The 72089-nt window shown below is 38.8% G+C and overlaps 1 protein-coding gene and 1 long non-coding RNA gene across 3 annotated transcripts; both read left to right on the forward strand.

The window, feature by feature from the left end:
* The first annotated feature begins 1119 nt into the window (after positions 1–1119).
* On the forward strand, positions 1120–33514 carry LOC121955016 (bcl-2-like protein 11). 2 transcript variants are annotated; one of them, XM_042502792.1, is made up of 4 exons: positions 1120–1457; positions 3867–4300; positions 10056–10177; positions 27994–33514. In XM_042502792.1, the coding sequence occupies exons 1-4, from the start codon at positions 1441–1443 to the stop codon at positions 28156–28158; spliced, it is 738 nt and encodes a 245-aa protein (XP_042358726.1). In that variant the 5' UTR covers positions 1120–1440; the 3' UTR covers positions 28159–33514. The 2 variants fall into 2 exon arrangements, with proteins under 2 accessions (XP_042358726.1, XP_042358727.1); XM_042502793.1 differs by having other exon boundaries at positions 27997–33514.
* Positions 33515–46211: 12697 nt separating this feature from the next.
* Positions 46212–47083, forward strand: LOC121954394. The gene is made up of 3 exons (XR_006106574.1): positions 46212–46282; positions 46636–46685; positions 46968–47083. It is a non-coding gene; the product is annotated as an uncharacterized LOC121954394 (long non-coding RNA).
* The last annotated feature ends 25006 nt before the right edge of the window (positions 47084–72089 follow it).

A 72089-nucleotide genomic window follows, 5' to 3' on the forward strand; every position in this document is an offset into this window, starting at 1 on the left:
ACAGTTTTCTCATTTTTTTCAGAAACACTTAATATTGCATCAGCAGAGCTTAAAGGGTGATTCATATGTAAAATAGTATCATACACTGGGTTCCACTTTCATGCCAGCAGTCATAGTACAAGTGTAGGCGTCAGTTTCGACCAAATTTTGAAGGTCTCACTATCTAATGCACAATCAGCTGTCTTAGACTGTGCAAAAGGGGAACCACTTGAGTTTGTTAGTTTTGTGGGCTTTTTGTGTCATTTTGAGATCTAGATATTTTTGGCATGTCCACATATCAAGTATTATTTTTGTGCAGGAAGACTATGCAAGTATCAATTTTGTCCTAACAGGAGATGGAAAAAAAGACCTGGGTGGCTACAAAGCCAAAAAGTGAAAGCAAAATGTTTTTACAAACATTTATTAATATTTTTTATGACCATTTTATTGTAAAATCAAATGGTATTTAAGGAATAGTGATATACGGGGATGCATAGTTTCAATTCAAAAAATTAATGGACAAGATAATACATTGCTACCGAAGTCATGGAAAAAGTCAAGTGAGTTTCGAGGCATTTTTTAGCAATATACTCTTAAAATTCTGTTATTTATCCAGTGTTCATGCAGTACAAGCTTGTGCAAGCTTGAGATGTGGTTAAAAACTTAAACAGCTATAGATGTAAGCAGTGCACATACAGTAAATAGAAAAGACGCAGTGAGAGACTGAATGAGTCTAACAGAAATGGCATTTTGATTGCAATATTTGTTGTAGTTTTTATCATACGTGCAACTGGTAGGAGGCCCTGTGGCAGACCCAGAAAACGCTGGAGGGATCATATATCTCGTCTGGCTTGGGAACGCCTCGGGGGCCTCAAGAGGAGCTGGAAAGCCTTGCTGGTAGGAAGGATGTCTTGAGTGCTTTGCTCAGACTGCTTCCCCTGCTAAGCAGGCTCCTTATAAGCGGATGACAAAGGATGGATGGATGGGTTATCACTACCTTTGTGTCATGCACACTGTGCTACTTGCAGCTATGAGAGACAGGGGGAGACAGAGAAAAGAGAATAGAGCCAAATGAGAAACTCCACCCTACAGTGGATGGGGTGGAGTTTGGAGGAGGAGCCTCATATCAGTCCAGAGCACAGAGAGTACCTACTGTAGTGCAAGAGACAGAGGGGGAGAGAAGGAAATCTTCACAGAGCAGACAAAAGCGCTGGACTTTGTTTACCTCTTCTGCTTCAGTTTCCTCTCGGACCAGGCGGATTATTCAAGCGCTCCTCCCGCGGAAACTTTTGGATTTATTTCACTTTTGACATTTCCCCCTATTTTTAAATTAATGCTTTGCTTATTTTGGACCTGTGGATCCTATTTGGACTCGAATTGATATTATTTAGACGTATTTCTATTTCAGCCAACTTGTCATCTTGTGATTTTCGGGGCCAGTGGTGATGTCCCGCCACTGACATGCACCATCCGTCCAGGTGAGAGGGGGCAGAGGTGTGTGGGCTGTTGTTGTTTTTAACGATTACTTTACAAATTCCAGTTTCCATCCGACAGGCATGTCAGCTGTCACGCTGCAAACAGCCGCTATGTGTAATTACTGTGTTTTTAAAATATAGGAAATCGAAAATAGCCTTTATTTTCATTATAATGCTCTCCCCTTTGTATAATATGACTGTCTTTGCCATGCGTAAAAGTGACTTTAAACAGAATTTAAATCTCTTTACCTTTTAACTTTTTTTCCAATGTGATAATTCTGCAAGTATGAGACAAAGGCTTCCTTTCCCTACTTAATGAAAGTTTTTTTTGTTTATATAGGAGGGATTTTAGGAGTACAGTGCGTAATTGAGTTTTGCAGTGGTCCTCTGATTTTGCCGGTAAGTTTGGCGACTCAGCGCACCGGCTTCGATTCCTTTTATCAACTCCATAACCAATTAGTCGTGCGTAAACAGCATTTCACTCTTTAATAACGACCATATTGGGTTAATATGACAAGCTTTGTGTGTCAGTGTGGTTCGCCTTGTCTTGCATTTTATTTATTAAAGTTTTTAGACACTATACATATTTTTAAATAATTTAAAGACTTGTGCGACGATGTGTTTTCCAATGATGAATAGATGAGAGACTGTCTGCTTTGTTATGATCGAGGTCACCGAGTTCAGCCGGTTTAGCACTCAATGACAATTGATGAATTCATGTGAGATCTTCAAGACTAGTTCACCTGCAGTTTTCTGGTATTAACTTTTGTTATAATCGGCAATTGTCAGAATATAAATTATCATTTTAACACTCTTATTCCCATGTTTATGAAACCCGGTACATGTGGCGCGGTGCCTGTGGGAGGCGCACATGCACCACTTGGTTTTGACTTAAAGCTACAAATATAGACACAATAATCTAGCAGACTCACGCCGTTCACGTGACAATCAGCTGCTCAATTATTTCAATATCCGTGTGTTAATAGTAAAGTGAAACCTTATCTTCAGTCTGAAATGTTAGTTTTTCCTGTGAGAATAGGCCGGTCTGTCGCCCACGGAAACACACAAACTGCAGCCCTCATCATGTAGTGTTATGACTGTGCAGTCGTGCAGCTGAACGGATCTAGTTAAACATTTGACACTTTGACACCTGATTAAATGCCTTGTTTGTAATTTTTCTGGTACATGTTTTGCGGATTCCCTCATATCGCCTCTGTTTGTTTTTCCCTTCTGGCGACCGCCGGTTGTTTTTAGTGCCATTTCTCTACGTGCCGCCTGACACGCTCAGTACTCTCCTCGTAACGCTCGGATCTGCATCGAAACCCGCAGGGAAAGTTTACATTCTCATACAGCTGGAGAACAGACGTGCGTCCAGTTAAAGCGCGGTTTTTCATGCTTTTTCTCAGTGCGTAATAATGCGTAAAAAGCAAAATGATGACTATTTTCACCAAAGGTGCGTAAAAGTGTGTTTGTCGGCACATGGAGAGTTGGTTCTAAAAAGCAGTTGGTTTTTATTTTAGGTCATTTTGGCACAGAAGTAGGTCATTGCCGCTGGGAATCCCTGCGCTCTGGAAGCTGTAGTTTAGTCTGGACAAACAGGAAGCGACGCATCAACATATTTTGATGAGTTTCTTTTATTAGAATGTCACGTTGAGAGTTTTGGAGGTAAAACTGAAAATGACAAAGATTTTTTGTTCTCGAGGCAAATCATTAAATAAAGGGACTTTACAAAAGTAATATGTGCATAATTTTACATTGACTCAATAAATCCGTCATCAATAAATTGAATTGTCCGATCAAAATGGAACATTGCTTAAGTTGATTTACTCAGGAAAATTAGTTTTCCAGGCAGACTGTGGTCCGCTGAGACAGATTTCTTTCAGGCTGTTAATATGTGACGCAGTTGAAGTTACTCCAGCCGCTTCCTTCATGCCCGCTTATTTTCCCTCGCAAGTCAAACAAAGATCTGCTGCAATCAGCAACTTCTGTCAAACAATGGAGACGCACCGGGCGGACAGTTTGGGCAAAAAACCCGAGCTACCGCCTGAGCGGGGACTTATTCACGGCACAGCAACCAGTCAAAGACGTACTACTCAACTCCAAACCCCGCTGTGGTCACCAGCTGCAGTGGCACGTGATCTAGTTTCATAAAATATATTTTAAAAATTGGCTTGTTTATTGTTGGCACGCCTGCGTCTGTGCACCAGTCACAGCTTTTCCATGTGAAATAAATCTGATTTAAATTACAGAAAACCCACAGTTCTAAAGAAAAAACATGAATGCGAGGTCCAGCCATGACGCAGCAGTGCGCTGCCTCATATCCAGCTGTTGTTCCAGATGCAGCAGAGACGCGAGACTGTAGGCAGAGTGATGAAAGCCCAGACTGACGGTGCCGCTCTGTTCATCCAACAGACCACCAAAACGGTTCGATGGCTCGACCGCAGTAAAAACAACACAAGGGAGCGGAGGAGACCCACCATCTGTCGCTGGAGAGTCAGCGCAAACCTCCCGTTCAAACGACGGCGGCGAGCAGAGCTTTGGCCACCGCGATTCCATCGGAGGAGGAGAACCAGACTCGCCGTCTTGGTGCAGAACCAAAGCCAACTCCCCTGTCGACAGCCTCGGCGTGTATCAGACGAGGACTATATTCCTCCTCCCTCGCCGCGCCTCCAGTGGATATTTCTCCTCTGACGGCGACTCGCAGCCGAGCTCCCCGCTCTCCCCGAGGCCCGGGACGGCTGACAGAGCCACGCAGACTCCGAGCCCCGCCGGCCAGGTGATGAATCACGCCGTACAGCGCATGGCTGGGGCGCACGGCGGAGGACCGGGGACGCACCAGCTGCACGGTGAGATCAGGCACTTTGCATATAACCGATGATTAACCGCTAACATCTCTCATTACAAAGTTTTCTGACAAGTGATGGGGTGATAAATTTAGCGGCGCGTTAAAACAGTTACACTAAGTTTCCATCATTGCAGTGCGCATGTTTTACTCTTAAAAAAGCACCTGTCTTTGTCTTGTTGCTGTTGCAAAGTGATAAAATAATACATCCAGTCTCAAAAATGAGTCATTCTTGCAAACAAGTAATGCTGAACCAACTTTTCACCTACTAATTTTTGTCATCCACTATCCAGTAATTTTAAGAAGGCGATTCCCTGCAGACTGTGAAGTGTTGCATGAATTCACGCCCTGCTACTATGTTAAGAAATACAGTAATTTTTATGTGTTAAAGTCACTGGCCTGAATACAAGCTGCTCTGAGTGTTTTCACCATGAAATTTATCTGCTGCTGGTGTGTGGGTGTACAGCGAAATATGAAACCAGATATGAGGCCAGCACTGACTCCCTGAAGCTTCCTTTAGCAAAGATTTGAGGGTTTTGGGCGGGTAGAGTTGAATGTTAACAATGATAGTAAAAAAAAAAAAAAAAGATGAACAAAAACATACTCAGGATGTTTTTGTACTCCCCCTTTTCTCCCACTAGGTCTTACTCATGAGTTTTTTCCACTACGAGTATCTTGCTGCATTTCATGAGTAATTCAGCCTCGTATTTTTTTCACATTCTGATTTATTGACTAATACCCGGAGCACCTTACTCCACTGGCTCTTAGAGAGGAATCCGACAAATTCAGGCTGAAACATGCTGATTCGAAACACATTAATGTGACCGTTCTGTGCTGCCAAACCCATTTCTGTGTATTCCTGCTTTCACTCCATTGTAGTATTACTCCTTTTCCTGTTGAGTAATGTCTACTACATTTTAACTCATCAGAAATTATTGACTTTTTCATTCCAATCAAACTTTTTTACTTCCAATCATAAAAAAAAATGATTGGAATAAAACATTGCGGACAAGTTGCTAAGTCCTTATAAATTAACTCCTCAAATAATCATTTTCATCTTTTCTTTCTGACTTGAGAACATGTAGTCTCTCGGACTCAGACAAACACACAATGGCACTCTGTGATAGAGTGCAATGACAATAGTATTTCTTGTTAGTTTTGTTTGGCATCACCCACTTTGTGAATGAGTTTGTCTCAGGCGTCTCAGCACGCTTTGTTGGACCTGCCGATGTTGAATTTGCTGCCTTGGATTCACACTGTTCATTGAGTCTTGCTGAGTCAGATTTATGGGAAGGAAGACGGGTCTTAACTTCAGGCCACGCCCAGTTTCTGTGTGTGTGTACCACAGACTGTAATACAAAGACTTTCTTTGATCGTGATGCCCAACATTTGTATGTGACATTGGGTCTCATGACAAAAATGAACAGACTCATACGAAATGGGTCCAGCACAGGCTGAATGCACATCGGCAGGTCTGCGTTATGTATGTGTAGAGCATGAAATGTTTGTATTCTCCCTGTGCTGCACTATGATAAACTATGATAAACTCGTCATATTTCACGCTTGCACGTGGATGCCGTTTCACTCTCCTTTCATCCAAATCGTGTTCATCACATGTTGTTACATCATGCCGCTTTGTCAACGCACTTCCACGTCTACATATCAGGTATCCTTCTGCGTCTGTTGTGGGATGCCACTGCCGAGGAGATGATGCTACATGTGGTTATGTATAGACGACACAAATACATGGCAACCGATGCTGGGATGTCAACAAACGCACCTGCTGCCACGGATGGTTAGATTGAGGCAAAAAGGGCACATGGGGAGGTGTAGAAAAGAATACATCACATTCAGACAGGAAGGAAGCACCGGATCTCACAAAGTCCAGGCGTTTGTTGGACCCATCCACCTCCCCTCCTGCCCAATAGGAACCTTTGTGCTCCTTGTATTACATCGTTATCGTCAGCGTTTCAACCTGACACTATCATTTGGCGAATCATTTGGACGCGACAGGTTCTGTTCAGCCACATTGTCAGCTGATGCTGCCTGGTGGTGTATCATACAGTCGCGAAAGGTGGCTTATTGCGTCGCGATCTTATGCTGAAATCACTGCAAAAGTGGTGGTATTTGATCACTTTGGATTGAGAACGGGCTACTTCTTCCTTCCTCTTCTTTGGAGTTCTTGTACTCACACAACTGAAGTGACGTCCAGTTACTACTTTTACCAACAGCAGAACACAATGGAAACAACAACAACAAACACGTGTGTTTTTGCAACTTTACTGTATTGGATCCTTACAATTCCTGTAATATCTGCTGCCTTTGATACAATACACAGCTCCACTTGCTCACCAAAGCAGCTACAGTCTGTTTTCCTCTTTGCCCATCAGACGCACAGCAGCCTTCAGTGTTGGTAGTGATGATCATGACGTGTAACGAATCAGATAGTGTCGTGAGAGGGACACTTAGTGATCCTACTGATGATTTTTCAGGCGCCACAAATAAATCACTGTATGGGAAACAGTGTGAAACTGAAGCACTTAAAAAAAGTTTGTGATGAGCTACTACAACAGTCAGACTTACAATGGACAGACTTTGAAAAAAGAGGAAGAAAAAATGATGCAACAGAATCACACAATTACTCAAAGCAAAAAAATAGCAAAATTAAGAACCTTGTCTTTGTCTATTTAGTTGTTTCTCGGGACAACTCGGTTCACTTGTAACATTCATTTGTGGCAAATGCATGGAGGGAACTCTACATTATCTCTGTCTTTGTGTCCTTGACAGTTTTATTTTTTTCTCAGTAGGTTCTGTGGTGCCTATGCTATTCAGAAAGAAATTGGGTTAGTTTCAGTTTCATAAGTTTGCAAGCCTAAAGATTAAAGTCTAATTCAGTGAAAAAAACACACCACACACACATTCCTCTTCTTTTTAAAACATGGTACATTACCAACAATGCAACTTGACCATCAACAGCAGAGATGAGACGTAGGCTACGAAGGTTTGATAAACCCACTTCTTTCTAACTTCGCACCTACAGATTTTTTGTCAACCTTGTGGATGCAACTGATGCTGACTCAAGTGCTCAAGCTCAAGTCACTTTGAGCAGTTTATCAGGGTTTGCACAGCTCTTCAAGAAGTATCAGTTGAAGAGTAAGCATTGACATGAGTTGTCAGTTGAAGTTCTGTAGGTTTGAGCTGACAATCACTTCTCACAGCCTTGATCCTGTTTTTGTTTCTGCTGTTTATTTAGATACAAAAACAGAACAAGACACGTGTTTGCAAGTTGCCTGTCTCGTTGCTTGGTAACAAACAAAACTGTTGGATGAGACTCAGATTTGGGGCAATAAACAACAACTAACAGTGTAAATCCCCTAACAGTATTGGTGCAGTGGATGACAATTATGTAATGACATTGTTGTCTTATCCTAATAAGATTTTACTTAATTTGATTTTCCCAGAATCTCTAAATTGAGCTGTCAATTCAATTCAGATGCAGAAACTCACAGGCTGCGCTTTTCTGTGAATACCCCAGCTTAAACTACAATCGTAACTATCTGCGTTTGTATTTTATTTTTCACAAGGATAGTGGTGTTTTGTGAGTGAAGAAGTTATCTCCGGATGCTCAAATGAAACTTCCTTATTGTAACTTCTGTACGTGTGGCTCTGCCTTTTATAATAGCAGTGATTAGCTCCCCTGATTGCCTTGTGTCTCTTTTATTCTCTCTCTTGTGTCACTGCAGCCAAACAGACAAGACACCAGTCAAAACAGACCAGTGTGTGTGCGTCGTTCATTAAGTACATAATCAAAATAGACCTCAGTGTGTGTGTGTAGCAGTCAAAATAGGCCTGGAGGTCTTTTGTAAGATGCAGACAGAAACCTTTCGCCTCTCATTCAGTCTGTTACGTCCATCAGATAGCACAGATAGAAGATAAACACACACACACACACACACACACATATCACATCGTATTCAGTGCACAAAAAAAGTTTGAGTTATCAGGGACTCTGGCCTGTTTTGGTGTTAGAGAGTGAGATAGAAGGCTTAAGGAGGATCAGTTTATCATCTTGTTGTCGCTCACTGACAGTCTGATTACAACTATCCTATCACAACACTCCTCCTGGTGCAGCAGGAAGATGATACCTACAGTCAGGTTGCTTCAGTCTGAGCCAGAGTCAGTCACTTTGAGGTATTGTTTTATGTTAACACAGTTTAAATATAACACAACCTCCGCGCTGATTACACAAAGATAGTTTTTGCCTGCAACTTCGATTAAAAATGTAAACTTTAGACATATTTAAAAAGCTCACTTAGTTGGCTAATAATTGACTGTGTTAAGTGGGAGTTTTTCATTGTACATATTGTTTGAATCAAGACTCTTTTCAGCTGAAAATTCAGTTACATTGAAGACACTCTTGTGTGTCTCGTTGGCACAGTCAGCAGCTGATGAATTGATAAGAACGCAGCCTTGGCCATATCCGTCTCTTAAATATTGGAGGATGTGAGAAATATTAAGTCTGGGTTTCATAACAGCATTCATGAGTCATAAGTGGCAATTGTTAAGAGGTCAGAGACTTTCAGTCGTACTGTCGTTCAGACAAAATATAACAGATTAACCACAAACACACACACGTGTTCGTTCAGCTGGTCAGGTGGTGGACGGGTTGTTCTTTACATCTTTGTTATGATGCCAGGAAGACGCACACATTGAATGTTGTGACTGTTTTCCATGGAAATAAGTTGTTTAAACATTATGGTATCTCCTCATCTGTCGAAACAATTTGTCACAGTAAGCATATAAATAACAACATCTTTGTGTGTCTTTTGTCGTTGTTTTTTAATCTCACATCAATAAGTCATCTGATTTACATCTCCTCTGTGATTTTCAGTGCAGCATTGTGAGAATGCATCTTTTATAACATCAAATAAACTCAACTGGGTCAAAACTAACCAAGTCCCTGCTCTGATATTGTGAAACATCCACTTTCCAAATCACACTCTTCTCATCTGCTTCTTTTTTTGTTCATGTTTTCCTCTTTGTTATTCTCTTATCTCAGAATGTCACTGCTGATGGGATTATACGCGATTTTTTTTTTTTTTTTTTTAATTTCTGTAATTATTATGCTGTTATGTTGCATCCATGTGTTGGCCGTAAAGCTTGACACGCGTGTCACATGTGAAGGTTTGCATGTAACTGTTTTAAATTGTGCCATCCGCTTTTCTGTTGCATGGCTTCATTGTTTGTCATAAGATTAAAAATGAAACTAAGACAAACTTCAGTGGTCACAGTCTGACCTGCAGGTGCTGGTGATGCTGTGTGGCCCCAAATGACTGTATTCTACTGCATTCTACTATTAGTACTATCTACTATCTACTATTAGTATTCTACTATTCTACTGTATTCTACTGCATTCACTGAGTGAATGCTGTTTTTTCTGTTGATGTTACCAGTCATATTTTAAATATCTTAGTGCTGGGGTTTCACAGTGTTTTCGTGCCCTAACCTCCAACCACATAAAAGCTTCTGACTCTTGTTTGACTACATTTCGTCACACTTCACATAAATAAAACATGTTTACATACAATTGTTTAAATACAATTAGTCAAACACGCATTTTATGTTTTTGTGTACTGGAAAAATGTGTGCACTAAAGCTGCAGCACAGGGAGTTATTTTTTTATAATGTGTAATACATGTAGTGCATGCTTGTGTGTTTATAGAAGAAAAGTGGGCATGTTTTTTTCCTCTCTGTTTCAGGACAATCTCCCGGCCCCTCTAGCACGCGGCGACGAAACGCAGCAGGGGACATGCAGATGGAGGCAATCGGTCGAGAGCTTCGACGCATTGGGGATGACTACAATAGAGAGCTTCTGCTCAGGGTTAGTGATCACAGATACTCTGTGTGTGTGTGTGTGTGTGTCTGTGTCTGGGTGTCTGGGAGAGGGGATCTGGGTATTAAGAGTAACCACCAGCGATGGAGCCCTTGAGCAAAATGTTGAATGCTCAACAGCTGCAGAAGAGCAGCTGATTGGCAGACAGAAGTAGAGTGTGGTTAGCTACCAGATGAAAATTACTTTTATCAATTTAATACAATTTTGTGGTTTTTGTTGTTATTATAGGGGTGGGTTATATTAGTTAAGGTTTTTAAGCTGTGGCCGAAGGATCATGTTTTGGGTGTTTTTCCATCCATCCAAATTCCAACGAATGGAATATCTCAAGAATACCCCGAGGGAATTTCCTCAAATTTGTTACCAGCATCCACTTGGGCTCGAGGATGACCTGATAACATTTTTGTGGTCAAAGGTCACTGCGTTCAAAAAACAGTTTTTTGGCCATAACCCAAGAATAAATAAACTAACTATGACAAAATTTCACACAAATGTCTTATAGGATGAAATAATGAAGTGATTTTATATCCAAGAGGTCAAAGGCTAAAATTAATGTGATGATATAATGTTCTGCAAAAACACTTTTCTAGCCATTATTGAATGTCTTGGAGACACAATGGTCAGATTCTGGATTTGTGACACTAATCTTGAGTATCCATCTTGAATTTGTGTTGATTGTGGGTCATCTGTGCTGCCGGGTTAAAAGATGTGTGTGAAGCATTCACATTTTAAAATTTGCAGCTTCTTTGCAGCCATATTTAAAGCATTGTCTACTGTCGTGGCTACACATGAGTCCTGCAGCTTGATCGAATAGCAAAAGCATACAAGCGCAAGGTGGTAATTCTAGTTTTGTTGGAGTCCCATCGAAATGTGTCTGTGTAAAATCAGTTTCTGTTTAGTGATAAATGTCCCAATCCTAACTATTCAGTTACATCCTCATTTGACATTTTTGATTAGTCTGTGCTTATCAAATGACTGCAGTCTGTGTTACAGAAATTTAAACAAACTCTAAATCAAAGTCAAACTTGCGGCTTCTTAACTGTGTGAAAATGAAGTGGGATGCTGTTGAAAATTAGCAATCTGTTTAGCAGAGCAAGACATGAAAGGGGGTTAAGTCATGACTACATGTTGCCTTTGGTGACCTGAGGCAGCCTGTGACCAGCTGGTTATTTCCATTACGCTCGGGGTGAGAACAACAAAATAACTTTTGATCAGAAAATAGCCAAGCAGTCAGCCTGGAGCTGCAGAAAATGCAGATGCCACAGTAACCACTGCTGTTAAAAAACAAAAACCTCAGTACAACAAAAACATGAAAACAGCCATATGACCCTTCAAAAGTGGAGGGGCAGAAGATGGACTTGTTGCGCACAGTGGGGGGAAAAGCAGCTGCAGTCTCCTTTATAAGGCCTTCAGCCAGTTTCCAACAGTGGGAAAGAAAGAAAAACAAAAGTTAGTGGTACAACCTGGGTGTTTAAATGTGGTGAGACCAGAGGAGGTCATTGGCTGTGCTCATTATAACAGTGGAGCTTATTTGCTGAACTCCATGTAGCAGAAGTTTACCTGATTTTTTTTCTTGGCTGGCTGACTAAGGTTCTGATGTACATGGAGGTGTTTGTGAATGTTGACTCTTTCCTGGTGGATGAAAACTCCTGTAATGGATGTGACTGTATATGGATATTATTGTTATATGGCATTAGTTGTAGTTGAAAATAAGTTGTCAATTAGGTTGAATAAATTGCACAGGAAATGCAAAAGCCTTTATTGAAAGCATTTTCTGTGGAGTTTTTGAGCATGAGTATGCTTTTTATAAGTAGGTCCCCATTATGTTTGTAAGCAAAATGATACACATTCTTGCCACTGGTTTCACACTGTTTTGCTTATTGAGAATTGGTGGCAATAACATGCAAAGAAGCTTTTTAATGTGCCAGCAAATGTAGGTGAACAAGAAGACTGCAAGTTAGCTGGTGCTGGGTAAAAGATGAGATAATTCTATATTCGTCCCATGGCGGGGAAATTTGCGACATTACTACGTGTTACCTTTAAGGTGTTACCCAGTACCTAAACTTCTTCAGTCAAACGGTACTTGCAGCGGATCCTTTTTGTGCCGGGAGTCTAGTCCTGCACCATTCTGACTCCCTGCTGGATCAGCACACTTTCTGCGGCTGCTGCTCCATAGCTGCTCTCTTTCCAGCAACGGTCAGTTCAAGGCTGCCAGGTTAGCATGAGCTAACACAGTGGTAACAGCTAACATTCAACACCAAGCCACTGGATAGTCCCAACAAAGCCACCCTGAGAAACTGCTTGACTCTGCCGTTAAACTTGTTAATGATAGGTAGCTGTGTGTTGCTTATAGTTAGCCCTGCCGCCGTGTGTGCAGCAGCTACAACCTATACAGTCTGTGGTATTGACAGTTGGCAGTTCAGCGTGCTGAGATGCCACCAAAACATTTGAAAATATTGCTTCACACCAGTACTTTCACAATTTGGGTATAAAATAAATTTCCCTATTGGTATTGGTATTTCTCTGCTAGTGGATACTGCTGTTGGTATTGATATTCATATTGGTATCAATGTTTTAAACAATACCCAGCCCTAAAATCAAAAAATATGGACGTAAACTTGGTGTCATATAACAATCAAGTTTTATGAGGAGGGAAACAACATGTGAATTAGACCTTAAGTAGAGATACAGTTCGTTTTGGTGAAAAAGACTAAAGGTAGACATAACTTTTTTGTAAGAAAACTCTGCATGGCTTGATTTTTCCCCCATAGCCGTGTGCCTCTTTTTTAACACACTTTTTTGCTTTCACAGATTTGAGTGAATATGTGACGAGTATTTGGAAAGATGGATGAGTAATCCAGCTTGGTTAATCAGCTCTAATTACGTTATGAAATGGCGGTTGCAGTAGTCTGAATGTTGCCTCACTGAAGAGATAATCACATTATTGCAGAGAAAATAAATCCTCTGAATGATGGAGTGTGCCCGTCAGTCAGTCACACAGGGTGTGTTGTAAAGTTGCTCCAATAAGAGTTCATTTCCTCTTGGCTTCGGTTTCCTTGGCAACATTTCTGCATGTTGCATCATTGCAATTTTATTTACTCCACTATCAAAGAGCTGACTGGAGCTTTAGGAAGCAAGAGGAGGAAGGAAAAAAAACTACTCTGGTTTGAATTCACTTTAATCTCATCAGAGAAATGGATTAAAAAATAAAAGTCAAGAACAAGCATGACAGGACTGTTAGATCCCAGCAAAGAGCTTAAAATGCTCCCTCAGTGTCAAAAGCTTTGCAGCGATAAGACTGCAACTCTCCAGCCGAGCAGTCTGATTAGCCAAATGTCCTTCTCCTGCTGTGTTTAACCTTCTGGGTACTAATGAGCATCAAAAAGAAAAAAAACAGTTAACCCTTTGTGCCCTCGTGCTCCTACAACCCCTTAAGGGATGTTATTTGAGTGCACTTGTGGTTCCAGCAATCATCACATCGCTCTCAAGCCCATCATTACCAGAGCTGGGTTACTCATCCATCTTTCATGTTTTTGGTTTTGATCAATTACTGTATTTACCTGCCCTGTGGATGATCAAATATACTGTCAACATGCTCCTTGAAGATTTCACCAAGTTAAGGCACAGAAGTCTGGGAAAACGGTGAATTAAATGGCTGACAGCAGTATCACTCAGTGAATCCCACGGCCTGGGATACGGTGTGTGCCAAGAGTCATGCGAGGCAGCTTGGACTTGAACTGCAGAGGAAAACAGACGGAGGTTGGAGAAATATGTGAGAGCATGATGATTCAACACCTAGTCACACTACCGGAAAGGCAGGAAGACAAGAGATGTGTGTGCTTTTGCATGCGTCTTAGTGGCCAGCCTTTTGTGAACTTGGGTATGGAATCATCTAGAAAGTGTCAGCATGTGTGTTTGTTCACGCTGTAGAACAATGAGGAGGCAGAGAAAAGAGGAAGGAGGAGGCTGGTTCCCTGTTCTCTTGCCAGGTGTTGCTGTGGACAAGCGCACATGCCTGGTTGCACATGATTTCATAACCACAGAAGCATAAGACGTTTTTCAGGTTTTTCAGATTTCAGATACTTAATTATAAGCATGAGCGAAAGAAAATGCTTGCTGCTGAAACAAAGAAAGCTAAGGATGCACGGGTGATCGAATAAATTGTTGAACACTCTAAATCCCAGTATAAGCATGATTGCTCAAAATGAACATGTGAATAAAGAAATAAGGGCCAAATCCTTGGACACCACATCAGATATCTGGGTTTGAAGTCCCCACAGTGGTTAAACACAGCTGTGTTCACTGATGGGAAACTGGTGAGGGATCATGCATTTGTCAGTCTACTGGTGAGTCCAAGCATGCTTCTGGTGCCTGCTGGGAAGGGGTGGGATCTTGCAAGGAGGGCTTGGGTGGGGTAGTATTATTTGCTGCCGTAGCTCACAGTGGAGCCACAGAGGAGGGGAGTTGAACAGATGATTGTAGTTAGTTCATTTACCATTTACCATCATCCTTGCTGTTGTTTGCAGGTAAGCACTGACTGTCATCCTCTTTGATGAAGGAAGCATTTTATTCTCTGATTTCTTACATCCTCAAGAACCTGAACACTTAAAGAACATGAACGCTATGCCTACTTGTCAGTGGTGAACCAGCTATTCAGTGGTCCCATGAGTGTGAGTGTTTCAAAAACTGAGTAGCAGAAGAATATGTGTGTGAATGGGTGGATGTGACTCATAGTGTGAAAGCGCTTTGAGTGGTCAAGCACTACACAAGTGGAAGTCCACTTACTTTTCCATTATCATTCACCAATCATGTTTGAGCAGCAGGATCAGCCTGTGTGGAGAGGTGGAAAGCATTGGCCAAAATGCAACCTTAAACCTATCAGCTATTGTGTTACAATGAGTTAGCTCTGTATAGGCCTTTTCCTTATCTTTATCTGCAATAATATGCAGGTATCTGTTTAGCCGAAATGACTGGCACATGGAAGAGAAAGTCTTAGCCCTAATATCCGTTGGCTACACCAGATCTCTTCAAGAGTTGGTCTCCAAAGGCTTATCGTCATGAGACGATAATAGCCAATGGGTTACAAGATTACTCCACAGCCTGACTCCAGGCTATGGTTTCTTTGTCTCCAGGCAACTCTTTGAGCTTTTCTAAACAATTACTGGAGTCTTTGTGAGTCATCATGTCTGGTCTCTCACCAGAAACCAGTTTGCCTTGAAGAGTGACCCCTACCAGAAGCTTCGATCAATCCCAGACACATTTGAGGGATTATATCTCCTGACTCAAATTGCAGAATTGAAAGAACTGAGAGGAACTTCAGGAAGATTTTGAGCACAAAGAAATTCCAAGTTCACAGCAATGCCATAAACTTCACACTCTCATCAAGCAAGCCCAGCAGGATTGGTGAATCACCATGAATCATATCTGGCTCCAGTCCAGCAAGGCTGGACGTGGGTGAATTTGGTGTGATTCAGGAATCTGGCATGGCTGCCTTCTGCTCACCAACGTCTGGAACTTGGAGCAGTGATTCCCAACATTTTTACCAGTGACAACTTGAAACGAAACAACATTTTCTTGCAACCTCTTTGTTGCATGCGTCTACCAGTTATGACCAGTTCAGCTGAAGAGAATTTTTTTCCACTCATACTTTTTTTATTTTAATACATTGTAGAGGCAATATTCAAAGCAATTTAATAGAAAAACGGCAAGAACATATTTAAAACATAACAAAGAGAAAAAACAATTGTGCAACATGGATTGTCATTTGGTAAAGACAGTCATGGTCCCCAGAACAAAAAAATTACTGACTTTGGTGAGCCCCAGACTTTTCCTCTAGTGCCACCATCAGATTGACATTTATGGTCTTGAGTGACATGTTTGAATAACAATTGAATGGATTGCCATGAAAGTTGGTAAAACCAATCATGGTTGCCAGAGGATGAATACTACTGAGTTCATTTATCCCTCAACTTTTCTTCTAGTGCAACCATGACATTGACATTTGGGCTTTAATGAAATGTCTTGACAACTTTTGGATGAATTGCATTAAAGTTTTGGACAGATAATAATGGTGCCCAGAGGATGAATCCTGACTTTGTTGATCCCCTTGCTTTTCTTATTTTGCCATCACCAGGCTGATACTTGGTTTTGAGTGCAATGCCTCAATAGTTTTTGGATGTATTAACATGAAACTTTGTAAAGATGTTCATGGCCCCCAGAGGATGACATCTGACTTTGTTGATCCTAGCTTTTCTTATTGTGCCACCACCAGGTTGACATTTTTGTTTTTTGGTGAAATGTCTTGACAACTGTCCGATGAAGTGCTGTAAAATTTAGTACAGATATTCATGCCACCCAGAGGATTGATCTTTCTGACTCTGGTGATCCCCTGACTCTTCTTCAAGTGCCACTGTGATTAGTTTTGAGTGAAATGTCTCAAAAACTATTGAATGGCTGGCTAGGAAATTTTGTAGAAACGTGCATGGTCCCCTCAGGATAAATTAAAGCTACTTAAGTCATCCTTTAACTTTAAATCTGGTGCTACCATCTGTTCAAAAACAAAAATATCCAATACTTTGGTTTATGCCTTTAAGTTTTCAACAGTGCCATGGACATTGTAGCCGTCATTAGATAAGCCCAGCTGTACAGGGAGGCAAACTTAAAACTGAATAAATCATTATAGCTCTAACTTTGAAAAGCTGAACGTGATGATATTGTATCTGTAAATATATCGCCCAGCTTAGGGGCATATTTTAGCATAGCATGACAAGTTCTCACATTATCACCAACTTAACATCACATTACTGTTGAATACTAGGCTGCCTGTGTTGCCACTGTTGACAGAAGAGCTTTATTCCATTTCATTGCCTGGAGGCGTGGGCCAAGAGCTGCATCACTTCAGGCTATAGAGCCTCTTACATGACTCACATCATCTGAGAGTACACTCACACACAAACACGCAGGTGTCTCAGCTCATTTTATTGCCTGCAGAATTGGCAAAGCAAGTTTTAAGAATACTTTTACATACAAACCACATTCAGCTGATTAATTATTCGTCATGTAGATGTAGAGCGGTGTGTAATCACCAATATGTTTTTTTTCTGTCTCCCTTTTGTCCTTGTTTAATCCAGCCCCTGGAATCCCCCCCCCCCTCCGTTAAACATTTTCACAAAGTGTGGGTGGTTTTGTGTGGGTGTTTGTTTTCAAACATCTGTAATCGTGCCCAGTGTGCTTTGTGTGTGTGTGTGGTGTGGCAGTGTAGTGTCCGTGACAGTGTGGATTCATTATGGCTCAGCCCTGTGGTTAAAGAACTCTCAGGGAGCAAAGCACAAGGTCTAATTATCCTGCCAAAACAAACACACGCACACACACAAACATTCAAATACTGGCACACTGAAACACATTCAAACTACACACTCAAACAAACTCCAGCACACACTCTGTCATCTTTCAGTAGGAGGTAAAACCCTTTGTCCTGAAGACAGAAATAACTCAGAGGAACATTGTTGACCAGTCGGGTGTCACTGGCTGGCTGCTTGTGTTTTTGTTTGTGTGTCTTTGGGTGTGCATGAAAGACAAAGAGCGGGAGAAACACAGCATTTTAATTTTAACCCTTGTTTAACCATGACTTAAGTGTGCATTGCTGTTCAGTAGAATGCAGGATTAAACACTGGGTTATTAGTATTATCCTGTTAAAAGCCTGCTGAAGGATTGTTTTTGTTGAATGCCTTTTTTATTTTAGTATCACTGCATTTTTTGTGAGCTTTGTGATGACTCTATATTGCACAAAGAATAACATTGAGCATTGAACCTCCTAAGCTCTACTTTACTCACAATATGTGATCACAGGGAAGCGAAAAGTAACATTAAAGTAATGTTATGAAGCTCTTAAAACAGCAGTTACAGTGATGTGGACATGAGGAAAATGAAAATTACAGGATATTGCATGAAATCTGGTTCTGGTTAAATTAGGAAAACCTTTTGGTTGTAATGAAATAACTGCCTCTGTCAGAGAAGCTCCTCTCTGCCCTTCAGTGTGTCCCTCTAGTTACTACTTTCTGTTGAGCTGGTGAGATTTCCCTCACTTTTCATACATAAAGCAATCAGCTATGACAACAGTAAGCCTCTCCGTTGCTCCAGTGTATCCAACAGATATCTGGGCCAAGACTTCCTCTTCCGTGTGCCAGTCATTTATGGTTATATTTAGAAACTATTACCGCATAAGAATGCAGATAATTTTACAAGAAAAAGAAAAGCTAATATAAAGCTCAATCATCATCAGACGACAGCCAGTAGGTTTGAAAGTTGCATTTCGGCAAATGTACACAGAAAGCAGAACACTTCGAATACCAAAACCTACTACTGTTTCCTACAGATTCTGCATCATTATGCTGATATTTGTTCTAGTTTCCCTTTGTAGTCACATTAGTATTGATTGAGTAGAAGTCAAACAGCCCATGTGGAAAAGCAGAACACATTGGCCAAAATGCATTTTTAACTTTTTATCAGCTTTGTAAAATTTATCTGTATTCTAATGCAAATGTCTGTATATAGAAATTCTCCAAAATGACTGCTACACAGAGCAGGAAGTCTTGGCCTGGATTTCTGTTTGCTACACTAAATACAGTGGCCCCCAACAATGCCATCAGACCATGGGCTCTGAGATTTTTGCAGGCACACAATGTGCAGACAGATGTTTACATGTTTAGAGATGTAAATGAGGCTGCATATTTTTCCGTTTTAACTTTTTTATGCATGCTCTAACAACAGGAGAAATTATGCTGTTTGTGGAGGTTTGCAGAGTGGCACTTGGTTTGCATTGTGTGTGTGGATGTGTATTACTCTTGTTGTGGAGACACAAATCTGTTTATACAGTCACAGTGTGGGGAATGCATCTTCCTTTTGGGGACAAAACACAAGTCCACATGACATAAATCATTGAATTTTAGGCTGAAGACTTGGTTGAGGTTAGGCAAGTAATTGTTCTGGTTAGGGTATGTAAGGTAAGGTTAGGTCAAGGTCACGGTTAGGTCAAGCCTCCAGGAAATTAATGTAATACCCACCGAAATGATGGAAACACGACAGTGTGGGAGTGTGTGCATGTGTCTGTGCTTGTAAGTGTAGCCTTGTTCAAAGAGCTATTTTTGAGCTGCAGCATAGTAAGTTGTGGTGACCAAACAAAATCACATGAGCTCTTTGGAACAGGCTGACTCAATGTTTCCACTGTGAAAACAAAGAGACAAGAAGAGGAGCAAGAACGAGATGAGGTATTAAAATCCTCTGCATAAGAGGTGTTTCATAAAGAAACAACAGTTTCAAAGCTAAACATAAAAATAAGTTAAAGCCATGTAATTCACGTCACCTTGTGTATTCTATCAGTTGTCTGATTTTGTGCATAGATTTTCAAGGTTTTCTGACTAATAAATGTCCCGAATAAATTATATTCTTTTGGCAAAGCATTCCATAAGTTTTAAGACGCCCTCCCCTCCAGGGAGCGATTGTTTTCCATTCATTTCAATTCAAATCAACTTGCACTTACTTGTCTTTTTTCTCACTGTCATTGGCGTGACAATGCTGCTAAAGTCACAGAATCAAAGTCTCCGAGATGGTGCATTTGAGGGCTGGTGTGAAGTTCAGGCAGCTTTATCTGCAAAGCTGCCAAATTCACTCATCCATTTTACTTCTTGTTTGTCCTCTGGCTGTGTTTCACTTTATGATTTACTTCTGCAGAGCATGAATGCAAATCTTGCCAACATTTAAATTCATAACCACAGAAGACTTTTAAAATGTGACATTTTTGTACTTGAGATGGCAGTAGCTCAGTCTTTGGGGACTTGGCTTGGGACCCAGAGGGTCGCTGGTTCAACTTTCTGTATGGACCAAACACGAAGTGTGGACTGATAGCTGGAGAGGTGCCAGTTCATGCTCCTGGATACTGCTGAGGTGCCCTTGAGCAAGGCACCAAACCCCCAACTGCTCCTGTTGATGGGCAGTCCCCTGGCTCTGACATTTCTCCTATAATGCATCTGTATAGGTTTTTTTGTGCATGTGTCTGTATTTCAGGTCTGTGTGTTTGTAATTTGTAGGAATAACAGTGGAATATTTGAATTTCCCCTCGTGGGGCTAATAAAGCACAGCTTTCTTTCTTTTCTAAAATGCAGTCATAATAAAATCGATGATATTCATAGTGACGGATTCATATATCGCAACTGAAATGTATGTAAACCAAAAACATGAAACCATAAACATTAGCATCCTTTGTTGTAGATGTGCAGGTATTGTGCGCATGAGTTGTATCAGCTTGTTTGGTTTGTTGACTGTGCCTTTGCTTCAGTGGTTCACCGACTTACTGTCTTACTGGTGGATTTTCTGGTTGACTGGTTATCTAGTTAGTTGATTGGCTGACAGCCCGTGTGTTTTTTCTAATGGCTTTTTTTTTTGCCATACATATCAGTTTGTTCTCATAGTGCACATGTGTACGTGCATGATGGGGCCTGCACGTGTGTTGAAGTACTTGTTTGAGGCCTGCTGAGTTGCAGTGACAGCAGGAAAACAATTTGTGGCAGCAGGTTTTCTATTCTAAGATGATTGAAGGGGTTATTTGAGGTAAGAGTTCAAATGAGGAAACTATTAAGTGGATGGCCAGTGTGTGCACGTGTGTGTGTGTGCGTGTATTTCCTTTTCTGTAATCCTGAGGTATAAGGTTGAGTATCAAGAGTGTTTGGCGAAACTGGTTTTGGCTTAGTTTCAGACTCTCAGCCTGCACTTTGTCAGCTAAGGAGTACATCTGCTTCTGATTGCAGTGGAAATCAAACCTCTCATCCTGACTCTGAAATATGACCAATCACCCAAATAACAGACCAGCCCGATTGTCTACATGTTGTTTTTAATCATAGGTAATTATTTGTATTCCCAGAACACTTGATTTACTGTAACCTCTTTGACGTTACTGTTTGGGTTAAACAAGTGAGATACAACATGCTATTTTATGAGTTTTCCCCTGCATCCAGTCTTTATGCTGAGCTAAGCTAATAGCCCTCTGGCTCTAATGTCATACATAACACATAGACATGGGAGTAATATCAATCTTCTCACCTAACACACAGCGAGAAAGCAATAAGCACTTTTGCCTAAATGTCACACTCAGAATTAATCCATAAAAAAACAGATGAAGAAACTCTTAGGGTGCACCTTCTGAAATACCATCTGGCACTGCTTCATGTAAATGAATCCAGGTGAAAATACACCCAAGATGTACTGAAATGACGCATATAATAATCTGATCCAGAGGTGGTTTTAGACACATTGTATACAGATGTTGGTCAGATGTAAATGCGTCAGCTGTGTTGAACCACATATATCAAGTCTCATCTCCTCCCAGGTACACCACATCCTCCTGTTGTGTTGTCAATGACACTTTCTGCTGCACTTTCATTAGCTATAGAATATGCAAAATACAGTACGTGTGTACCAGGACTACAGAGCAGGGTATAATACTGCAATGTGGAAGGACATTGACAAGTGACAGTTTGCATTTGGGCTCAAAACATCTGATTAACTCGAAGTTTACAACCACACGCAATTGTTTATAAATGACCCAAACAGCTGACGTTCCCCTTTCCTATTTATATAGTCCTGTATCTAGACATCAATAGATCAACAAATCAAACATGTAATCATAAAACAACCTTTCAGTAAGTTTATTTTGCATCTTGAGACTCATAAATCTGGCAGTATGGTCCCTTCCCTTACACTGTAAACTGAAGACCATCTCGAGAGTTAAATCATTACAGCGGTTCATGAGGTGAAAAAAGAGCACAGAAACTCTGCCAACTTAAAAACCACAAAGCTTGAGTCTGTCTTCCAAAGCTGCTTTGAGGAGAGACAAGTCTCTAATGTGCAATATGATTGATGCTGCAAGCAAATTAACATTAATAATAATGATAATAATAATAAAGTTTTCACAACAGAAAAGGAATAATTGCACATCTGAGGGTGAAAGAGGAAATGATCTTTTATTGCTTTTTATAAAAACTGCCCTTTAGTTGAAAAACCACTGCAACTTTCTACTCAAAACAAGGCGAAGCTCTAATCTGTGATTTCAAACGACAGATGCTTGAGGTTGTATATTGCCAAATGAAAAAGAGGACAGAGCTAATTGTTTGCTTAAGCTTCTACACGCAGGAGTCTTGATTTACTATTATGGCAGATATTCAGATTGTGGAGGTGAAAACGAATCGCCAAAAAAAATCAATGCTTGGAGAGTTTGTTCTGCCAAACACAACAGTCTCTTGTTGACGTTCAGAAAAATCAAGGCTCAGTATAAGCTGCAGTGAAATGAGTCTTACAGCTCTAAATATCTGCTGCTCTTCAGCTCTTTCCTTCACTGGTGTTGATTTAAAGTTAGAAAGTTCATAAGGTGATGAGTACCAAGGAAAAATCCCATGAAAGAAGAAAAAAACATTACATCTTATGTCAGAATTAAATGTTTTTCCAGATGTGTTTATGGAGATATGTGCTATTTTGTCAGAAAAAAATTAGCCAGTCCAGTTTTCTTCTTTCATGCTGGATTTAATTTAAACCTCCAACCAATAATAAAACAAGACTTACAGAGTTTACAGCCACACCAGCCTCTCTGTGAGGCTGCACTGACGCACAGCAATGCTTTGAACTGAATGCTTACGACAGCAAGCTCAGTGACGATGCAAACTTGCTGATGTTATAATGTTTACCATGTTATCCATTTTAGTTCAGTGTGTGAGCATGCTGACATTTGCACTGAGAACAAAGTACAGCTGGGGCTGATGGGATTGTCATTAGATCTGTACTAGTTTGGTCATAAATCAAACTAACTTGATAAAATGTTGACCTGATGATGGGGGAACATGAACATCTGAAGCAAATGGCATAACAACCCATTTGACAGTTGTTTAGACATTCAACTCAAAGTCACAAATGTTAACCTCATGGTGCCACCAGAGGCAAAGTCAGTAGGAGACATCCTCTGAGGACCATCATTGTCTCAACCAAAGTTCATGGCAATCCATCCACTGGTTGTTGAGTTATTTCACTCTGGACCGAAGCGATGGACGTATGGTACGTATGGTAAGAAAATGGATTCCAGTAATATAGCGTGCTAGTCAACCAACATGTCTGGGGGATATTAATGATTTAGATGTACCTCCTTTTTACAGATATGGACTGCTCTCATCCCAGAGCAGCAAATACAGCAGCGAGGTCAGCAGCTGTAAGAGTCTGATTTAAACACACAAGACACCGTTTAGCAGCTCTATGACACACACCAGGCTTTCAACTAACTCCAATGTAAACCCATCTGCGGCAATGTTGTTGTATAAAGAGCAGGAAAGTCTTAGTCATAGTGCAGGAGGAAGGAGTGGCAGATGAGTCAAACAAACACAGGACTTTCACTCAAGAGACTGCTGTGAAACCAAAAGTCACCATCAAGTGTTTTAAAACTATGTTACATAGTTAATGTCAAGTTATGTATCGTGTAAAGTACAACAAACGAATCTACTAATAAATGTAAAAAAATGCACTTATTTTGACCCAAGCCATGTTCTTTTTCTAAACGTAACCAAGTTTTGTTGCCTAATCGTAAGCGTTTTTGGTAACAGAATCTAAGTTTCCTGCAAAGACACTGGTTTATTTTGAATAGGCACTATGCACTTATCAAGAGGATGATGATGACTATCCCTAAATGTCCAAAACGGACTATAAAACGGCACCTAGAGCATCATAGTTTGAAGCATAGGGCCACTGACCAAGCTGCCGTATATGACGAGTTGGGAGTCAAGAATGTTGACATGCAATTTACAAACTCAGATCTGCTGTCAGTACACTTGCTTTTGACGAAGCTGAAGAGTGTGTTTTACGTCATTTTTCATTTATAAATTAGAGAATCACGAAAATCAAGCTTTTCCTGCAGTATGTTTTTGTTGTTGGGCTGGGTTAGAAAAGAACTGTGCTTCTGTCTATGGGAGATTCAAAGTACAGTAAGTGTGATTGGTTATATCCAAGCTTTTGCTTTGGACGAGTTTTCTACAATGGATTTCTTTCTCTATGAGTCTCAATGAATCTTTCATGCTCTGTACAGGAACTGGGGGTCATGTCTTGGTGAAATCGTTTTTCGGCCAGCTCCTCGGTCATCTCTGACCTGTTTGTTTGACTTGGTCAGAGTCAGAAGCAGAATTAGAAGCAGACTGAATCATCACAGGGTTAACTAGTCTTCCTCTCACCTGTTTCCTCCTCTGGCATTAGGGGTTTCTGTGGTTTCTGGCTCACTTTTCAAATTAAACCACACAGCTTTGATATCCCTCTCTCGCTCTCGTCCGTTAAGATCCTGTTTTTCAGAGTACAGCCTCGCCCCGGGCAGAAGGCTTATTCTGTGCCAGTCGATGTCTGGATGGTATTGTAAAGTCCATCCGGCTGGGCTGTGTTTGAAGGGCTTCATGCCAAAACAGGACATCCATCTTCCAGCGGAAAAACTGACTCTTGTAAATGTCGTAGTTATTCTTGTAAATGCTTTAGTTGGAGTGCAAGGTCTCCTTTTTTAAAGTTTTTTTTTTTTTTTTATTAGAGCAATAGTAGCTGATGATGGATGTTTTTTTAAACAGAACTCTGCTTTGCATTCACACAGGTCCGAGATTTCACACCTGAGAGTTTCATAGTACAACTGCAGCCTTCTACTATCTGCCTGAAGGAGCTGTTTTTGTGCTTTTACCATTAGTTTGTCAATTTAAGAATCCTCAGTGAATCTGATGTTTTACTCCTAACATTAGTTTTAACTAGAGTTCATAGGGAGCTAATTTGTGCAAGGTCTCAAAAGATCAGCAACATATTGTACCTGAAGTTTCCCCTGCTATTATTAGAAGAGTGTGTAAGTAAAGTTATCAGATACTTTTTCATTCATAGTGGAGATCTCCACCCACCTGTCCTCAGTATCAGGAACCTTGTTGTTTCGGGAGAGTGCTTTCTTTTGGAGGAAGCTTCCCGGGGGAAATGTCCTTCCTCTTCTGTTGACGGGGTAGATCTCTTTATCGGTGCAAAGCTGCTGTGATGGACAGAGGCCAAGGCACAGGGCTTCCTGCTGCAGGGATAGAGAGCAGAGAGGAAAAAGAAAACACCTGTTTCAGTCAACAGCGTGCCAAGTGTGTCAGAAGAACTCCAGAGAGATGTTTGAAAAAGCGAGAGAAAGACAGTTAAAGCGTGCATTGTGGAGGAACAATCAGAATCCTAAACAAAAAAATTTTATCATCAGGGTTATCCTGAGTTGTGGTGCAGCAAAGGAGGATGGCTCAATGCTTTCTATTCATTTCCAGTGAAGAGCAGGAGAAGCAATTTCACAGTGCATGGTGGGAGTGTTGTGGCAAGCTTGCACTTGCCGTTCAGTATTTGCATAAAGTAGACCAGATTTAAGTTTATGAAAATGAGTCCATCTAGCACGGTCTGGCTGGCTTATGAAACTTGGACCAAGGTAAGAACTAGGTAATGTAGTTTAAAAATGAAATGCAATTCACCAAAAATTCGGTGTTTTCAAAGAAAAAAAAATGGTGAATCATTTAGACAGAATTATGGAAAGTCTCTGAGCAGGCTGCCATGTCGTTTCCTGTTTGAAGCGGTGAGCAGAAAACCGCCCAATTAGCAATGCATTTGTCCAACCAGGTGCATTCCAGGATAAGGTACATCACCAGTGAAAAGCCCTTCAAGTGGCCAGTTGAGACTCCAGATATTTGAGAGCTACATCCTGGAAATGCAGAATCAACTCCTGAGGAGCAAAAAGTCAGGGCGTCTCAGCCTCTTTTGCTTCGATTTTAACCATTTTTTAATGTGTCTCATGCAAGATCTTTCAACTATATGAATGTGCAGTACTAAATGACCTCTTCAGTCTAATATTATGAATTCTGCAGCAGCTATCTTCACATTAACCATGATTCTCCATTGTCATCTTTTAACTTTTCTGTTTTCTTGTAAACTAAAATGCAAAATGATATCCGGCCCACATTGCCCATTTTCAGTTGATAGAACAATGGGATCTTTTATTGTATAAATATGAAATATCCGTAAAGTTGACAGTTCAATCCTTATGTCTGTTGATGCCAATGTAACTCTTTAAAAAATGTAAACTTGTCAGAAAGATCGGAAGCCTTCAGATAAACACCCTTTACACATACATATACATGCATGCAGTGATGTAGCAAATTCACACCTGGAGATGAAGAGAGTAAAGAGACTTGTGGCAGGATGTAGAGAACTGTACTTACCTGTTTCCTGTGGATGTAAACATACCGTACATGTGTGGGTGCGTGACTCTTTGATTTGACATCATCAAGGGATTCCAGTGTGTTCACCTGATGTATATTGCAACACACTTAGAGCATGTTGTGAAATGTTAGCAAAAGCCAATGCAAATGATCCAGTTTGGCAGTGAATAACTTCATGAACCGGGCATGCTGTTCTCACTTTTTTTTTTGCATTAAATGCAAATAAATCAGTTTACAGTGAAGTACTTTTTTCACCCATCAACCACATAATCACTTTGGGAAGTTTACCTTCCAACAACCCCAGCCACATTCATTGTCCAAGATAGCATTACATTTGCCAAACCCATAGAACCTTTTCTCTTCTGTACTATTTCAAAATACAATCAACAAAACATAAATCTTATCTTGTGCCTCTCCAACCTTGCAAGCTTAGTCTGCAAACACAGTTGTTAATGAAATAAGACTCTTATCTTACATTATTCATACTTGTAACTTACTAAGACTAAGTTGTTCCACAGTACAATACAAGTACAATGCTATTTATTTTTTTGCATTTTCAACAGGATGCTGACTGTTTTTTAAAATTTAAAAGTTAACCATAACCACATTTCAACCAAGTAATGGAGCTGGTATTAGCTTATGTAGCTATGTGGCTACAGCTAATGAAATCTAATAGTGATAGTTGTGATTTCAGCCAACAACCACCAATTTAGTCACAGGCTAGCTGCTTTTGTCTACCTGTGTCTGAAATCAAGGACCTGTTGTTTAAAACTTTACCGCTGTAAAAGGCATTTGTGTTTTGCAAGAATGGAAAGTTTGAAATTTGCTGCATAGCGTAGCTAAGGGGACGGTCCATTAAATCTAGGTCATCGTAGTTAAAATGTCTTTATGCATCTACCTCCCTTGACGTCACCACATACTGGTGGACTCTTCCTGTGTCAAACTTGTTGTTTTATTTAGTTGTGTTGCCAGTTAAACTGGTCCGGTTCAAGAGAGTTTTTATTCAGTTTGGTGCAACCACGCTGTGTATTTGTTGGTGGTGTAAATCATGATACGATACGATACGATACGATACGATACGATACGATACGATACCAGTTCCTTGGACAATGGTACTGTATTTACTATTGTAAGTCTGCCATGATATGAGTTTGCTTTGATTCAGTTCAGGAGCCTGCAATCGATACACAACGATATGAATCAATATTCTTTTAGTCTTTTTTTTTTTTTTTTTTTTTTTTTTTGGCTGCTTACAGTTGTCTATCTGGTACTTTGCCATTAGCACTGTGTGAATGTTTATGAAGGAGGTGGACAGAAATGATGACACAGATGAGCCATTGAAATTTCAAAATAAATGCATATCTGTCACATTATAATATGTATCTATGTTTTCACTTTGCATCAATGATATTGTATTGATAATCACTGAATTGATATCAACCACGATCAGTGTATCATTACACTTAGAGCATGTTTTCCTTATTTCTCATGCGTACCGTAACATCTCTTCATCTCTCTTTGTTCCAGCAGGGGCCAGGCGTACACAGACGGGTTGTGATCCATCCCAACCCAGTGCCGCACATCCACCAGGAGCCCACAGTGCTGCTGTGCGTGGGCCTCCTGCTCCTCCTGATCGGACGGATAATCTACTTGCAAGGCAGTACGAACAGCCAGGATCACTCTCAGGTTTAGCCTTTGGAAAACCCAGCAGACGTAGCATTTTTTCTTAAATAATATATCTTTTTTGGATCCTTTTTGTTTTTCAGGACCTAATTTACACCCTTCTTTCTCCGTTTTCCCAGTTGAGGAAGGAGATTTTGGATTCTGTTGATCATAATTTTGATGGAGATGAGCTGTTAAAGCTCTAAAATGCTTGGATGTTTATTTTTTCGCCTCTGTTTTCCCTTCACGGTCTCTGAGCCTTTGCGTTGCAACCAAAGAGCCGGGATTTTGCACTCCTTTGAAGCGCAGAGGTCGTCATGTCACCTGAATGTGCCTCTGTGCAAAAAACGCCTGTGGAAATTCAAATGTGCCTTGTACAGTTCCCTGTTTACTTTTTTAGCTTCTTTTAATTTTTTTTTTTTTTGATGTACAGAGATTTTGAATTTCTAGATTGATTAACCCTGCAGACCCAGGGTTGTAAAAGAAATGTGGGTCCAGTCTGCAAAACAAACCCAAACTTTTCTCTGTGATTGTTTCAGGCAAGAAAAATGATCTTGCACTTCTCTCGCATCTGGATCCAGCATACAACAGACTCTGGGCCGAATTTTTAACTAAACCATTTTGCAATTTAATGCTTTTTTACCATTAATTACGTCAGCTTATGTCTAGATTGTCAGTTTTTAAGAGCCAGCATTTCCAGCCACAGAATGAACTGTATCCTGAAAAATTTGAGCTTAATACCACAGGTGTTGACTCTAGAGATCATTGAAAGTCAAGACAATACTTTATTGTGCAGACCCTATTTGGACAGGATTCGTATTCCAGGGTGAGATGGGTTATAGAATAATTGCTGTGGTCCTCAGCAAAAGAAAAAACAGAGTTTTGAGTGGCAAATTACAGCATTCGGATTATAAAAGATGGGAATATTCTGAAGAGAAGTCATCATCAGGAAAAGCAGATCTTTGCTTGCAAAACAAATTGAAACGTGATATAATTCTGTGGTAGGGGAGGAAAATGTGCTCTGGACTGATCAGCGCAAACAAGATTAATAATAAACACTTTTCCCTGCATAAATTAATCCTGTGCAAATGCCAGTTAATACTGTGTTTGTCTACATTAATGATAAAGTGTTCATTCAGTTTTATGTGTCATATTTCAATACCCAGGGTGAAGTTTTAGCAACAGATCCTGCTACTGGTTAGCTGATATATAATCAGGATTATTATTCCTTCAAAGGTACTTTGAGAAGATGCCATCCTTCCTCTGTATGGAAACACCTGTGTGTTTTGGTAACCACTAAAGCTGTGGGTTGAAAGATAACTTCCTCCCTACTAACTCAAATCAGATTTCAAAGACTTTCTGAATAATTTTATCACCAACTACAGTCAGTGTAACTAGATTCCTCAAAGATGGCAGTTTAAAAAAAACATTAAGGGGTGTCATTTCCCTCTTTGCTCTGGTTCTTTTCAGCATTAAAACAAAGATTTTGTACGTTAATAATTAAAAGCAGGAGCAGAATGCTTCGCTTGGAAATACAGTAATAGGATTTGAAACTCGAAAGAGCAAGACGGTGAGCCAAATCAATAGTGAAATCACATCAAACACATCACACAACCATTAAATAGTGTCATTTTCTGCTTTACAGTTTTATTCACTTTCCACATTTTGCATTTACAAACCTTATTTTAACCTTGTTTAAATCTTCAAAGCAATTTTCTAAGTGATCGAACAGCACTGTCTCCCTGCATTGTTTGTTTCAGCCTCTGGATTTAACATTAGCAGCCAGACTGAATGTATTTGGCAAGTATCGGTTTGTTGACAAGGTCACGTTATCCGTTTATTAGCCCAGTGATTCAGACCTGGCCAAGTCTCCTCATGCCTGCCAGGTCATTAAACACTCTCTCAGAGAGATTTCTGGATGACAACCAAACACTGAATCATGCCTAGTCAAAGAGGGTTTTGTCATTGACTGTTTAGCTAACAGCAACATATCTGACGGCGGTGATACAGGCTTCTGATTAATTACATTTATTCTTATCGGTCCTGTTGTCATGTGAGAGCCCACCAAAAATAAGCCATTGTTTTTGGATTTTTTTTTTAGGTCTTGGCTTAATAAAATGCATGTTACCTACCGCTTACAGTTCATAATAGCAGAACCAGAAAAATGATACACAGATTAAAAAATGATTACATTGTTTAAGTGTGAAAACCTTATATGCAAAAACTTGAAACCAATCATTTTGTATGCACATGAATCTGGTTTCCTTCTCATTTGGAGGATGCAGTTCAACATATGTCAATTCCTTCCTTAACTCAGAACACTGTTAAGTATTTTAGGTTAATGAGGAATTGTGAAAGAAAGAATTTGTCCCAAGCACCTTATAGCATGAGTGCATACAGGATGCTGCCTTTGTAAGATCTTAGGGAAGCTGCAGAGGTTGGTCAGATATATTTTTTTTTTGGCAAACCACCAATCAGTCCTCATCACTGAAGCCTTCTTTCTTTTAAAACCAAAACAACCATTTTGAAAACACTTTCGATAAAGCATAAGTTTCACTTTTGTCTGGCTTTTCCCAGTTTGTTTTCTCATGTGGAATGGGCTCATTGTTGCCCCTCACAACTGTGGTTCTCGTCAACCGTGGTTACAGTGGTTATTTTCTGCTCTCCAGCCTCAAGAGACAATAATGCATTACGGCTGGCACACCAGAATGAGGTGAAGAAGCCACCACCACACAAAGGTTAGGTTTATACTTACTAGGAAGTATTTTCAAACTGTATTTTTTGTTGTTTTACAAAAGAAAAACCTTCAAAGATAAAGACTAATTCATTGGTTTGGCAATAGTACATCTGGGCTGTTTCTCAAATGGAAACCTCAACCACGTCCAGGTTTGCCATGTTGCAAGTGCAGTGTGAATGTTGACCAAAGAGATTTGTGCAAAACACTTGTTTTATGGGTTATTTTAGGTCAGCGTTTCCCAAACATCTTCTTGAGTACCACTTGTCCTGCATGTTTTAGGTCTCTCCCTGCTGCAACACAGCTGAATTAAATGATCAGCTTTGGGATTTCATAATGAGTTGATCATTTGAATCAGCTCTGTTGGAGCACGGAGAGATCTAAAACATGCAGGATGAGTGGTACTCAAGGGGAGGTTTGCAAAATGTTGTTTTAAATGGTACAAATGAAATGTCACCAAATTATCAGCCATATTGTATGTTGTTTTGATCGCTCCCATCAGCTGCAGTGAGTGTCTGCGTCAGCCTGACTGGAATGAAAATGTAAATGCAATTTGCTGTTTTATGCTCTGCAGAAGCAGTTGGTGTATGAGAAGCACTTTTACTAAGATCTGAATATAAAACCAATCCATCCAATAATGCATTTAGAGTTCTACTCTTCAGTGAGTCATCTGTTTCAAATGAGTGTTAGCTGTGTTGCAGATACACTGTTGTTCTGTGTTACAAGGGTTTGATTTAATCATCTGAAGCAAATGAGTTCCATCTTTGTTGCTCGCTCCCTGTGAGGTTATCCAACAGCAAATCAGAGCCGCGACAGAAGTTTGTTGCAACAAAATCGACAACTAAATTCATCTGAGTCTGTGTTTGAGTCACGCTTGGATGTTTGTACAGTTGTGTCAACATGAATGCATCACAGATGAAGTGTCATCTTGGCTTTCATCACCCTTAAACTCTCATCTCATCTGTTTAATCTCATCTTTTAATCGTGTTAAATTGGCTGTTCAGCCACAAAGTTTCATTTTTAAACTTCCTAAAGTGAGGTGATTACTCTCAGGCAATCTGAGTTTGTTTACATTTGTTACATCACGCATAATATAAAGTGCAAAGATTAATAACAGTGAGTAAAGTCAATACACAGACTGACTTTTGAAAAAATTCTTAAAAATTATGCACTCGTGAAAACAGCCTCAAAATAATTATGCGTCAAGGACAAGAATGGCAAAGTTACCGTTTATAAACAATAGGAGAATCAGAGGGTGATAGGCTCAAACATTTCATGTTGAAAAGTCAGTCATGAACAAAAAGATAAAAACAATACAAAACAGCTATAGGGGTAACTGGGAGATTAATAGGGTGACTACAAAGAGACAGAATTGACCTCAAAGACTGATCATTGAAAGAGATGCAAAACGACCACAAAAATATAGAAAATGACCACAAAGGGCAACAAAATGACTATAAAGAGAATCCGAATGTCCACAAATAGACACACAATGACCAAAAAGAGACTCAAAACAGCCAGAGACATAAAAATGACCACAAAGGGTCACAAAACAACTATAAGACGACTCAAAATGTCCGCTATGAGACACAGAGCAACTAAAAAAAGACATAACGACCAAACAGAGACACAAAACGACCACAAAGACACTCAACACAAACTTTAAATGGTTTCACTTTTGGGGATTTTTTGTAAGAAGGGTGGGAGACCTATTATCCTGCATCCAGGGGCCAGTTGTCTCATAATCTCTCCATAGCTGTCTTCTATTTAGTTTGAAAAAAGCAGCTCTTTTTTTGATGGTATTTTATATCAGAATTGTTGATTTGGCATTCATTCATTCCAAGCCGCGTGGTCCATTTCTCACTCATTGGTCATCGTCAGAAGTATGGAACCTGTTGTGTCTTCTATGGCCACGTTTAATTTTTACAACACTGTTTGAAGACTTCTTGATGTTTCTAATTTTGTTTCCTCATCTTGATCTTTGCGTCCTGGAAATGCACGCATCTCAGGCTTGTTACCCGCTTTGCCTTTCCTCCGCTGTGACTGCATGTTGATTCCTGACATTGTGTCATCCGATATCTAAAACCTCATTCTGATGTACTGTATTACAGCTGGAGTGAGAGGGGAGAATGGCAGGGAGGAAACTGAAAGATGAATTACCGTCTTCTGAAACTGATATGGAAACCTGGTGATTCACGGCCTATCGTTCATAGGTGTTACAGTGCAGAAATGGTTGTGTGACATTCAGGGTTTTACCGACTGGCATCAACACTGCTGGAGCCGCTTCTGCAAATCTCTGCAGATTTATGTTTGTTTGAGCTTTTAGGATTAATACAGCAGAATCATCAAATTGAAATTGTTAAAAAAAAAAAAAAAAAAGATAAAACATGAAAGATAGGGAACCCAGAGACACTGTTGTGTTGTGCTTCGCTGCATTGCTGTACAGAAATGCATCTGTTGGAGCCTGTTTGTATAGAAATGGAAACAAACTACTATGAATGACTCCAAATGACCCAGTACAACTGTAGCAATATGGTGTCTTTTTGTTTATACTGTTAATGTACACTGAAAATATTGTAATTATGATGTTTTAATTGCTTTCAGTGCATTACACTGTTGTAAATAAAGCTTTTACATCTTTTTAAAACTGAATAAGTGATTAATAAATGGCTTGTTTGCTTGTTTTTCAGTAACGGAAAGTGAGTGCTTTTACTCAAGTACTGTATTTATTTACAAACTTATTTATCTGGTCTGTGTACTTGTACTAGTTGAATATTCCCATTTCATGCTACTTTGTAGCATGATTACTTGTTCTACTTTGTAGTACTTTAACTCATCTACATCAGTATAAGGCTCGTAATGCATAAAGTCCACCAATATGCTGATGACGTTTACTTTAATGAGTTGGGGGAACTCTCAGCAGTAAATTTGTTCAGCTTATCTCAGGTCAAAAGATACCAAAAAAAAAAAATAATAATTTGATTTAGCTAAATGTAGTTCCGTTAAGTTAATAAGAACAGGTTCCACTAAAATCCTGACTGATGTTTTATAGCTCACGCTGTTCTTCTGTTTTTTAATGCAGGATTTTTATGTGTTTTTATGTTGTGGTTTTGTGCCTCTGACTTAAGTGAAGGGTAAATACTACCAATAAACATGAAAAAAATCAATTATTGAAAACAGCAAAATATAATAAGTGCACTGCGCCATGAATTAAAAGACCTTCGTTTTGTTTTTAGTATCAAGCCTTAATCAAGTATTGGTGAAAATGTATTTAAAAACCTTTTTTTAAATACATTTCACAGATTATAGGAAGAAAAACTAATATACTTGTTGGTCTATAAAATCTATGCACCAGCCCCAAAGTTCAGCTCAGGTCCTTTAGGTGAAATGAAGAGATTTTTTTGTAACAGTGCCTGAGGCCAAGCCTCTCTTGTTTTTTCTTTTTTTTTCTTACCCTTATCCTCTTTGCATCAGCGTGTGTGTGTGTGTGTGTGTGTGTGCGCGTGCGTGCGTGCGTGTGTGTCTGTGTGTGTGTGTGTGTGTGTGTGTGTGTGTGTGTGTGTGTGCGCGCGTGCGTGCGTGTCTGTGTGTGTTTGCGTGCGTGTCTGTGTGTGTGTGCGTGTGTGTGTGTGTGCTCATCTGCAGGACATGGAAAGTACGGTGCCTTCCACAGCTTGGCACAAACACATGCTCAGATAATTATATGTCTTCCACACACAGACACACACACAAAAACACAACTCATTAAGACACATACACATAAACTGCTTCTGCACACACACGCACACACACACATATTCACACACGTGTGCATGAGTCAGAGCAGCAGTCCGGCAGGGTGGATTCCTCCATCTGCAGAGAAAGAGAGAAGTAACAGATTTAACCCTTTGTGGTTTCAAGGTGAGAGGACAGGCAGAGTCCCATACAGCATGTTTGCTGTTAAATCCAGCTCAAAATAAATTGCATGATTATTTTCTGCTACGGCATACACCTCTGATATGTAAATCTAATGCGATGCGGACTTTTTATAGAGAAATAATATTTTACAAAGTAGAGACATTTAATTTTGTGTTTGTTTTTCTGATACTTCCCTCTGTTTTAACTTGTGTACAATATTTGTCAAAGCTAATCAAAGCTGTGTTGTAATATGATGTTTTTTATAACTGGTTCATTCACCAGCCTTAAGTTATGGGTCCAGGGAAAAGTTACAGCTTCTTTAGAGTGTCTATTAAACCCTTTATTGCTTGTTTATGTACCACTTAGAAATGCTAAATGTAAGGAGTTAAGGTGCATTCTTCTTCTTTACTTTAGATTTCTTTGAAAAACATGGGAGGAAGACAATGAGCATGCTTAAGAAGAAATGGTCCCAAATTTAGCATGACATCAGTAAAAGGTTACAAGAAAATTACCTGAAAATAAAGTTAAAAAAAAAAAAAAAAAGGCCAAAGGAGGCAAGGAAATGACCTTAAGAACATGCAAAAATTAAAATAAAATAAATGTGTACTTTTTCTGTGACATAATGTTAAAAATAAAATCATAAGAATTATAAATATAGTTTCCTGGACAGTAAGCTGAAACTTTACAAACTTGTGAATACTAAGGGAGAGTTACTGCGCCAATATAGATTTCTGAACATACTAGTTGGTGGAGCAGGACCTTTTTAGCCTAAACCTTCCCACCGCCCCAAATATTTTAAATGAGCAGTTTGTGCCGATCATGTCCGACAGTAAGTTGTAAAGAAAAGTTGCTGAACTTTGATCTGGTCCAGCTGTCCAGCAGCTCCCAGCAGAGGTCCTACCTGTGGTGTCAAACTGAAGAGTAAAACTGAGGCCATGATTGCATAGGCAGCATTTTTAATCAGAGGTGCACTTCGTGGTTTTCAGTGGTCTGGCTGCAACCAGCACCTGTCTCCTCCAGCAGGAACCAGGTGTACGCAGAATTTCCTGACTGACATTTCACTTGCAACTCCTCGCTGTCACTCTCACTCGGTCTTTCTTCTCTCTCCTACACTCACACACATGCAAGCGCATGCACACACTCACACATACACACACACACACACACTCATATGTGAGCCGGTGAGTCTGCTGTGTATTTAGTGTTGGGGCCAAGAGGAGACATATTCAGGATGCTGTGGTCAGAGACCTCCAGTCTATTCTCTTCCTCTATCGATTGCTATGTGTCTGTGTCTGTGTCTGTGTCTGTGTGTGTGTGTGTGTGTGTGTGTGTGTGTGTGTGTGTGAGAGAGAGAGAGAGAAAGAGAGAGAGAGAGAAACAGCAACCAATAGTGTAGGGAGTATTCAGGTTCTTCACTTGAATAAAAAAATACTGTGCTGAAAAAGTAAATGATTACAAGTAAAAATGTCTTGCATTTATAAGTGCAAGTACACAAGTGCAAAAAATGGTTTCTTTTCTTGTTCAACTCAATTTGTATAAGAACACTCTGCACACCATGGAGATGTTACATTGGCATGTTTAGGCACAAAAACAACGTGGTTAGAAAAAGGTTGTTTTGATTTGAATTACCCTGTTGAGGATGCACAATCCGGGCAGGAAAAGCAGCGACGTCTCAGTAAAAAATGAATGCTTTTCTTGATGAAAAAGCTGTGAGAAGCTAAGTGACAGGCTGCTAAAAAAGTTGTATTAAAAAAGCTGCTGCTGAAAAAATGGTGCAAAAGAATTGCTGCAAAACACCCGTGTTTGGTAGCTAAAAAGGCATGAGAAACACAGCGCTACATTACTATCATCTTTGTTGTTTGTTGGTCTATAACAGTAATCTTGGCAGGCGTCTAACCTAGATGTCACACATCCACCATCTTCCCCACATGACAAAGTCAGCTGGTATACTATGTCACTTTATAAATGTTGATATTTTCCGTATGAAACAATACCAACACTTTCCTCTGGTGACTGGGCTGAGCATTTTACTGTTGTATCTGGTCAGGTGATGGTAATCTTAGCTACTTTTATAGTATCCATCCATCCATCCATCCATCCATCCATCCATCCATTTTCTTCTGCTTATCCGGGGTCGGGTCGCAGGGGCAGCAGCCTAAGCAGGGAAGCCCAGACTTCCCTCTCCCCGGCCACTTCGTCCAGCTCTTTCCGGGGGATCCGGAGGCATTCCCAGGCCAGCTGAGAGACATAGTCTCTCCAGCGTGTCCTGGGTTTTCCCCGGGGCCTCCAACAGTGGGACGAACACCTCACCAGGGAGGCATCCTAATTAGACGCCCGAGCCACCTCATCTGGCTCCTCTCAACACGGAGGAGCAGCGGCTCTACTCGGAGCTCCTCCCGAATTACAGAGTTTCTCACCCTATCTCTAAGGGAGAGCCCAGCCACCCTACGCAGGAAGCTCATTTCAGCCGCTTGTACCCGCAATCTTGTTTTTTCGGTCACTACCCAAAGCTTGTGACCATAGGTGAGGGTAGGAACGAGGATCGACCGGTAAATCACTACGACAGATCGGTGCAGAGTCCGCATTACTGCAGACGCTGCACAGATCCGCCTGTCGATCTCCCGCTACATCTGTCTCTCACTCATAAATAAGACCCTGAGGTACTTAAACTCCTCCACTTGGGGCAGGATCTCCTCCACGATCTGGAGGGGGCACTCCACCCTTTTCCGGCTGAGAACCATGGCCTCGAATTGGGGGTGCTGATTCTCATCTCGGCCGCTTCACACTCGGCTGCGAACCGATCCAGTGAGATGAAGGTCACGGCCTGATGAAGCCAACAGGACCACATTGTCTGCGAAAAGCAGCGACCCAATCCAAACCGGACCCCCTCAACACCCTGGCTGCACCTAGAAATTCTGTCCATAAAAGTTCTGAACAGAATCGGTGACAAAGGAGTCCAACCCTCACTGGAAACAAGTCCGACTTACTGCCAGCAATGCGGACCAAGTTCTGGCACTGGTCGCACAGGGAGCGGACGGCCCGTATCAAGGGGTCCGATACCCAATACTCCCAGAGTACCCCCCACAGGACTCCCCGAGGGACATGGTCGAATGCCTTCTTCAAGTCCACAAAGCACATGTGGACTGGTTGGGCAAACTCCCATGCACCCTCAAGGATCCTGCCAAGGGTCCACAGCTGGTCCACAGTTCCACGTCCAGGATGAAAACCGCATTGCTCCTCCTGGATCCGAGGCTCGACTATCCGGCAGACCCTCCTCTCCAGTACCCCTGAATGGACCTTACCAGGGAGGCTGAAGAGTGTGATCCCCATATAGTTGGAACACACCCTCCGGTCCCCCTTCTTAAAAAGAGGGACCACCACCCCAGTCTGCCAGTCCAGAGGCACTGCCCCCGATGTCCATTACTTTTATAGTAATGCATCATATTTTATGGTTAGAAGACAACATAACAGACAAAAGGCCGTCCAGTAAGGCCTGATGTGCCGTTGATCATGATTGCAAACTCCTGTTCAGACACTCGCTCACTTCCTCGTGTTTCATCATATACAGTCTGACTTATGACAAACAGCTTAGCCTTCCTGACACTGCAGATAGTATGTTCTGCTAAATATTTCACTCCACTCGGCTGCAAGCGTCACAAAGTTATCAGATCTCACTTGTGTATTATCTGTTAACAAGCAAATATTGAAAAGAAGATGTTATGAAAGTTGTATGGAAATGCAAAGTAGATGTTTTGGTTCAGAGGCACATTTAAAATACATGGTTTTGGATGGAAATGTATGGACAGGCTAGTTTTATCAGCTGATATCATCACTGAGAAATCAGGATCAGTGTATTTGTTGGAAATTGTGGTGGAATAAGTACATTTATACAAGTATAGTTAAGTACGGTTTTGAAATACTTAAACTTGAGTGTTTCCATTTAATGCTACTGGATGCTTTATTGTACTTTTTTTGACAGCTAAAGTTAATTTAGTTAATTTAAAGGATGGGTTCAGACAGCTGAGTCCGTTTGTCTACTAGAGATTGTTTCCTTCTTGACTCCAGTGTTAAAAATCAGGCCTCACTGTGTTTCCCTGCTGAGCTTCAGCAGAAAAAAGTACAACATGAGCATGATTTTCTTCCTTAAGACTCTAATTTTGGAAAATATGACCTCAATCTGACTATAGAATATTCACAAATACAGACAGGGGAGGGGCCAACCGACTTTATCATCTTAAGTTCATATAGCCTATGAAAATTCTTTACACATAACAGAGTATACATCTCTTTTAGGTTGCAGTATTTTCTTTTTCATATTTCAAGTTTAAAATAATTTTTGCCATAATATAGTTTTGGCACCGAATGTCAGTGCGAGATGTTGGACTCTTACAGACAGATGTTACATTTTGGTTGGATTGTAAATCAGATTGATCATATTTTCATTGTCTGTCAACATTAGAATTTCGCTTTGTGTGGATGTTAACACTATGATATTTTGCAGATTTTGGGTTTTGTTCTCCATACCTCACAGCTAAATGTTGTCAGTTTACATCAAGATGATGATGAGACGTTTGTAAAATGTTAGATTTTGGTTGACAACACAACTTAAAACAAACAAAATATGAACATCAGGTGTTGTCAGTATTCTGCATTAAATTGCCGTTGGCATTAGATGTCCTGACATTGAAGTTTGTTCACCAAACCTAAATTTGACTAAACATCAATGTGTAACGATGTAGGTGGCAATTTACTGTCATCTCATATTTACTGTGACTGTCATGTTTTATAGTGATATTCATCCTTAAGATATCCAGCCTCAGTACTCTCATTAACAACTACAGGCTTGTTACAGTTCCAAAAACTTAAAATTCCTGATGTTTTTATTTTTTTAGTGTTGATATAGTATTTTTTAACTGTCAAACATTAATATTTGCATGGGCTCCGTGGATTAGACTAACTTTTTGTGTTTGTGTTTGTGTCCCTCCTCAAATGGAAAAGAGATGTGAAAACTCAAAAGAAACTAACCAGGCCAAGCAAATAAATCTAATTCAAATAAAAGCCTGTTTGGCTGCAGAAAAAAATAGCTGAGGAGATTAATTCGGTGATGGAAGTCATTGTAAAGCAGAAAAACTGTATTGAAACTGCTGCAGTAATGCGAAAATAGTATGAATAACTTGAGACGTGGGTGTAGTAATGAGATGAGACATACAATATGTGCATAGTTTTAACTCTTACAACCTATTTTTTTTATGGAAGTTCTGCTTTTTAAATGGTTTTGTGGTGCTGGGGAAGAGAGGGATGACATTGCAAAGGTCACAATACTGTCTTCAACATTTCACATTCACAAGTCATTCTTTTCTACGTGAAAGTTACATTTTTTAAAGGCCCTGAGATATAAATAAAATTCAAGTTCCTATCCTGTTTTTATCGTTCTGCTGGCTCTTGCTGCAAGATAAATGTGAATTTTAAAAAAATCCAAAAAGAGTTTAAATAACAGAATTTCTTTCTCTTTCTGTAAATCTATTTCTTTTTTTAAAAAATTGTTTTAATTGAATTGAATATAATTTTATTTATATATTCATTCATTTATTTTTTGATAATTTATCACTTGGAGTTGTTAACATATCCAGAAAAAACGTGATTTGGGGTGACCAGCTTAAACCTCCTATCGTTTAGCCATTTTATGAAACAAGGACAAAAATACTTAAATTTATGAATATTCTTGCACACTAAATTATTTAAAAGAAAGTTTTAAAGGATATGTATAACTTTATATTTTTTCTTAACTTCCATTCAGCTTGTAAGAAAGTTCCCTTTATGTTCAATTATGTCTTGTTAAATTCTATTTAAAATATATATAGCCTATATATATATATGACTAAACTCTCTGTTTTCTCTTCATCTGCAACATTATATTATTATTTTCTTTACCTTCTGGATGTAAACATACTTTCATTCATTTAAATGTGATCTGGGAGTAATTAATCTCACCCCCTGTAGCTGGTAACATTTAGCAGAGCAGTATCACAGTCGGAGGTGTGACTTTGAACACCTAATTATGAGGCAGTTTACTAATGTCTTTCTCCTAATCTTAAACTGTAACTGAGGGTGAAGGCCAAGAAACATCCACAACTCCATAACTCGCCACAGCTCTCTGTCACTCTGTATTTGCAAGGCCACGCCCACTTTTAGTGATCCAATCAGATTTTAAAACTTTCAATTTGCATATAAAAAGTTAAAAGTAAACCATAATACTACATAGAAATTAATTTCCCTAAAGGATTTAGCTTTTAAATGCGGATGTGACAGGGCCAGTTACATGCTGGACGGGTGCACATACTGAGGGAGACTGAGGTGATGACAGCAGGTGTGTGAGCAGGTGGAGGATCAGGAGACACATTCAGGGACACACTCAGAGCAACTGGTGGCATCAGAAATGACAGGAGAGGCACAAGCAAGAGGCAACCACCACCTACCCACCCAGAGAAAGTGAGGAATCCACAGACACAAAATCCAACTTTGTACCTTAATTATGAGAAAACACAACAACAGTACAGCGCCTAGTCACACTGTTTATCTGTATATCCAGAAAATGTAAAGTTTTAAAGGTGAGGTGTGTATGATGTGGGGGATTTATTGGCGTCTAGCAGTGAATTACAGATTGCAACTGGCTGAAACTCTTTTTTTTTTACCAGGAGCTGAATTATCTGCAGAGGCCTCCACCTCTAAAAAAAACCCAACAACAAACAAACCAAAAACCAAACAAACAAGTGGAAGTAAAAAAGAAGAAGTGGTCATGATATGTATGATTTGAAGGAATTATATTGCATTTACTGTGAAATTAACATTATCCTGATTAAAAATATATAGTGACCTGTTAATGTATAATGTTATCTGTGATTTTATAGAAACTTATTTTAGAGCCACTGACTGAGCAGAAAACACCACAGACACATTCAGTAGTTCAGCGAGAGCCACAAGTATGAATAATCTGTCTCTGATTTTCTGCATCACTGATAAACTGCAGGCTCCTGTGGGGAGACTTTAGCTATACTGTAAATGAGTGATTTTGTTAGGAGGCATTTATGTCACATTACAGCTCAACCAGTTGTATGAAGAGTATTATTAATGTTTTTGGTTCTTATGCTGACACTTACAGAGTGACATGTCTCAAAGAAGTTGTGAAAGATGCTTTTCCAATGATTTCAAGCTGAAACTCAGAACATGACCTGCTCCCGACCAGGTAATGTTTGACACATAAGTTACCATGGCGATACAGTCGGGTTAAAAGAGAGCCACCTTTGTAGTACAGGAAACCCTGGCTTTAACTCAACAGACGCTTATCGCTAAGGCACTAATCTCGCTTTGTAGTCCACCCCCGAGGTGATAAAAGAACTGTAAAAACCCAAATAAAGCAATTTTTGATTGAATTTGATGTTTGGCATGTTGCTGCAGACAGCTCATCCACCACATACCAATGTGTGGTCACATTTTTTCCCCAATAACTTCACATACAGAGGCTCAGGAGGTTTTCCCTGCAGGCTGAGTTATCTGCAGAGGTCTCTATCTCACAAAAAAAACAAACAAACAAAACGAGACCCAGTGATTTAAACTGCTAAATAAAGTAGGTATAAGTTATAAATCAGTGTAACTTCAGCGTTGCCCATTGCAGTTGGGCTTTTTACTATGGGGGCCACTGCAAAAATGTTTTGCTTGTCCATTCTGGGCGCCGGTGCAACATGGCTATCTCAATAAATAAGCACTTGCTCCCAATTTGGATTAAAACGGCTCATTCTAAAATATCCAAAACACCACAGTCCTTATTTTCACATGATTATACACTAAAAAAAACATACTTTTTATATTCTTTTCTATTTCTGCTAACACCCCCCCCAAAATCCTTCAAACTGGACCTTTAAGTAAATTGTCATTTCTCTGCTGTAGGCCTCATCAGTAAGCCCTCAGTGTCGGTGAAAACATCCCACACTGTATTTTACCCAGAGTCAAAGGCAAAATGCGGCCCGATGCTAAAATCTAGTTTGAGTTGTTTGCAGGGCAGCTGGTTATTTGCATTTCTTCTGCAACATTTTTCTATATGCCATGTTTCCTTACATCATGTGACCTTGATCCTTTCTTCTTAAAATTTTATTCACACATCCTCATTAAAATGTAGAGTACTTCCTATGATATGTGATGTCCCTTTGATGAGAGCTGCAGGAAAGACAGCTTCAGAGGGCTGTGGCTTTCCGAAAGAATCTGTGTGTGTGTGTGTGTGTGTGTGTGTGTGTGTGTGTGTGTCCATGCACATGCAGTATATTAGGCTGTTTTTGTCTCGTATCAAAGCATCTCTATATGTGAGCTGCACTGCAGTGTCGGGTGCAGTGTTGCAGCTCTTTGGCTCAGTGTTACATCAGCCTCAGTGAATGCAGCTCTGCAGCGGTTTAGACCGACGTACACCGCCGGAGTCATTGAGGCGAATCGAGCCAGCCGCTCCAGAGTCAACCTAACAAATCCAAGCTAAAGAGGGGACAAACCACAAGTGAACCAAAGTAAAGGAAATAAAACCAGCTTAAACAGCCCACAGCAAATGACAATCAGACACAACCAATTTAACTCAAACTAGTTCAGACTAACTTGATATGCACAGGAGACCATAGTACTCCGTTAGACTAATCACAGCAGTCCCGAGCAAATGTGGCAAGGACAAAACCAAACCACAAAACACCAAAACACCCTCTGCCAGAGAGCCCAAACAGGATCCAAGTTAAAAACAGCCAAATCAAACACACCCAACCCAACCTGGTCAAAATAATCATAGTGAAACAGGCTAATAGTAAAATCTCCCTCCAGTCAAAATTAATTAGCACAAACTAAATCAACCAGCCACCAATTAGTCAACCATCAAATAATTCATCCAAACAATGTGAGACAAATTAACCATTTTAAACTGGGCAAATTGACTTGATTTCTTTCGCAAACATGGTTGAGAAAGAGAAAAAAAATTAGCAAGAATTTATTGAAAAAATAACCTTAAAATTAGTAAAAAAAAAAAAAAAAAAAAAAATCCAAAAGAATGGTTTTTTTTTATAAAAGGAAATGAGCTGGAAAGGGGGATTTAAAAAGTTAAATATTTTTTTTTAAATCATTTTAAATATGCAATAATGATAATTAAAAATATTGTTTTTCCCTAGCTTTTTTTTCTCTTTTCCTTCAACATTTTCCCTATCTTTTAAAAAATAATTCTCTAAATATGCTAATTTTCTGAAAACTGTGCAACATTTGTTTCCAATTTGCTCCTTTTTCCTCCCATGTTTTGAATGGCTTTTCACCAGTGTGCTCAGGGTTCAAAGGTTAAAATACTTGTGAAATGTATCTAAAAGCAGCAAAAGGAAGGTGATGTCCCCCCAGGTTTCAAAGGGTTAAGTAATGAATCTACTGACTTTCTAGCTAAAAGAATAGATTGACACATTAATAAGTACTGTACGCTTATTTGCTTTCTTGCCAAGAGTTAGACGAGATGATTGATGCCGTTTCAATGTTTGTACAGTAAATAGGAAACTGCAGCTAGTTTCCTTCGCCAAGCACAAAGGAAACAGGAAACAGAGAGGGGAGCAGCTAGTCTGGCCCTGTCCCAATAAAATATCCAGCTTCCAACCTCTAAAGCTCACCAATCACACTACTATATCTCGTTTGTTTTCTATGCTAAGCTTTGCTCACTGGCTTCTGGCTGTAGTTTCATATTTACTGTATAAATATTAGGGTGGTATCAATCTTTTTATAGAAGTCTGGGCAAGAAAGCACATGAGCATTCAAATAAATACACCCAAAATCAGCCTACTTCTCACTAATGAGGAGTAAACGTCCAAGCATATTCTACAGCCAAATTAATCAGCGTTTGTTCTTTAAAGGGACAGTTCACTCCAAAGTCAAAAATACATTTTTTTCCTCTGACCAATTTTCTTTCTGACAAACTACTTCTGCCAACCATCTCACGATGATATGATACATGATAAAAGGCTGCAAACGTTAATAGTATGGCTGGCAGGTGTTTTCTAGTAGAAACTGCTCACAGCAAGGTCTGTGGATACCCTGGACAGAGGAATTATAAATGTATTTTTTTGGCACCTTGAACACAACAGTAACATTATACAGTATTAGGAAAAGGCAGACATCTCTAAAGCCAAATCTCCAACACTGGGCAACTCAATAACAAAACCAAAACAATCTAAGCCGATAAATAGCACTGCTGGTAAGAGGAAAAATGTGTATTTCTGGTTTGGGGTGAACTGTCCTTTTAATTTTTTTTAACAGTAATAGTTCATTTTCTTATTGGTTATTGGATGTTTCCTGTTCAATGTGTAAAATTTCATGCAAATCAACACTACTAACCAGAAAGAGATTCAAAGTGAGCCAAAAGACACTAAAATACTTGCAGAGAAAGAAAAGTAACAAAAAAAACCCCCAAAAAGGACACCTATCCCCCCAAAAAAAGAAAAACATAAACAGAGAGATATAAAACCACACAACCACAAAGCAATGCAAAACAACAAAACAAAACAAGACTAAACAACTATAAATAAAATGTTAGTTTGTTGTTGTTCTCATTTGTGACGGTGTTTGGGGGGGCTTTTGCATATCTGTGCCCCGGCGCTGGTTGTCTGATAATCCGCCCCTGCTTGTACCATTGAAATTTGATCAATGAGCCAAAAAATTTGTGACAAAGTTGTCATTCCTTTGTACTGATGATTTAATTGACAGTTTCATGCCTGAATATAACACGTAGAAGTGCTCTCCAACTATGAGTCATGTGTCGCTGTCTGTGTGAAAAATGAATGGGACGATCCACTCCTCCCACTTCACAACTCTATTGTTTTGTAATTCCCCAAAAACCTATGAACAACAATGAATTGATCTATCAATGAAGCAATGACTGTGTGTCTGAACACTATTAAAAACACACCAATCATAGTTGATTTTTTGTCAGTCACACACACCATCACCACCTGCTGCTGTTAATACTCACTGCTGCACCAAATGTGTGTTAATGTGTGGCTTAAAATATTCCCTCAAAATTGCACTGTTTGAGTTATGTTTGCTACAACTACAGTGCCGAGGAATATTTTATGAAAGTATTTAAAATACGAAAAAAGATGAATGTCTATGGATTCATCTGATGTCCGTTTCATGAAAAAGTGACCAAGATAGTTTGTAAATTTAGAGAATAATAGTGAGTGTTTTAAAACTGTGCACCATCTGCACTATGAGACAAAATGTAAATAACAATTTGCATATTGTCCTTAAAGTGCCGTCCATTATATCTGCACACATGCAGCTTACTGTAAAAGGCAACAAACTGAACCGACTTATTGGAAATGATAAATTGTGTTTGACTGATTCACTTCCTGTACTGGCTCGCATGCTCAACTTCACTTCCTGTTTACAGCTCCAACATCCCACAAACCCCTGCTACTCTAATAGGAAATGCTACACACAGGCCCAAAGACTGCAGCCAGCAGAGTTTCAGTAAGTTCACCCAGAGATGACTGTCATGATATACATCTTCCTCTAATTGATTTACCTCTTTAAAGGCCACCAAATCTACAGGCTTTCTTTCCTCCTTTCTTTTTTCTGTCCTTTTCATCTGTTCCTTTATTCTTGATACTCTTGATTGCTGCTTGTTGCTTAACTACTGCCCTCCTTCTGTGTGTTTTGTATATTTTGCATGTATTGGTCTCACAGATGACTGTCATGGCATGTTTGCTTTATTGTGAAACCAGTGAAGGGTGGATGTTTGCACAGGAACTCCAGTCATAATAATGAGTGGATTTTAAAGCATATAGCATGATTATCATGTGTATTAATTTGCTCTTTTATAGGATGAGAACCTTGTGAAATCCTCAGGACCATGAAATCACCTCAGCACCAAGTGAGCATGCATGTTTTTTTAAACTGAAGACATTTGTTTTCTTTCTTTTTGTGGCCTATAAACAGTGGTGGGATGTAACTAAGTTTCCTGTTTACTGGTCTTTGAGGGTACTTGTATTTTACTTGAGTATTTTATTTTGATGCTACTTAATACTTTTATTCAGAGGGATTATTGTGCTTTTTATGTCACTACATTTATCTGACAGCTTCAGGTATTTTCCAAATTATGATTTTTGCATAAAAAATCCACCCACCCATCCATTGTTGTCCCCTTGTTGCCCAGCTACCCTGCACAACTAAGAGCGGTTCAAGGACACTATGACTGATCAGGACTTTCCGGAGCACGCCCCCCCAGGTTGGACTCAGCCCGAAAATACTACTTGGAGCCGCCTCCCTGTGGGCCCACCACCCACGGGGAAAGGGATCGTGGTCGGGTGTGTTGTGTGGGCTCCAGGCGTGCTGATCCTCGGCATCGTAAAAACATAAGATGAGTTGATAAAATGTGATCTTTTGTTATAAATTAAATTACCAAAGAGTTGCAACAGTTATCTGAATAATTAATCGGTCATTTCACAGAAATTAAATTGCCAACTATTTTGATAAACATTTAAGGCTTTTTGATTTTTTTTTTAAATATCATTTTGAGTTTTGGAGGATGTAATTTTTATTTTTGTTAACACTTTTGAGGTTGTATTTATGTTTCTTTATAGGGAAAAAAATATTATTATATATATATATTATATATACAATATTTTCTATTTTTTCTTTTTTTTATTTTGAGTTTTTTTTTGTTTAGATTTTTTTAATGCTTATTTCCTTTTTTGTAATTTTAGTTTTGGGGTGTTTTTTCTGTTTCTTCTGTAATTATTTTAAGTAAGTAAGTAATTAAAGTACATTTTCCTGATAATACTTACTTTTACTTCAGTAACATTTTCAATGCAGGACTTTTACTTGTAACAGAGTATTTTCACAGTGTGGTAACAGTACTTTTACTTAAGTAAAATCTGGATACTTGATCCAGCAGTGCCTTTAAACTTATATAATGTGACCAACTTTGACTCTTTGAAATATGTGCTGGCACTGTGTTTAAACTCTTCCTTTAATGATTTCTCTCCTGCCTTCATTTCTTTATGACAGGATGAAGACCATGATGCATGAATGCTGAAACAGTTGCCCAGGATCATTTGTCTTCAGCGGCACGAGGGGAATTTGCAAGGTAGGAACTTTACAGACACAGCATCAAAATCACACAGCAGCTGTAAACTTCTCAGTTCATATTTGTCTGTGCAAACAGGGTTTTAGCCACAGAAGATCTACAGTATCTGCTCAGGTCTTTATGGACTTGGAGTAGTTGTTAACCCTTTAAAACCTAATCAAGTAAGTTTTTGCTTTCTTTTAAAAACATTGGGAGAAAGCAACAAGAAACTTAACAAGACATGGACCCAAAATTAGAAGAAAAAAAAACTCTGATAAAAAGCATAAATAAATAAAAAGTAAAAACCAAACAAGAAAATGACCTAAATAGGGCTTAAATAAATAAAAAAGAAAGTATTTATTTTATATATTATATTATATATTTTTTTCTGTAACATAATTTTAATAAAATAATCAAATTATTATAATAATAAATAAAGTTTTCTGGAATTTTCCTATTTAATCTTTTTTCTTTTTCTAATAATCCCACCATCTAAACTTTTAGGTAATTTTCTTGTCACCATTTAAAGATTTTTCTGCTGTTTGTGGGAGATTTTTAGCCAGCCATTTTTTTGTCTGTATGCATCACAAGAAAACTGATATCAGTCTAGGTTTCAAGGGGTTAATTTGTTTTGTTCCCTTTAATTCCAGCATGCTTCAGTGGTATAATTTCTTGTAACCTTGTTTTCAGACTTGACTTTAATATTATTGTTATATTTAGTGTTTGGGAAGTTTTATCAGCTCTTTCTTGCCCTGTGTCGGTTCACAAAGTCACAAGGGCATCCTCTTATCTTCCCTCTCTTACTACATATCCTGTGGGTCGTTTTTTCTCAGTAAATGTGACATGTAAGTGTGACAAATGTCATGCGAGTCTGTGAGGGCAAAAGGGTAAAAGTGCCTCCACATGCCAGTCAGTTTTGCATCAGAAAATACAGAACTGTTGCTTATGAATGCTTCTCGCCAAACATTAAGAAACACTTGCACTGGAACAGACTTATTTTTAAATTTTGATGTAACTCAACTGTGAAGAAAATATTGCAGATCCAAATTAACAGTTTTGACTTTGCTCGGGGAAGTTTGGTGCTCAGCCTGCACTGTTACCTCTGTGCCCTCTGGGTTAATGACAGGTTTGTCTCACACAACATATAATCGCTGGCAGTTAGCAGAGCAAACACGTCATTCAGTGAGTCAGAGTGAGATTCAGTGTTATTCTGTCTCATGATATTCCCCCAGACAAAAGAAGCTGTTGTTCTTCTTTGGTTTGAGAACAGTTAAATGACTCTTATTAGAGCAGTTTCTGGAGTTTTTTTGTAAAATATGTTCTGGTTAAGGATGATTTGTGATTTTTACAAAGAAATAAATATAAGTTGAATTAGTTGTATGGAAAGAATGTCAAAACTGCAAAACATCAGATCTGTGACTGTCTGACTGCAGCAGCTCTTAGTATTCAAGCAGGACACTTTTTCAGTGCAGGCTGTGTTTTGCCAAAAGTGGCAGCAACTTTTTTAAAATCGGAAGAAGATATCCAGGCTGTGAAGTGTGTATTTTGATGGTTTTAGCAATCTGGGGGCTTTTAGAGTCTATAATTAAAACCTACGTATGGTGGGTGTTTACAGACAGATTCCTGCGTCAATATTTCAGCCTAAATAGATTTTAAATGTACTTTAGGCTAACAAAAATGAATCAATTATGAGTATAATGTTTTATTACCAGAATAGTATTCAGAGTGAAGCAGGATATGAAACATTTATTATTTCACTTTCAAAGTTACACTATGAAAATTTTTCCTAAAATTGTTTTAAAAAAAACAATACATAGACTCATTAAAATGAATCATTATTAATGACACACCAGCAGTGTGTGGCTATGTATATGTAGAGCCCTGTGCCTGCATTTCCTTCTTATTTTGGTTTGTTGTGATGTTTCAGGGGGTCAACCTTTAGGTAACGGTGTGACCCCCAGCCAATAGCAATGTGAGGTTGGGTTTCTAAGGGTAACTTTGCTGTCTGCGTGTCTGTTTAGGGCAAGGTTCAGCCACATGTACGCGATGCAGACAGGACGAAAGATGTTCTTTTGTCTGAAAGCATACAACATCCATAAATGCAGTACCTTCCTGCATGGCCCTGTGGGTTATGGGTGTGTGCTTTAGAGTGTAACTGCTGCAAAACAATCAGAAAAATCCTGTTTTAATGCCTTGTTCTCGCCGCTCCGTCTCTTCAGTCACTCTCTAGTTTGCATAACCAATTCTGCTCTCTCAGTATCAGTTTTAAATGTTGTTTTTAGAAACAGTAAGCAAGAAATTCTGCACAGCATGCCTTTAAGTAAAATGTACAGAAAATAATCATAATTTGGCCGTTAAGCCAATAAATTAAATATAAAAAAGGTTGTATTTGGTGGGCTTAGATTTATGACCTCTCTGATAACAGTACACTGTTTCAGAGGAGTGTTGTTGTCACCTTAAAGTGATTTTAAGTTGACATTAAGGATTATGTATATATTTAATGGTGAAAATGTTTTATTGATAGTTTATGCAACACAGTGTAATGGTTTATGTTGATTTAACCTCCATGACATCAGTACACAGTGATATAAAATGCTGCTGTAAATCATGGCACATGTTAATCACAGAGACAGTGCAAACTGTGTCAAAAGTTGTACGTTGAACACACCCCCTGCTGAATGGAGCTTTTCCAGTTGAAATGTTGCTCTGTTTGGACATAATTCAGTCATTCTTTAGTGAAAGGAGCCAAACAAGATCAAGTCCAGCTGCGATGCATTTACTATCTGAATCTGAAACCGATTTTTAGAATGAAGTAACTTTAATTTTACCCCATAAAATAACGTTTTAACATTGTCTCCAATGTTAAAAGTCCTGTAACAAGACAGCTTTATTAGATAAGTAAAAAAGTAAAAACAGCAGGATGGAATAACAACCTCAGACTACATGTTGTACAAGCTGTGGTTTATCTGTAACACACGTTCAAGACTTCCATCACAAGACTTCCTCCTCTCCTGCCATGTGCCTCATCATGCCACTCTGTGATATTTCATCAGCCGTTTGACTCACTGTAAAACTGTAAAATAGGCGCAAACACAAACACATCTAATCTCTGTGAAAGACCTTTTAAACCTCACTTAAGTTAAAAATCAGGTATTGCAGAATCTACCGCAGGTTTCAGACTCAAAAGGTTTCACATCTTCAAAAACAAAGGTATCAAAAGCTGCTCCATCTCCTCGGGCAACTAAACAGCCTCTCGCTCCCAAAATGGATTTTTCTCGCTGAACTCCGGGGAAAATGATGTGAGACGCACCTGACTAAAGTGAAAGGTTGAAAGGCTTGTGCAACATCCTTGATAATACTTTTATTTACTTTATTTTGGATATACAGTGTTGCTTTGAGGCTCTGTGTTGCATAGTGTTGCGTGACGTTGAGCTGTTGTCTTGTTTTTGTGTGGGTTTTTTTTTTTTTTTTTTTTTTTTGTATTGTATCCGGTGGCTTCTCGTTGCATTGTGTTGCACTATATTGTATTCGTTAAAATTCCATAAAACTTAGTAATTTTGTTCATGGAATGAAGTATAGGAAGGCTGACAATTACTGCAGAAAGATGCACTTATGAATCCATTTGAAACATCAGTCTTTGTGCCATTTAAAGTCTTTGCTTTGACTTGAAGACTTTTTTTGTTTATCAGCCTGGCACATGAGCTGTAGGTAAGGAGTTAAAAGGACGTAGATAATAACCATGCAGGGAGGTTCTGATGAAATACCCTTCTGTGTTGCATTATGGGAAATGTAGGATTGAGTGTCCTTTGGGCGCATGACCCGTATGTGGAGCTTAAAATAAGAATTCTTGGAATAGCTCTGCTGCTTTGAATTTTTTAAATCTATCTCGTCTTCACGGAAGTGAAATACTGAATCACTGTCGTACTTTTTTTTTTACATCTCCTTTGAGAAAAGCTTTGTAGGCATGGTGTGCTTATCCGGACCCATGAGTCAGTATGGGAATGTCTTCACGAGGACATGAAACAGGAAATATACTGACTCGGATCAAACGTGCTATACTCGGCACTAATAGAAGCTATTAAAAGAGTCAATATTTATAACAAAACAGATACTCTGACAGTCAGTGTGTAAGTTAAGCTTCATTTATACAGCATGTTTTTAAAACATGCAAGTCTTTCACAAACACATGCACACACACTTAAAATAAATAAGTGAATGAATGAATTAATGGAGTTTCAGTATAATACAATATGGAACTCACAACTATGTGAAACACACAAGACCAAAATAAACAAATAAAAACTAAATACATACACACAATTTATGATGAAATATATTGCTTAGTTAGTGACCACTGGTTTTATGCTCCTTTTTTTGATGCATTGTGGGATACTCTGAGTCCACTATATAAGGTCGAATAATCCCCTCAGCACTTTCAGACAGCACTTCATAATGGTAAAGTCACTATATGTGGACTATATAGTGAATATTGTGGGATTTTGAGCACAATCCATGTTTTGGCTTAAGATACCTGTTTTAAGTAGCACAATCTTGGTGGAAAAAAAGTGGACTGCAGTTATTTTATTTTTTTCAGATGTCTCGCTTAGCTGTCAGGCCATCCATTATCCCTGCATGTAGTTATAACAAAATCAATTCATATTTCATGTCACATCAGATTTTATTTTATTTTATTTTATTTTTTTCAGATGTCTCGCTTAGCTGTCAGGCCATCCATTATCCCTGCATGTAGTTATAACAAAATCAACTCATTTATCATGTCACATCAGATTTATCGCATCATTGATATGATATGTATAAAACATACAAATGTAACATATTAATGGTTTGCAGAAACGTACAATGCCAGTGTTTTATACTGGCAAGTGGACCGCTCATTTCCAGCATGTTCTACTGACTTATTAATGGTCACTCGAATCTGTTGAGAGCAAAGGAGGAAGTAGCGTGATGTAGTCGCAGAGCCACCAGATCCGCAGAGAAAGGAGGTTGCTGTGGTTAGATTTGACACGGGAGACCACTGCACTGCTGCTGTTTTGTATTAATGCACCACTGTGCCAATGCATTAATTGTTTTCAAACCTTAACCAAATAGTTATTATTGTAACAACAAAGGACAAAGAAGTAATTTTAACCCAAGCCACAATTTTCCTCATAGTCTGCTATGTTCCTAAAACTGACCAAATCTTAAAGATCCTTTTAAGACGTGTGAATACGTATCAAAATACTCAGCTTTTAAAAAAAATGACTCTGATCTGTTTTTGTTTTGTTTTTCGCAAAATTTTAGTTCATTTCACTTAGTAAGAATAAGGAAAAAATCAAAACTACACCTTCTACGTCACTGAAAAATCCAGAATCTATAAGTTCAAAAGTTAAACAATTACTTCCCTAAAAAGTGAGTTTGCAGTGTCTGTGTATATTAGACCACGGCTAAAGTCATGCCTTGAACTCTTGAACTCAGTTTTCTGTAGAGCTGCAACAATTAGCTGATCAAAAGACAATCAACACAAACTATTTTGATTTTCTATTTATCGATTCAGCCATTTTAATCATTTTTCTAAGCAAAAATATCAAAGATTTGCTAGTTTCAGGTTTTTAAATGTAAGACTGTGCTGCTTTTTCTTTGCCATTTATGATCGTATATGAAGAGGTCTTTGGGTTTTGGACTATTGGTTGGAAAACAGAAGCAACTTGAAGATGTTGTTTGGGGTTTGCAGGAACTTTTGATTCACATTTTATTCATTTTGATATTTAATTGATTAAACGATTCATAGATCATAATAAGTTTTCAGGTGAGCTCAGAGCAATGTTCCACCTTTAACAGATGAATGTGAAATCTGCCTCAAAGTCAGTGGAGCTCAAACATTCATGTGAATTAATGAATAGAGAAATTTGAGGGGAGCAGACATTAACTCTAGCAAGATTAGAAAAGTTTCACTTTTTGCACTGGGGATTTGTAAGGCATTGACCATCAATGACATCCTGCCAACAGCAGCGTCAGATAAGAAAAGGCTTTGCAAATATACTGGAACCGTATGTCAATCAACAAGCTTTTAAAGAGAAAGGGGAACTAAACAGGAAAAAGTTCCACCACAGTAAAAAAAAAAATAATAAAAAAGAGAAAAAAAACATGTTGCTGAAGCTCACCGTGTCCTCTGAGATACCTTTATTTCCCAGAAATGGAAACCAAGACATCTGAATGAGGAAGTGGTCATCACGTTGTAAATTGTCGTAAGCGCATACACCAGAATTTGGCCCATGAGACATACATAACCACAAACTATGGTAACCAGCCTGCTGTAAATGTTTGAAAATCTAAGTAAATTCTGAGAAAACAGTGGCAGAATATAGTATGTTGGTGTCATCCATTTTTGGGAGATGACCTGTAGATCCAGTCATCTCTTGTTTGATACCGTGTAACTCTGATGCAGAAGTTGATTGAGAAGTACCTTGCCACACATATAGAGTCATGCCTTGCCACCTGTCTCTGTCCGGGGTAACTTTTTGGCTCCAGTTGCAAAGATAAATGGATAATACATCATTTGCTCATATGAACAGACTCCCACTGCAAAGTCATTTGGACACAGTTGTGTTTAAGGGAGTGTGCAGCACCTCCTAAAGTTTAGTAAATTCATTCATTTTTAAAGCCGCCCTTTGCTCCCACTGACTAATGAAGAAGGGTTCACGTTTGATGCAACACAGGCAGATGAACGTTTGCAAGATCATTTATAAGGATTACTGGAGGACAGTTTAAAATGTTGGGGAGTTTCTACAGTTTATGAGTTGGATAGTGCAGCTACTGCAACTAGTTGGCATAGTTTGGATTGTGAAGTGGGGCTGTGTGAGGTATGATGCATTACCTACAGTACATGGCAATTGACTGTTTTGCTGTTATAGAAGACACAACTGTGTCATGTTATTTTGATGTGGACGCAGAGCGGTCTCACAGTCAGGTCCGCCACATCTAAAGGCCTCCTGGAGGGTCATGGAAAATATGTGTCACTGAGACAAACAATGTATGGTTGGGCTGATGTGAGCAAAGTCTCTTATTTGTGTCTGTCTGTCTCAGTCTCTTTTTCTTTGTCTTTAACTTTTTATTCTCACTGTCCTTTTCAGTAAATCCATGAATTCTCAACATGATGAAAACAAATCTGTTTTTTGGGGTTTTGTCTGTCCAACTTCCTTGAATGAGCTTGTGCCTGCATGTATGACAGAGTGTGTGCTCTTCTGATTCATTAAACACACAGGTCACCGTATGTCATGCAACAAGCTCCTCAACAGCAGTAGATCAGGTGATTGTTCTCATTAGATGAGGAAGCCTCTGACACACCTTTTCTTTGAAAATGGAGCAAAACACAGAAAAATATACCAGATGATTTTGCTAAATTAAAAACCTCTGATGTTCTGTTAAAGTCACTCAATTTAGTTTCTTTTGTTAACACAGCAAATTTTATCCTTTGGGTTTATTGTAATCTCTGCAGGGTAGGACTGCACACACACACACACACACACACACACACACACACACACACACACAGAGTTGAATACTCTTGACCCTATTCTGACTCCTGGCCTGAAATTTTCTGGTACTTTCCTTATGGATCCGTCCCCATTTACTGGTAATCACACCATATTGTAAGCCCCGCCTTTTGTCTTTCTGTGCACCAATCAGAGAGGTCCTTGTCTCAGAGGCTGAAGTTAATGTGTGATCTCCTGTGGGAGTGCAAGGTGTCAGTGGTGGTTCCTGATAAAGTTCCTCCTCCTGAGTTTCTGACTCAGAGCATCAAGATAAACAATACGTGCGAAAGAAAATGCAACTAAAATGACAAAGCAGAAACTGAATTTATGGCCAGCACTATTAATGCAGAAGTCTGCTCAAAACTGAACTGTTTGCACACCGGTGCTGCACATCTACAGACAAAAAAACCACCAAATTCAAATTTGCATATGAAAAATGAGTTATTTCTTTGAAAAATAACAACTGCTGGTGATCTTTGGAGAGATCATTTTAAATGAGACTTTCCTTTATAGAAAAACAACAGCATGCTGATGAGTCTTTACTCTGCAAAAAGTGAAATCTAAGTAAGATGAAATTTCTTAAATCAAGGCAATATATGCTTTTTGCCAAACAAGATATAGGGCTGTTAAATGTTTGAGCATTTCACTTGTTTCAGGCTTTTTTGTCCATTTGTGGTGGTTTTAGTGTCACTAGTCTGGTTTTTAAGATATAATTCCTGAGCACATAGCTTTATTTCATGATAATGGCACTAGCATTTGATAAATTTAAGCACACATTGAGAAAATAATTCTTTAAATCTTCTCTTTTTACCTAGGTAAATGCACTTGTTTTTGGTCTGGTTGCACTAGTTTTAAGGTATCTGTGGGTTCACTGAATATATTTAATATTTTCACTTTGATTTAAACAATCTTAGCAAGTGGAATTGTCCTGTTCTGTTGGGGAACACCTTTGCCTGTTTCAAGGAATATTTCTCCAATTTCATGGCTTTTTCCCCCTTGTTTTTGCAAAGCATAAGAAATAATGCAGGGTTTTCTTAAAGCTAAATGATGCTGGTGTTAAATAAATGGAGAAGAGAGCAACAGGTGATTTAACTTCACATAGGTTCTAGAAACTGTGTTAGATCATGTGTGCTTGAATATTTACTCAAATGACTTGAGGGTGTGATATCTTTGTATTGTGTGTGTTCAAATAAAGAAAACAAAGCTAGAAAACCCCCCAAAAGATCTTGCAGTTTCAGATCCCCAGCAAGCCATTTTCTGCCAGTTATGGGTTAATCCCACAAGATTCACGATTGAGTGGTACATGAAAAGTATATGTGCCCTGAATAAAGTCTGAATCTGAACATTTAAAGCCATTTTTGCATCTGCACCTGCTCCAACAAGTGTTTTATTCAGCATACTTTGGTAACTAAAAAGACACATTTGAAGTGATTTTGGAGTTTGTTTAGAAAGCGGCACAGTGGTGCAGTGAGTAGCAATGTCGCTGGCTGGGACTCCTCTGTGTGGCGTTTGCATGTTTTCCCCTGTGTCAGTGGATTTTTTTTCAGGTTCTCTGGCTTCATCCAAAGACCTGCAGCTTAGGCTGACTCACATAAAAGTATGTGCCTTGAATCTAAACTAAAAGCCATTTAATGAGTTGTGCTGTGGTTGTCTTGCATTGTATTGTGTTGCTGTAGTCTGGTGCTCCGTCTGCTCTCCCTCCTATCAAACTCCTCCCCTGTGCATACTTCTCTTTTGACTGTTGTTGGCCATGTAGTTTAACATGTTTTTTTTTTCTAATCCAACTTATTTTACTGCGAAGGGGAAAGTAAGAAAATAGAATTGGTGAAATTTGTTTGTCTGCAGGTCTTATATTTTCTGTTTGATTCTTGCATTTTGTACATTTTTTTTTTCCTCTCCTTTATTTATCTTTTAGTGATATATCACACTCACAGTGTGTGGGTGTGTGTGTGTGTGTGTGTGTGTGTGTGTGTACGTGTGCGTGTGTGTGTGTGTGGTCCTGTGGCACATTCCTCAGACTTTGTCCTTCCTTTGTGGAAATGTTTAGTTTCGTTTTCTGTAGGCAGCACTGTGGACTTTCTGTCCAGCAGAGCAGTTTAGAAGAACTTTCAGAACGTATGCTGTGTCTTTGATTATTAGCCTTTAAATCTAAATAGTAAAAGTAATACATAAATAATAGTCTCATAAATAATTATAGTGTCCAGTATAAAATACCACTGAACTCACAACGGCATGAATCAGCTTTGAGTCAGAAAACTGAAATACCAGCTGGGGAGTCAAAGCAGCAGCCTGCACTCTGCATGTTAGTTGCTCAAACTGGTAATCTGACATTAATTATCGGCCTGGTCAAGCTGCCCTTTTATTCTTTATATCAAAGACCAGTCTGAGTGCACTTTTCCTTGATTGTACTAATTTTAGAAGGCGGAGAAACAACACACCCAACACCAGAATTTGGCACACACAATGAATAAACACTCAGCAGAGTCAGGCCGCATGTCTGGTGATAAGACTGAATCTTTGGTTAAAAATATTTTGCATGATCACAGTAAAGTTTGCCCTCTTATCTTAACATTTTGGCAGATGTAAGGTTAAATTTTCTGTGCATAACTGAAGAGAAAGAACGATGAAAAGTTACCGAGATAAGTGCTTGAAAATTTACTTGGCAGTTAGCAAATATGAATCTGTGAACATTATCAGCAGCTTACATAGAATATATTTATTTCGTTCATTTATTTTGTGGTACCACTCTCTAAGTAACCTGCATAGTTGGGAAGTCGAGTCAGTAATGGTGGTTCATTATGTTCTACTTTGTGCACCAAGGTAAATTCCTGTCCCATCTTAAAGTACCTGACAGCTATAAGGTACTGATTCTCATTCAGATAACAAGAATAAGCTGCCTGCTCTGAAACAAGCATAAACACGCTACGGTGTTAAGATGCACACAGTACTGTGTGTATCTTAAGTTTAAGCGTCTTCTTTACCCCGTCTCCTCCTGCCTGCACTGCACATCCCAGAAATTTCCACTCATGCTGACAATGCTTCTGTGTGTGTGTGTGTGTGTGTGTGTGTGTGTGTGTGTGTGTGTGCGTGTGTGTGTGTGTGTGTGTGTGTGTGTGTGTGTGTGTTGACGTGTGAGCTTCTCCATTTTTAACCAAACTCTTAACCCTTCACATGCAGCTTGACATCAGCTGTCTCAAACCTAAGCTAAGCCCCTTTTTGCGAGTTTTCTTAATTAATTTGTGACAGTGCAAGGGAAGAAACACTGCCTTTCTATACTTTTTACATTTTACCCAATTTAAATATTGTTAATGTTGATCGAGTGCCATTATATTTGTTTATGAATTGTAATGAAACCTTTCCTCAATTGACTTTTACATCACAAAAAGTAAACATAAGACGTGACTTTGTGTAAAACAACAAGGCAGTATCAAAAATAGATCTGACATTTAACTTATGCAGATGCCACACTATACATGCTCCACACCACCGATGCAAATCTTATCTGCTGAGCTACTTTCAAAATAGCACATTGTGTCACATTAGTGTGTTTATGTGGTTTCTCACATGTCGGGGCAAGATTTGACTCACTTTCCATTCAGTTAGTGTTAACAAAAAAGTTTCTCTCATGTTCAACAATTCAACATCACATCAAATATATGACAAGTGGTCACATCTGTAAAATGAAATTTCCATGACAAGCAAATATATACAAATTATTTCCCACTGAATAAACTGCACTGACTGTACCGCCACTTTTGCAGGTAGCCATCTATTATTTGGAGATGCAGCTTCACTCTAGAAATGTTTTTAAATAAGTTAAAAATAGGTAAATAATTCAAACACTGTTGGGAATTTTGGATTTATTATTATTATTTATGTGATATGAAGCAGTTTTCCTTTCATGCACAGAGGCCACATTGAGTGTCTGTGGTTTCTCCTACACCGTAACTCCTCTTTGTGTCCTGCACGTTTTGCTCAACCACTAGTGTCAACATTAAAAAGAAAGGGAAGAAATAAGCTCTGATTAATTCACTAGGATTTATCTATTAGACTATGAACTATGACAACAGGCCAGGGAGCCTAAAGGGATTTATAAAATATACAGTAATTGACTCTCTAAAGGTCAATTCTGATTTGTTAGATCTGAGATTTATTGCCTTTGTATTAACTATTATTTCTATTGGTAGGCCTACACATATTTTATGTTAATAGCTGAGATCTGAGAATGCAGCAACATTATGTGTTAGTGTGGCAAGACACACAGGCGTGCAGACAGAATTTAAAGGCATGCAGAGGCCACAAAATCATCATTTGCAAATAAATCACTTACCCTGAGAATTTGTTTTTTGCACGCTGAAAGAACCGAAAGGCAGACAAAATTCTTGATAAATTGGAGTAAAGGGGTCCACATTTAACAACAGCAAAACTAGGCTATATAAAAACATGTGTTTATAAACCCTTGCACAACATATTTTAAACACGTAAAATGGACCAGGACTTCTCAATGGAGTGCACAAGCAGAGTTCAAAGCATGTACTCACCCATGTCCACTATTTATTGGTGAAAGTGTTTTAAATAGAAAGGTTTTAACAAAAACTTGAGAAGTTTGTTTGATTTTCTGAACCGATTTTTTTAATATAGTTTTGCTATTATTAAATGTGACACCAATTACTGAAATCATCAATAATTTAATGTAACATAGGATGAATGATTGATATGCTTGTACAAATTATCATTTTGGGGGTGAAGTATTTTAACAGCGTATACCTGGCAAATTACATTCACATCTCAATTTAAGTAGCATAGTACAAGTGGTGGAAGTCCAACTTTGTGTCTAAATTATGTGCAGCCTACATGCTACTAATTTGCAACAGCAAAGATATTTTATTAGAAATGTAATATTTCTTCAATTTTGATTTTTTAAATGATTTTTGATCAACACACCACAAAATATTATTCAGTGTATAGCCCGTTGGAAAAGTTGGAAAATGTAGATACTTATTTTCCGGTTCCACTGGTTTTCATTGTGGCAATGTTGTCGTCGTACCAGATCTCAAATCAAACTAGAAAAGCTGAATAAAACACATCCCAAAGTCAGCACACTGAGTTTTTGTATGTGAATTTAATATATTTTGGATAACAGTGGAGATCTACAGTCTAAAGTTTCACTTTTCATACCATACTTTAAGGTTTCAGAACTTTTATTTCAACCCATCACATCGTTGTTTCACTTTGATTTAATATTTCACATATTCCAACCATCGTGACCCCCTCCCTCAGCTGACTCATGACCAGTTGTACTGCTTTTGACCAACATCGGGACAAAAAAACTCCTTAGACTGATGAAACACAAACACATCATAACCCTGTGAATGTCTGATTGGATGAAACTGATGTGAATCACCATTTTTGTTGCCAGATGTGTCTGCTGCTAGTTCTACAGACACAGTAATGCACTGCAAATGCATTTCATGTGATCTACAGTTCATTTAGAGACACACGGGTCAGGGAAGTGAGCATTTATAGAAAACAGTTGTACAGTTAGATTTGGCAGAGGGAGGCTCCGCTCTTTGAGGAAACTGTCAAAGATTCTGGGCGACTGTTGGGTCAACTGTTGATGGCATCGACGTTTCCCTCACTGTTGTCTTTTTTTCACACTTTAGTCTCACCAAGTTAACATGCAAGGAGAGAGGAATCATGGAATTGAGGAAGCATGTTTTTAGAGAAATAAGATGCATTTTTGCTTCTCAAGCAACATGTTTCTGACGAATCAGCTTCAGCTGGTGCTCTGTGGCATCTTTGTATGGTTTTGAGTTTAGGTTTGTCCATTTATTCACTGTCCAAATACTTATTGGCCTACGGTGCTTTTTTTAAGACTCCATGTGTTTCCACGTAAAATTAAATGTTTAACTAACATCTGCATATAAAAACCTCCTTTAATCCGATTTATACTGTTTACAGTGTGTAAATGGATTACAGTGTGAAGACACTGAATGCACATGAATAATTTAAATGCTTTAAAAAAAAAAAAATCATTTTAGCCTAAATGTGAGAATCTGACCGCACATCAAATGCAGTTTTTCTCCATGGAGGCAGCTGTGTTTCCTTAGATTTAGTAACTTCATTTGTGAATTAAACAATACAAATTCACACACTAAATTCACATGTATTTAAAAAAAAGACTTGTGTCTTTGAGCAAGGAGCTGATTAGCCTCTCCTTTTTTTAATGCTCAGTCAGATAAGAGCTTTAGCTAGTGAGAGAAAGTAAATGGAAATACAAACGTGTTTCACTTAACCTTATTTCTTGTTTTCTTTTTCTGGCACTTCCCCTTTACATGATTTCTGTGGAGTTACATGTAGCAGTTCTGAACTTTGACCACATTAAGGACTGTGTGTAATACTGAAGAGCTATGCATTGCAGCTTATGCCAACACAGGATGAGTGGTGCAGGCCTAATCCCACACGTACACAGATAATTTTAAACAGGGTTTTTCTCTCCTTTGTTCAGAAAACAAAATCCAGTCCACACAAGCCCTGTTGTAAAAAATAAAATAAAAATTGTCAGATTGGAAACTCAAAAATGATTGCAACACTGCCAAGAACATGCTAAACCATCAGGCAGCGATATGACCCTCACCGCTTTGCAGTCTGACACTTCCATTCCTCGATAAAGTGGAAGAGTATCTTCACATTTTTGTGTAATCATGTATAAAGTCTTGTTGGCACGATTAGAGGCAGCATTTTGGTCACTTTCACCACTGCATGAACTGTTACCGCATTCGTAACACCTCACCTCAAGTAGACAAGGAACAGTGCACACTCGAATGTTAGAAAACAGTTCTAAAAAATTTCACTCAGGAAGGAGATTTCCATAAGGTCAGTTTTCAGTGACCTAAAACCAGACCCCCAGGAACAGCCCCGGGCTTTAAAGCTAATTAGACATAGTGGCCAAACATGGAATTACAACTTATGTTGGGAAATATAAATCAGTAAATCAGTAAACACATTTTTTGGAGCGTCACAACCCTTGCAAAATGACTCATTTTACTATCAGGATTTAATATGTTGCCTGACAACATTTCGAAAGTCTGGAAGAACTAACTGGCTTAGCTTGACACTAAACCGGAGACTAGCCATTCGTCCACTGTTAGTCTATATTATGATTCCTGTATAGACCCACGATGTGGAAGACTGAGGTTAATGTATTTTGTGGAAATCAAGCTTTTCTGTTTTTGGCCTCATGCACCACTAAGCAACTTTGATAGGAATTAACAGGGCCCCGCCTCCAACGCTGTACCCAGCTGCTTGTGGGAAAAAAGGGCAAAATGCATTAAAGATAGCTACGTTCTTAAATATACCCATGTACGTATAAGTGTGTACTAAGCCACAGACAGGACAAAAACAAACTGTCTACTTCTATGAGGAACAGTGTGGCCATTACACATAAAACATAAGTCCAACACAAAGCTGTTTTCACACTTTTTCATTGTTTAGCAGAGACACTTGCATGCTGACCTTTTTCCATGTTACCATAATTACCGAATGACCTTACGTATAGACTGCACAGAGCTCCTCTGATCAGCAGGTGGATTTATGATGATGATGACATTTGTTGTATTACACCATGTGGATATTTGGTATATGTTAGATTTCTGTCACCATCATTTTAATATCATCTTTAAAGGGGACGGCTTGCAGGTATTGCTAGATGTCTTTGAGGTCATTGTTGTTATTTCACCAGAACAGTGAGTCCATGGTGTCAGAGTGAGGCTGAACCCAGAACTGTCTGTCTTATCTGGGCTGTAAACCAGCTGAGCAGCTGGCTTTAACCACAGTGCATGACTGTGTGTGTGCGTGTTTAAGGAAGCTGTGTGTGTGTGTGTGTGTGTGTGTGTGTGTGTGTGTGTTTGTGTGTCTGCCGTGTTCTGTGTGTGTGTCTCAGCAGCATGTCGATTTGAGTGTGATTGTGCATATGTGTGTGTGTGTGTGTGTGTACTTAGAAGTGTGTGTGTCAAAGTCACTCTTAGACATGTCTGGGCGTATTCTCAGTCAGCGCTGCACAGAAGCCTGAGGCGCTGCCACACACACACTCACACACACATATACAAGCAGCAGCCTGCATACAGTTTGTATAGTCCAGTGAAGCATAAATGCAAACTAATCTCCTCCTTAAGAGAAGACAAACACATTTTTGAACAAAAGAAAAATGAAATAATTGCTCATGAGTGTCACGGACACAAGGTAAACCATCCAGACTCTCCATTTACTCTGCAAAGTTTCTAACCTTTAGTGATCCCATGTGCATGTTTAAACTCCAATTGGCTGTCATCACAATGTTAAAAATGATCCGACAGGCTATTCGTTTTCTATGTTTATGTAACACTGTCTTTGTGATGAACACTACAGTCTGTTTCAGTTGTTCTAATCTAACAAACAAGATGAGACTTTGTACAGCAGCTCGGCACAGTTACATCACAATTAGTCAGCTCGCCTGCAGATAAAAACAAAGCTGAGTATTTACTGTTGGCTGTCATGTTGAGAAATACAATTTATAGAGAGTAGGTGAACTGTTTACACTTCATAAAAGGTTCAATTAAATGTTAATTTTAAATCATATTAGACCTGTCTGTTCAAAATTTCTTGGTTGGCAAATGCATGACTCAGTAGCATAAAATGTTTCCCCTAAAATCACAGCAGGTTGAAAGAGTTTGAGGCATCGTCTCACCATCGCTACATAGGACCAAGGCCAGGGTCACTGATATTGATACTTATATCAAGAGTTTTTATAATTAAAAGGGGCTGAGGTATCTTTTTAATTTTTTTTTACAAGTTTAATGAATACATTTGCATTACCTGTGTGTCACTTTTCATGGAGGCACTATTTTTTTTTTTTTTGTTTTCAAGTTGTCTGTTCATCCGTATGTATCTGTTCGGCACATTCTTGTGAATGGGATATCTCAAGAATGCCTCAAATAAATTTCTTCAAATTTGACACAAACACTCACTTGGACAAGACAATGAAATAGTTAAATTCATCACAGGTCACTCACAGGTCAAAGGTCCTCATGGCTTTGTCTGTCTCATTCTTGTGAATGCAATTTCTCAGGAAAACCTATGAATTTTAAGTTGGCATAAATGTTCAAGTAGACTCAAGGATGAGCTGATTAGATTTTGTAAGGAGGCATACAACCACATGGTGGTATTTCTAGTTATTTTACTAATCTGTTAATTTAAGTAATCAGTGCATGTAAAAACAAAAGTTTTTAATGGTGGGCTGAAATAGACAGGTGATCGCAGTTAGCCAGGGCCATGCAGAGACCTTTAGAGGGACAGGTGCTCAAAGTTAAAAACAGGGCTTATGGAACGATATTTTGAGGGACCACACATGAACATAATTCACAGAATAACCTGTTGAAATAAAGCAAGTCATAGGCTATTCAAACAGAATGTAACATGGGTGTAAAATGAAACTGACTACATGTTGCTGGTGAGTCTGCAGCACCTATGGTCATAATGTGACATAAACTGACTGCAATCAGTCATTTTATTTGTCGTGCAGTTATTATAAAATGTTAAATGTTCTTCTTGAGCCACAAGCAGGCCTTCGCTTAAACAAAACAAAAAAAAAAAAAAAAAAACCTTGACAAACAACAGCAGCAGAGAAAAAAGAAGACTGTTTATGTGCTGTGAACATAATTAAATGTTCTTCAAAATTCTTCAATAAAATCATTTTGAGTCAAAACAAGTATTACAGGTAGTGGCACTGTTTATTCCCAGGCAGTAATTCTCCTACTTGGAAGTCACCGAGGTTAAAAAGTGAATCAACAAGTATTTACCCAGCAATGTGCAATTGACTGAGCCACCTGTTAATGACATTTGTTACACGTGCACGCTGCAGATTCAGGATTGGTACAGCATCATCATTGTAATCCCTGCTGAAACAAGTTGTTGGGGGTTGATATTGTAGTTTGCAAGTTTATTTGACGTCTTTTGTGACGTCTTTTGGCTGCAACATTTGGTTACACCCACTTGCGCAGCATGAGGTCGCCACTAAAGACGTACTGTTGACAAAAAAGTTCAGCTGCTCATTTTAAAGATCCCTAACAAGTGCAAGCGACAATTATGTTTTTAAAATTTCATTGAGTGTACAAAGGTGAGAGAAAAAAGGCAGTATGTGTGAATAAACGTATCAAAAAACAAAAACAAAAAGAAGAAAACATTTACACATGCACTGAGACGTCCAGGTGCCAGAGATCACGTGAAGTACATCTTGATGAAAATCTGTTTACGCTCCTCTTATCTTCTGACGTCTACAGTGAAAAAAAAATCCACTCCAGTGACTCATCGTTATCAGGGCATTATGTTACAGTAGCCTCACCTGGGTCATCTACCTGCCTCCCTGCAAGTCTTACTGCCTGCCCCGCACCTAGACTCAAGTCAAAAACAAGTCAAACATTTACCAATTAATTTTCAGACAGGAGTTTAACAGCCAAAATCCATCCTACTTACTGATTCTATAACCCTGTTTTTGGTAGGCTTTATAGTAGCTTTACACTAAAAAACAGAATAAGTGAAGTAGCCTATACTCAAAGCAGAAGGTGTGCATATTAAATGTGGTCAACTTTTCAGTGTGCTGTGGATTGACACTTATTTCGCACAAGGCAATGCACCAAGGAAATGGAGAGGCTCATAACTCTGAAAAGAATTAAAATGAGTTATGGATGATTGTGAAATAGCTCCAGAACGATCTTGGAAACAAACAAACAAACAAACAAACAAAAAGGCAAATTATAAACCTGAGCAGTGCCATTCTGAAGTCATGCAAGTTAAGTATGTAGCCTATATTAGTACATAAGTGGGTTACACATATTAAGTATGTTGATTTGTATGTACACTAACCGCTAGAACAGTAGGCTAACTATGATAATTAGTATGTACGACATTTTGTGCAGAACTAAATGCTGTTCACCATCCTAGTTTAGTGCATTAGCATCCTGACATTTGCTATATCTCAGTTTTTCAGGTATTAATCATAATCCAAGGTAATGAAGAAATTTAAAATTTGACAAAATGACACTAGATGCGGACATTAATAGCTCTTGATGTGTTTTGTGTGTGTGTCCTCAGTTGACCTCATAAAAATGTCCAAAATTCAGCCTCTTACCCTTGCATGTCACATCTAATCTCTACATAGGTCACCAGATCAAACCAAAGCCACAAAGAGACATATTGTTCCAGTCTGTCCTGCAAAGCTGTAGAGCAGCATCAAGCTGCCAAGACTGTTGACTCACTTAATGGTGTTGTGGGTCTGATTATATCTGATATTCAGCCGTTAAAAACGCCACAGTTTACCAGGGCCACCCAAGATTTTTATTCTTTGAATGCTAAATGCTTTTTTCCTTTGCATTGTCAAACTCAATACAATCACCATAGATTTGTTTATGCATCCATGTTTTTTCAGCATACAAATACAGTGTAGTCCTTTTCAAGAAGAAATCAAATAAATGTGGATATTTCTCTGGTAAAATAAAGGGAGGTTAAAAACGTGACCATCTTCTCTTGCTTGACGTGTTTGACGGGTTTCTGGCCGTTTTGCTGTTAGAAAAAGAGAAGCGTAGAGTCACATATTTCCCACTGAGTTTATAACAGACATAACATAGTATTTCCAGCATTCAAAAAGACAGATTTTGATACAAAATATAAAATATTTACAAAATCAGAAATTTGGATGTGTGCCTCCACACACCAGTCAAGTTGCACTTACAGTTCAGTTACTGCTTCAAACACAGAGGATCTACACTATCAGCAACTTCAAGGTGTTTCTTGAAGAACCTTCAAGAAACACCTTCAAAAATAGGTTGTATGAGGGCACCGTGATCTTGACCTTTGACATCTGGCCACCAGATTCAAATCAGTACAATCTTGAGTTGTTTGTGCCAGATTGGAGGGCACTCCGTCAAGGTCATCTTCACAATTTGTATTAACAAAAATCAGACAGATGCAAGGTCATAGTGACCTTGACCTTTGAAGACCAAATTCTAATCAGCTCATCTTTGTGTCCAAGCAATGTTTGTGCCGAATTTGAATAAATTACCTCAAGATGTTCTTGAGATATCGCTTTCACAAGAATGAGACAAATGTAAGTTCACTGTGACCTTTTACCACCAAGATCTAATCAGTTTATGCTCGACTCTACTTCAACTTTTGTGTCAAATTTGAAGAACTTCCCTCAAAGTGTCTTTGAGATACTGCGTTCACAAGAATGAGACAAACAAGGTCACAGTGAGCTTGAACTTTAACCTTCAACCACTAAAATCTAATTAGTTCACCCTTGAGTACAGGTAGACGTTTGTGCTGAATTTGAAAAAAAAAAATCCCATCGTGGCATTCTTGAGATATCATGTTCACAGGAATGGGCCGGATATACGTTTGACGGATGGATGGACAACATGAGAACATAATGCCATGGCTATCACCAGCACAAAGGCATAAAAACTGTAGTTATTGCTAAAAGTTATCGTTTAAGATCTAAAGAACAGTTGATTCAAAAAAGCTTATTAAACTTAAGTTTAGTGCCCTACAGACATCATCTCACCTCTGCAGATTATAAACACTCGCAGTAACCCTTGTGTATATTTGTTCACATTTATGACCTTATCTAACCTATACTGTACTTTAAGATATGCTCATAAAAGTCGTGTTCTGAAATACTACTACCAACTAATTCTTAAAATCCAAAACAAACACATCAACTCTCAATTTAAAAGATATACATTACAAAATATGTATGTTGTCGTAAGTCCTTGTTGTCATAATGCATCTTGTGTGGATTTGTGTCTCATAGCCATTTTGTGTCTCATTGAGATAGATTTCTTTGGGTTGTTTTGTGTCTCTCTGTGGTTGTTTTCAAAATGTAGAGTTAGTACATTTACCTTGTGTCCATCTTATCATTTTAGCAGATCCAAATTTTATTTATCTTTAAAGTGCATCATTTTATAATCTAATTGAGAATAGTAAATATGACGCAGAATACAGTTTTGTTTACTTGCTGTCCACTATCGTTGAAACAACTCTTCCTGTGGTTAAGAGTTCAGTTTGAGTCCTTAGTTTCGAAATATTCTCGCCAGTCCGGTTGAACCAACTGTGTATGTGAGCATATCCTAAATGTACTTTACAGAAACATGAACTGCAGTTCATTCTCCTTCAAACACACCACCAACAGCAGGCCTCTTCCACAGTTTGTGATGTTTTATTGGTGTATTGTTTCTTACTGTCAGGATTCACTTCTGCAAAACTTCACAGACCTGAAATCCCAAAACATGCTGAGCTTTATAGGCAGACAAATATATTGTCCCCTCCTCCTCCTGTCTCTCTCCCTGACTCACCCCGGCTTGCTCTCTTTCACACACACTCTTTCCTGTTTGGTCTTTCTCCCGCTCCTCCTAGTTCACATGCTTTCTCTGGCACCAACACACACCATCTTCCTCTCTTCCTTTTTTTTTTGTCAGCAATTTTATCTCACTCTTGATCTCTTATCACTGTTTTTCAGGCTGCTGCTGATGAGATTTTGTGATTACAAAAATACAATATCTTCAGAATAAAGACAGAGACACGCTCCTAAATCGGAGATCTCAAACTCAAATAATCTGGAGGCCACTGGTCAAACTGTGGGCTCCTACAGGGGTCACTTGAACTCCCCCACCTATAAATCATAACTATACACACAAAGAAGCTTTGCTATTTGTCCCTGTCCTCTCCATTGTACCCATCATCAGTGGTGGAAGATGTATTCAGATCCTTTACTTAGTAAAAGTACTAATACCACCCTGTAAAAGTACTCTGTTACAAATAAAAGCCCTGCATTTAAAAGTAAAAGTAAGTATATTCAGGAAAAAAGTACTTAAAGTATGAAAAGTATCCAATGCGGAAAAATCTATTATTAAAAAAAAAAGGGATCCCAAAAAAGAACAGTATAAAAAAACTCAATTATAAAAAAATAAAACATAAGAAAACACCCAAAATCCTCAGTGCAAAATGCCACTAAATCCCCCTAAATCTAACACACTGGACCTTTAAGTACAGTTTTGTGGTACTTAATAACTCTACTCCACCACATTTCAGAAAAAAGCATTGCATTTTACTGAACTACATTACAGCTGCAGCTGCAGTTATTTTTCATTTAAGAAAACAAAACAGATATTTGTATAAAAGTTGTTTATAAATCTGCATTAGTGTGGACACAGTGTCAGTGACCACTGGGGCCAAAATGTGGTATTTTATGACTGTTTTCTGTCTCTTGAAAGCGTTAACTGTGCCAGCTGACAGAGCACTGGAAAACAAATGTCAGTCCTCTGAACAAACACATTTTCTGGTGTATTCATTCATTTTGAGGCCCAAAAACCAGTTTTTCTTAGACAGAAAATTCAGTTAATCTCAGGACTACACAAAATGTGTTCTCGAAAAGGAAATCGTTCAGTGATGATGCATGCTCTCACTGATAACCACATTTTAAAATTTAACAATGTGTGGTTTTTCAACCCGGGGGCATGAAACTCACTCAACTCGTATACCAGTTTTAAAACACTGCAGCGTTACTCAGCAGCCACGCTGAGACACAATTTTAAGGAACAGTTTATTAATCAACTGTTGAATCCAATCAGTTGTTCAAATAAAATCAATGAAATTTTATACGTTTTGAAAAACATTGAATTAATGCTACAATATGTTTTAACATATTTTTAGTGTAAATCCTATCAATATTAAAAACATCTATCATTTAATATTAGTACTCAAGATTTAAGATTATTTAAGATTATTATCTTAAATATTTAAAAACAAATGTAGATCTTTGCATTTTAATTTTGTTTGTTTGCGTTGAAGTACTGTAGTCACATCTCTTCAGTCCTTTTCCCACATTTAGTCACACAAATGTATCACAGCTGGTCCTTTTTAGTCCTGAAATCAGTCCAGTGGTGCCAGTTTGTAATGCCAGAACACACAAGCAGCAACATTGTGCCCCCCACATGTAGTTGGTGTTTCAGAAAATGTTGTCATGAGTGTAAGTTTAATGTTGGAGTTGAAACTTTTACCTGCCTAATTTTTAATATTTTGAGTAATAATGGCCTTTAAACAGACAGAGAGAAAGGAGAAAAGCTATAGGCACACAAAGTTTGAAATTTATGACACTTAAAACTGATAACTTAAAGGGAACTAATGAATGTTACTGTTGTAATACAATTTAAAATTGTAAAAAATATAGTTTCAGTATTTATACAATTAAATGCCGCAGATACAAATAAGAAATAAAACTATAATACAGTCTTATTTACATGAAAATGTGATTTTTATCCCAACTCGTTTTTGTGTCTTTTTCATAAAAAGTCTTGCATGCCTGTAAATGACTAAAAATGTTAATAATGAAACATGTTTAACTGGTTTTCTCAGCTTTTCTCTTCACGACATATAAAAAGAGTTATGTTACCCCAGAGTGTGAGTAATCTTTTACTCACTGTGTTGACCACCAGCTGTGGTTTCAATAGCATCTGCACGACTTTACTGGGTGTGGAGATTTTGCTCCAAAACGGCCCACAAGCAGGAAAGAGTTTGGAAAGCCAAAAAACCTCAGCACCTGGACAGTTAACAACACCATCAACCTCCTGCAGGTGTTTTATGGTCATCTGGTGAAATGCGACAATAAAAAAATTGTACTTACTGCCCCTTCAAACCTCTTGAATTTGTACTTCCTTTCAACATTTGGCCAAATTATTCCCTGAGGCAACTCCGCAGCACCATATTTTTTTTGCCAAGAACCAGCAGTTGCAAACCACGACACACAGCACCACATCTTCTGTCGCTGCCTGTGGTCGCCGCTTACCCGCCGCCCCATCTCATGATGATGATGTCATGACCCCAAACTGACTCAGCAACATTTCAGCTGGAACACAAAGAGAGAAAAACAATGTTAGGATGCAGAAAGAACCCAAAAATACTGGGAATACTGGGAAGAACGTATCTAAACATAAGGTGACAAATTGAATTAAGTGTTGCTCAGGTAGTATAGAGCATCATTAAGTGCGCGATTGGCCTACATTGAGCAAATAAAATACAGCAGGCTGGAACGGCACACAGTCCAACACAATAAACTATCAGCTTTTATTGCTCACAAATAAAAATGCGCTTTTCGCAGACCTGCAGAGAAGAAACACATTTCAGTTCCCAAAAAATAAAGCTAAAGAAGCTAAAACACAAGGAACAACCTAGGCTACAATTTATCAAGCATCCTCAGACTGTCCAAAGCTATAATAAACAGGGATTTAATATCCTTTAATACATTAAATCAAGCATTAAAAAGGGCAGAGTTAATGACAGGATATGAAGCAATGGCCAGCTTGAGGTAATTCTCTATAATGGCTTCTGGCAACACTGATGAGTTACAGTCACAACAAGCAGATGCATCAAAATCTGGAGTTTATTATTGGTTCTGCATATTGTTCCTGTGCTTCATTTCTGGTAACTCTCAGGAGAGCTTATATAAATTATCAGAGTTCTCAGATGGTGTTCTAATATGGATTAGCTAATGTTTATAAGCCTTTTATTTATAATCCGAGCTGCTCCTGTTCTGTCTTTCCTCTTCTTTTTTCAGACTAAGTTTATAAAAAGAAAGTGACCAGCAAAGCCA

The sequence above is a fragment of the Plectropomus leopardus genome, chromosome 15 (genome assembly GCF_008729295.1).
Source record: "Plectropomus leopardus isolate mb chromosome 15, YSFRI_Pleo_2.0, whole genome shotgun sequence".
Taxonomy (NCBI): domain Eukaryota; kingdom Metazoa; phylum Chordata; class Actinopteri; order Perciformes; family Serranidae; genus Plectropomus; species Plectropomus leopardus.

What these genes read in the sequence shown, in the direction of transcription:
- LOC121955016 (XM_042502792.1), top strand. An exon ending in GGGGACGCACCAGCTGCACG is followed by an intron (nt 4,301 to 10,055) that starts GTGAGATCAGGC and finishes TCTCTGTTTCAG; the next exon opens with GACAATCTCCCGGCCCCTCT. An exon ending in ATAGAGAGCTTCTGCTCAGG is followed by an intron (nt 10,178 to 27,993) that starts GTTAGTGATCAC and finishes TCTTTGTTCCAG; the next exon opens with CAGGGGCCAGGCGTACACAG.